Source organism: Aphis gossypii, chromosome 2 (genome assembly GCF_020184175.1).
Source record: "Aphis gossypii isolate Hap1 chromosome 2, ASM2018417v2, whole genome shotgun sequence".
Lineage (NCBI taxonomy): Eukaryota > Metazoa > Arthropoda > Insecta > Hemiptera > Aphididae > Aphis > Aphis gossypii.
The window spans coordinates 65,537,038-65,597,348 of NC_065531.1; the positions used below are offsets into that span (position 1 = coordinate 65,537,038).

General features: G+C 24.2%; 1 protein-coding gene and 5 long non-coding RNA genes across 7 annotated transcripts; all 6 read right to left on the reverse strand.

The window, feature by feature from the left end:
- Positions 1-792: 792 nt before the first annotated feature.
- LOC114120383 (uncharacterized) lies at positions 793-5,095 on the reverse strand. The gene is made up of 6 exons (XR_007604191.1): positions 5,025-5,095; positions 4,762-4,803; positions 4,444-4,461; positions 4,278-4,328; positions 1,429-1,512; positions 793-855 (listed from the first exon to the last, which is right to left on the reverse strand). It is a non-coding gene; the product is annotated as an uncharacterized LOC114120383 (long non-coding RNA).
- Positions 5,096-9,984: 4,889 nt separating this feature from the next.
- LOC126550144 (uncharacterized) lies at positions 9,985-14,385 on the reverse strand. Its single transcript, XR_007604190.1, has 3 exons — positions 14,283-14,385; positions 14,079-14,129; positions 9,985-10,035 (listed from the first exon to the last, which is right to left on the reverse strand). It is a non-coding gene; the product is annotated as an uncharacterized LOC126550144 (long non-coding RNA).
- Positions 14,386-15,374: 989 nt separating this feature from the next.
- Positions 15,375-25,277, reverse strand: LOC126550107 (uncharacterized). Its single transcript, XR_007604155.1, has 10 exons — positions 25,114-25,277; positions 24,789-24,833; positions 24,434-24,475; positions 22,725-22,751; positions 21,691-21,723; positions 20,377-20,427; positions 19,180-19,218; positions 18,423-18,449; positions 16,572-16,616; positions 15,375-15,413 (listed from the first exon to the last, which is right to left on the reverse strand). It is a non-coding gene; the product is annotated as an uncharacterized LOC126550107 (long non-coding RNA).
- Positions 25,278-32,620: 7,343 nt separating this feature from the next.
- LOC126550136 (uncharacterized) lies at positions 32,621-36,403 on the reverse strand. Of its 2 annotated transcripts, XR_007604184.1 has the most exons (5): positions 36,210-36,403; positions 35,697-35,729; positions 34,705-34,752; positions 33,691-33,726; positions 32,621-32,850 (listed from the first exon to the last, which is right to left on the reverse strand). It is a non-coding gene; the product is annotated as an uncharacterized LOC126550136 (long non-coding RNA). The 2 variants fall into 2 exon arrangements; XR_007604183.1 differs by lacking the exon at positions 36,210-36,403 and having other exon boundaries at positions 35,697-35,796.
- Positions 36,404-53,560: 17,157 nt separating this feature from the next.
- On the reverse strand, positions 53,561-55,501 carry LOC126549535 (uncharacterized). Its single transcript, XR_007603652.1, has 3 exons — positions 55,367-55,501; positions 54,693-54,719; positions 53,561-53,632 (listed from the first exon to the last, which is right to left on the reverse strand). It is a non-coding gene; the product is annotated as an uncharacterized LOC126549535 (long non-coding RNA).
- A 3,767-nt stretch (positions 55,502-59,268) lies between these two features.
- LOC126549841 (uncharacterized) lies at positions 59,269-60,094 on the reverse strand. The gene is made up of 3 exons (XM_050200229.1): positions 59,786-60,094; positions 59,439-59,585; positions 59,269-59,283 (listed from the first exon to the last, which is right to left on the reverse strand). The coding sequence occupies exons 1-3, from the start codon at positions 60,050-60,052 to the stop codon at positions 59,269-59,271; spliced, it is 429 nt and encodes a 142-aa protein (XP_050056186.1). The 5' UTR covers positions 60,053-60,094.
- Positions 60,095-60,311: the final 217 nt, after the last annotated feature.

The following is a 60,311-nucleotide window of genomic DNA, read 5'->3' on the forward strand; positions in this document are numbered from 1 at the left end:
AGCAGCTCAATATATTGTCATCGGATAATCAGTAAAAGAAATGGTTTGGTTTGGTCCAAAACTACAAAATGCAGTATAAAAAATGTTATCCCATCTACTAATTTTATATAATATTTACTAGTTTGGGTATTAGAATTTGTTATTTTAAATCGAAAATATTAAATTAACATAAAAAAATTATATTTAATATAACTTATAGGACTAATTATTCGAAAGAAACTATAAATAAAATAAAAATTTATATTAACTACTTTCTTGTTGTGTCTGCATATCTTCTAATTAGCAAAAGTCATTAATTTTATCAATTTTCACTTAATTATTTCTTTAATATATGTATAGTTTTATACAAATTTAAGAAAACCAATAAATATATAAACCACGAACATTGCAACATAATTTATTTTTATAAATCAATATCAAATATACAGTACATTTTTTGTTTAAACTGGCAGTTATAAATTAAAATTTAAGTGTAAAAATATATTATTTTGTCAATACGTTAATTGTTTAAAATTTTTTTTTAATTAATTATAACGTAACTTACCATGGCAAACTATGCAGCAACCATACACATTATAACAAAATAAAAAGTAGCTATACATTTAAATGTGTTTTTAAGTTATATAATAGTCTAACCTAACCGTTACAGTAAGTTGTATAGAAAACGAATATAAACAGATCTATGGACTATAGTGAGGACGAGGTTATAAACTTTTAAATTATTATGTGTGATTAACTGACACACTATAATATAATATAATACATTTTTTAATAATTTACTAAGATATTTACTTTTAACCGCACACCAATTAATTGGATATTCATATAAGTCATACAAATAAGATAATTTTGGTGCTTTGAAACAAAAAATTAAAAAATGTACAGTTATTTATTTAAATAATAAATTCATATAACTCTTTATAATAACTATCTAAAATTAAATATTTGTAGTATAATAATTAGTTTAAGTCTTAGGTAACGTACCTACTTATAATAATATATTAAGATATGTGTTGTCTCGTCTAACAAACGTTTAAAGTTGCTAATCGGCGTTTAGCAGAATCTTTTTTACTTTGCTGTTTTTAATAATTTTACAATGAATTGAATTTAATAATTTACAATATTTGTACAATAAACAACGAGTATAACATACAAATTTGATGAAGTTAAGAAATTAGAATATGGTGTTAATGGGGAAGTCACCCAGTGGCAACAACACAGAATATAGGTTCTAATAAGCATTATAATAATAATTCCTTTTATTACATTTGTCTTTGTCGACCTGATGAATTCCATTGATTCAAAGTTTACAATTTTAAATAGCATTCATAATTATGAAAAGGTAAAAAAGGTAACTTATTGGACAAAATTACTGGGAAATCAAAATTATTCCAAATTTCAACATTTCAGTTTATAAAAATAACTTACGACTGAAGTTATTGTTAACTGGTACTGATGTATCCTTTTTTTTTTTAGTAAATAACGAAGATATGGCGTTTGGTTTTTTAGTAACTGAAATTAAAAACAATTTAAATTGTATGCGCCCAACACTGTGGGGCTTTCAAAGAATCACTCGGGATGATCCGAAAACAACAATGTCAATCTGGTTTAGACGGAGCGATGGATAGGCAACTTAATTGACTCAGCCTTAGAGCAACCCTGGATAGGCAACTAAAAGGGCACTATGATAACGACGACAAAGAAGGGAAACGGATTACACGGGAATGAGGAGGTAACAGGTTAATTATGGGGAGGGACGCTCTGTGGTCGAATCGATTTGGTGCAATGACCAAAGAGCTCACAACATAGGGGCCTTAAACTAACTTATAAACTACCGATGACTCGAGACGATGAAAAACTGGAACTGGTCACTAGAATGGCGCTGACTAGAAGACCTGGGCGGCCTCTCACACACCACGGCGGGTGCTGACGGTCTTACGCAACGGGCCGTGTCGGTCGATTTGGTGATCTGGTCGGCCTCTCACAAACCACGGCGGGTGCTGGCGGTTTTATAAAGATTTATATGGCATACCTGACGACGATACTGTGCACCATACACACAGATCCCAAAAACTTGTATTTCCACCGCAATAGCGGACTAAGAAAGTTCAGAGAAGGGAACGAAAAATTAATAACAATGAATATGAAAGATGAAGATGCGCTCAATGCGACTTTAATATGAAGTATATAGAACAAAACAAAACGCTGCAATAGCGAGCACAACGAACAACGGTTTTTTTGAATCGAACGACGACAATAACAATAATAATAATAATAATAAGGGCGTTGGCCGCAAGACAATAATGATAAAAACAAAATAAAATAATAACAATATAGAGAGATATAAGAACAGATGATTAACCAATACGATAATCAACGACAATAGCAATACTATAATAATAATAATAATAATAATAATATAATAATAATAATAATAATGATATCGCAAATGATTAGGAAAAAAAGGGAGATAACAAGGAGATTGCCGGCGTCGTGGTCATTAGCATCTCGCGCTAACCAGCCGATTTGGCATATCGCTATTTAACAGTAATAACTTTAGTCGCACGAATCGTCTTGGCGCGAACATAAATAGTGAATGATATGAATAATTTATTGTTAAAAATTTAATTCATTAATACAATATTTAATTAATATAATCTATAATTTAAATTCAATATACTTTGATCTCGACTCTACACTCTAAATAAATAGTCAATAATAGTACTATATAGATTCTAAGTGTAGCAATTTATGTATTTTTGTTACGGGCAATATTAACATTTGGATAATGTCGACATTAGCCTTTAGCCATCTATTTTGGATAATGTGTTATTTTTCGTTAATGAACATGAAATATCAACATTATCCGGATAAGGTTAACCTTAACCAGTCAATATTGGATAATGTTAAAGGTTATATATTAAATAGTCTATAAAGTTGTTGGCATTTTACAGTAATAAAGCGTCGAACTGCCAGTGTATAATATTTAGGTCAATCCGTAAGTTCCTCCTAGCTAACATTGGAGACAGCATGAGAATTTCTTTATTTCTATATTGATAGAGGACGAGCAGACCCAAGAAACATTATATTTGCAGTTGTGTCATCTATTGAATATTATAAACTTAGCAATAAATATGATACTTTGTCACAGTTATACATTAGAAATCAATTTGGTGTTTATTTGTTATCTTTAATACAGCTTGATGAGATATTGAGGTGGTGCATGTAGAAAAATCATTGAGGGAAATTACGAGTCTAATATGCAGACGGTATTGGAAAAGGATACAAAAGGTATTCATGTTAGAGAAAATGCGACACCAGTTGATGTAAGCGCAAATCATCTAGCATTTTCTACAATTTAAAATGGCATAGGAGCATACCATGTAATAATAAAGAATAACGCACATAAACACTTTAATTCTATACTTAAAATAATATTTCAAGAAATAATTTAAAATATAAAATACAATTTAATGTTGTATATCATTAGTAGGTTAGGTTATTCAAAATGAAAAATAATATTATATGTATTATATGGTAATTATTAATTGTTTTTTTTTAAATATATTGAACAATGTCTATAGTCTAAAATGATTTTACCTCATGCATGATACATTTTTATAGCTGTTAAGACATTATCCTAAAGTGCTTGGCTAATATTATATTATCCGGTTAATGTTAACAATGGCCAACATTTAATAATATTCATGGAGGGTAATGATAGCAGAATGAAGGCTAATGTCCACATTATCCAAATGTTAACATTACCCGTAACATATATAATATAGATTTTATTTTTGAGTAATGTGTATAATAAATTAATAACTTTGGAAATTAAATAAGCTTTCAAATATGTTTCTTTTACATTTCATTTTTGATGCATGTTAAGTATCATCTATGTTTATTTCAGGCTTTTATGCTACTTATTAGCATACACAAAATTAAGATTTTCTACTGCATTCAATTAAATTGGATGTCTATGAATATAATAAAATAGGAACTTAAAAAAGCAAAATGCGAAGTTTTTTTTTTTTTTTTTTAATAACTATTTATTTTTAAATTAAACCTTAAGCCATAAGGGTTAATTTTTTCTGTTGTTAATTATTTCTTAAGTCTTAAGAAATAATGAACGACAGAAAAAAATCGAGTACATTTATTAAATAGGCATGTATATTTTATAATTTTCAAACTAATGGCACATAAAGATTAATACTACGATTTTTAAAAATAATTATTCAATCCTCGATTTAAATTTCATTGAGGATTACTATACTTACCAAGGGTTGGATCAGTTGGATGAAGAAATTTTGAAAAATCAGCTACATATGCTAATATTATAAATATAATAACTATAAATAATATAATGTAATATATTTCTTTAATTGTAAATTAATTCAACTAACTTAATAATATTTTACTCAAGTTATCATTAAAATAACTTACTATTCTTATCTGCCGAGGCTAAATTAAAAAAACAATACATATATACATTATACATAGTATTATATACATAATTTTGCTTAATATTAAAATATTCATCTTTTAAAAATCATCACAAAGCATCGCATCAATATTGCACTTGAATGGCAGTGATCTAATATTTTACCGGATTATACTATACTTAACTAAATATTTATAACTAGTTATAACTAATTTAATTACTAGATAATAAAAAATGATCATTTACAAAAATTTATACCTATAATAATTTTTTTCTATAAAAAAAGCTATAGTTTTTATTTAAACCCTGCCTATACTTACGTAGTACAATTACTGAAGATCTATTAAGTTTAGCTGGTACATCTAAAATATTATGTTAATTTCTTTGATATAATAATATTATCATCATTTGTAGTAATCATCTATGGTCAATTCTACAAATATATTTTATATTAAAAGCGAAGTATGTTATGTTAAACAAAAATATTATCATTCACGTAAGCAAAATAAAAATAAATATTTTAAAAGTATTACTTAAAACTTAAAAGTTATACTATAATATATAAAAATAAAAATAAAATTACTATCAAAACCCTTTTCTAAAATTGAATCTGTTAAAAATATTGAAAATAAAAACAATTAATTTAAAATAATCAAGATCATTGAAACAGAACCTTTCATATTTATTGATAAATTAAACGATAACGTTTTTTTTTTATTTCTTAGTAGTAATAATGATTTATTTTAAATATGAGGAATTCATATTTTCATCAGTTAATTAATTTAGCATTTACTGTATAAAATATAGCTTTAAAAAATGGTTTACCTTTTTTATGTTATTTTAAAATGTTTAAAAAATTTGAATTTTTTTTTAAATCATAACATATTTGATTATAAGAAAAAAAAATTAAAAAATTAGTACAAGGTTCATCATTACTTTTCTTCCAGTTAAATAATAAATCGAAAGTAGAGGTTAAGTTATATATTTTTTTTTTTTTTACAAGCTTTTTATGTTAAAATAGTATGTAAAAAGTAATTGGATATTTAAACAAAGTATAACAATTTTAGTTATTGTGTTATAACATAAATATGTATATTATAAGTAGAGATTTAGCATTTTCAAAAATGTTAGATCATTTTTAACTATTTATAGAACATATCTATTCACACTATCTTAAAAATAAAAATAACTTTTTTATGCTTACGCTACACTAATTTATTTAGTTGTTTAAAAGGTTCTGTTCCAATTCTAAATATAATTAAGGTTCTTTGATTTAATTCTAAATCATAGATATAGTATCCTTAACTTTTACTAAGAAATATATTAATCAATAGTAAAATTAACTATAATAGTTCTTATAGTAATATTATCAAATGTATCAAAATTTAATTGTAACATGTGGTCTTACTGTAACAAGCTAAAAGACGAAAATAATTTTAACTATTAATTAATATTAAATAAATGCATACCTGTTAGTAAATGTTAATTTGCAGTTTAATTAAGTATAACGAATGATGGTTTTAAAATTAATACATTTCATTCAAACAATTGTAGCTTAAATAAATATTTAAAAACAAAATGACAATGCGTTGATTGTGAAATGAGTAAATACATACATTTAAATTTTTAGTAACAGTAATACGCTGGATTAAAATATTTGGAGCATGTAGGCACATATACTCGTATTATCTGTACCCACCCATAATACATATCACAAATAGTTCTACTAATTATTGTGGATTCTCCTTATTATAAAATATTTTGTTATAAATAAAAAAGCAGTAGCAACCATACAATTAATAACCGTATAATAATATGTACCTACTACATTTTATTAAATATAAAATAAATGAATGTACAAAAGTCACTTTAGAAGAAAACTTATATACTTAAATTAATAAACATAAAATAAAACACTTTTCAAGTGAGATATATTTGTTGAGTACCCGCTAAAAGTGAAATCTGTAAATCTTAGTGTAGTTCTTAATGGTTAATGTATTAATGCAGCATTCAGTTTTAAAATTTACCAAACCTTAATAGAACTATGTGATAATATTATATTACATGAATATTCTATTATTGATTATTAACTCTTGAAAAATATTTTCTAATACCTAATATTAAATACATAAAATATTTATAAAATATTGAACTAACAGAGTAATATGTTAACACTCACAAATATATTAAACTACAATTTATTAAAACTACATAATATAAAATATAAAAATTAAACTTCTTGATTAATTATTATTTACCTTGAATTGTACACCAAGTCAATGGAGATCGTCTATAAACTACAAAAAGAGAAATTGAACATAATATATTAACTATGTAAACATTCGTATTATATTGTAATGTTCTAACGCAGTTAATAATATAAAATATTTATCGTAATACATAAATAACGTTACCAAATTATTAAAATTTAGAATTTTCTTTATATTTAGAATATTTTATGAACATTTTGAAATTGCACCTAATCTACATCTATCATCCTTTTAGTATATACTACATACAATCTTTTATGAATTTATATCTGTTTAATAATGACTTCAATCGTCACTCACTCATCTATCGATATTTATCGAGTCGGCTAATTGTAATTTATCATTCTATTTTAAATTATTATTTATTATAAGTCTTTTATTTGTTTTTTTTTTTATAGTTCGGTATCAACTTAAATTTATCTTTATTCGAACATTTTCTCTAATTTATCAAGGTTCAAAGTTATTAGTGATTCGCTTGAATATATATTTTCTATTCTTTCTTTACAATCTCCTGATGCTTTTTCCAAATCTCCAATCCCCGTCCCTCTCCAAATATATATATATAATGAATATATATATAAAATAAAATAAAACAAACTAATTTTAAGTAGTGTTAATATTATTTTAAAAATTTTACTATATCTGATCATTAAAAAAAAATTAAAACTTTTTAATTCCGTCAAACAATTTATATTTAGTCGTAGAAATTATTATTTATCTAATCTTATACTACAATTTAAATATTAGATTTTAAATTTTACGTTAGAAATATATTTATCAAATTTTCATTAAAAAATGTCCCTAAATAAATACTCTTTTGATTATTCGATACTTTAATAAACAATTAGAATTATATACGTTATTTTATGCTGTATAGGTATTGTTTCATATTTTTCACAAATTATTATTATTATAATGACTTTAAAGTGATATTAAAGTTATTATTTCTTTTTTAAAAAAAACATACTTACACCGTCTTTTATGAGTTCTATAAGTTTTTATGAATAGGTCTTTAAATCCTAAAATATATTTTGTACCATGAAATATTTTTTACCATTTTGTTTGTATGATATATAATTATTTTAAATAAGTATGCTATAGCCTATAAGTATAACTATAACTAATAGTAGAATATGATATTGGCTGGTATTATGATAGAACGTCTAATAATGTATTAATATTTGTATTAGATTAATAATTACAGAGTATGAATGTCATAATAAATATTCTATTTTATGTAGTATTTCAAGCGATTGTATTTCATAGAAATAAGAAAAGTAACTACCTTAAATATATAATATAGATATCGTATAATTTTATGATATTATTATAACAACAATATATTCTCAGAGATAATCAAGAAAAAATGTTTTTAAGTTTATTGAACCATATAAGTAGGTAGTTACATTATCATACATTAATGTACATCAATATACACCGTTAGATTAAAATGATATAAAAATACAAATATATATACGAAGAATAAACTGAATGATTCTTAATTCAGTATTTATGTTGAAGGTAATAATGTACAGCGATCGTATTAGAACACACTCGATTATGTTGAATTAGGTCACCATACAGAAACTATATTATAGTGTAAATTTTGCAGATTTTTGGATAATTTACAAACACCTGACGAGATTAATTTTCTGCTATACAACATAGTATATTATATATTATAATATGAAGAATTAAAAATATTTACATATAATAACATGTAAATTAAAGAATACATTTTTCAAGTATATGAATCAAATTGACAAAGTTGAAAAAAGTCGGATATCTACTAAAATTACTTACCTGTATCGCCTAAAATTTGAAATCAATAAATAAAATTATTTCAATCTTTAAATTATTACGTAATTAAAGTATAACCTATGATTTTCTTTAACTCCACAACCTTTCATTAATTTTTAAATTGTTATATTATTAAATATAATGATCGATTTTTACTAAAATGTTCATACCGAATGATTTTTAATAGTAAATTCCCATTACCATCAAAAAAAAAAAAAAAAATAGTAAAAAAGTATATTTTAATATAAGTATCTATTTTTTTTTATCAACATAATTTTTACAACATATTACAACAGGTCCATCATTAATGTTTTAATCATAAGCAAAATATGTTTCTGAGCATTTTGAATGAATAATTAATAAATTATAACCAATAAAACTAAAAAATATATGATGTTATTTAAAAAACTAAAATTAAAAATTAAAAATATTAACGTTATATTTTAATAAGATCAAATTATGCAAAAAAAAGTATTTTCAATAATATTAATACATTTAAATTTTTTTCAAAGTTTACTGTTAAAATTAACATCCTAAGATATTTTGTATATAAATCTTCTAAATCATATGTGTAGCTGTTATTATCGTTAATCTTCTGAACAATTTTATCGTTTTCAATAAAATTTAATCAAGAGTTCCTTGATATTCAAATGGCGTCTATACTTTTTTGTTTCAACATTTATAAATTGGTATAAAGTCACTCAAGCATGAATTTAGTTTGGGCTCAAGAAAATTGAATATTATTTTGTTAATTTGTTTATTTAAATGGTTACCGTTGGTTAAAAATTTAAATCACTATAGTAACGAGTAGGAATACAACATATATAATTTTTTACAAATATGTAAATAAAATAAATCTTAAAATCAAATACTTATAAATACAATTACAATGATTTCTTTTATAATTTTTAATATTATGAAATACTTTCTTAATTCTTGACATATATAATATATATTATATATTTATATAAATATTTGTAAATTGTAAACACCTAATACCAATTTTTATGATACATACAAAACTTAAATATATAATCTTGCATATCTTTCAATGTTTTACTATTTTGAAATATACAAGCTTATTCACGATTAAAAATTATATATCTATAAATATTCGCATTTGTTATATTCATCTTACAAACGTACAATATGGACGTTCAAATGTTGTGTTCTTTATTTTAACACTAAGTGAATTGTTTCAATATTTAACTTAAAATAAAAATACGTTATAATTATCTATTTGTATTTTTCTTTTTTACGATAAATCCATGTATTAATTTCAAGCAAGTTATAACTATTACATATACTTTTTATCCAATTTAAAAATGACATGCTAAAATTGATTCATCAAAGCTGAAATTTGCTATATTGTACGTTTGTTAGATACAGACAATAAAATAAATACGGCCATACGGTTATCACGTCTTATAAAATTATATTTTTTATTTATTTATTTTAAAATATAACCCATACCCATGAACGATTTAATTTCTTCTTTTGTTTTCTGGTCGTTCTTTTTGTTTGCTAGTGACAATAAAAATATTTTTATATTAGATATACTTTCGCATAATTATCTATTTTCTATATTTTTATTAACAGTCAATAATTACGTTTTAATACATTTCACTAGTTAATTAAATAATTATTTTCACTGTATTAAATAAATCCTATATTATAATACCACAAATTGTATAAATTACATACATTTTCATAATATTATGATAATTAGTTGTTAACATAGAAGGTGTACCTATTTAACTTTAGAAACTCAATGGTTCTACTCATATGAAATATGCATCAAAAACAATACTTCAACAATGGTATGTAATTTTATCTTTGATATAAATGAACAATAAATTACAGCATAAATTGTGAATGAGTGATGATTTGCAATAAATGTTCAGTATGTTGTACTATTCACTATGCACCATGTATTATAAACATACCTTTTTTCATGTTTGAACCGACGACGCTATGAAATTATAAACATACCTAACCTTTTTTTTTTTATCTTCGAATCGCAGTTAGGGAAGGTACTGTGTATAAAATTACTTCTCCCCCGACCGCTTCATTTATTGTTTAAAAAAAATTTACAATACAATTACAAATATATAAGTATACATGAAAACACATCCACAATAAAATACGTATATATCAATGTGAGGGCCTCTAACCACCCTCAGTTGGGCTTCGGCCTACAATTCAAACATACCTATCCTAATTTAACCAAACCTAACCATCATAGGTTCTTAGTAACCTTCAAAAATCAGAATAATATACAATACGGATGAGGTCTCCTTCAAGATATATCCATTCAATTTCCAAAGCATACTTACGCTATGATTTATGAAGTGCATTTGAAGAATTTATACCATAGATTAAAAATAATTACACTATGAGATTTAATTAGGTACTCGGTACACAATATTTTAATTTGCGTATTGTATTATATTATTATTATTGAAACTAATAACAATAATAAAAAAACAATGTAACAATATGACAAATACAATGAAGAACTAGAAAGTGTATATGACACTTTACAGCAGCACTGAAGAAAGATGGTAGTATGTGATATGAACGTGAAGGTTGGAAGGGAACACATTTATAGGCTGGTTATAGTACCTAACAGTTAACATGAATTGAGTAACAGAAATGGGACCATACTGTTAAATTTAGCACACCCGAAAAATTATATAATAAACAATACATACTTTCCTAGAAAAAATATATACAAATTCACTTTTAAATCTTCTGATGGAGGGGACGTACTCGTATATAAGAACTAATTGGGTTCTTGTTTATTTTAAACCACAAACAATGATCATAGAAGACAATACAGTAACTATAATCACAGAAGAAAAACAAGTCATAAACCATTTCAAGGAGAATTTCGAAGACCTGAATCGACCCACTGTAGGTCAGTATTTAAATCCAATTTGGACTGCCAGACAGCAGAAATAGACATAGAGATATCCAAATATGAAGAAACTGAGAATTTAATTAAGAAACAAAATTCAACAAAGCCTCAAGAGAGAACAGCATAGTGGTGGAATTACTAAAAAAAGGTGGGACAAATTGTTGAGCAAAACTAAGGAAGTTATAAGGCAATATGAAAAATTAAGACTATCTCGGAAGAATGGAAAACTGCAATTGTATGCCCAATATTTTAAAAGGAAAATTTCATTAAAACAGAGAACTATAGAGGAATATCATTACTGGACACATGTTATAAAAATTTAACAACACTAATATTAGAAAGAATAAACCCGTTTGTCGAAGAAATAGTTGGGAATTATCAATGCGGATTTAAAAGAGGAAAATCTACAGTAGACCATGTGTTCGCACTAAGACAGATAATGTCAAAATATTACGAATTCGGAAAGGACCTGAATCTAGTCTTTGTGGATTACAAGCAGGCGTATGATAATGTAGACAGAGAAGATCTTTGGAAAATATTGTCAATTTTAGGAATACCCAAAAAATATATGAACTTAATAAAAGCATGCTATGGAAAAACATTATGCAGAGTGCGTTATTTTCAAGGCATCTCAGATTCTTTTGAAGTTAAATCTGGCCTAAAACAAGGAGATGCCTTGTCACCTACATTATTAAACTTAGCCCTCAAAAAAATAATAAGAGACACAAACGATGACAGAAGGATGGAGATAAGCAATGAATAAGTTATGTTAGCTTATGCAGATAACATTGTGGTAATGGGTGAAACCAAAGATATCAACTCAACATCTAAGCTCATAAGTTCAAGTAAAGGAATGTGAATACAATTTACATGTAAACGAAGGGAAAACTAAGTACACGGCTGTTTCGAGAAGACCGCCAAGTATAGATTCTATATAAAATGATAATTATAAATTTGAAAAAGTAGATAATTTTAAGTACTTGGGCGTGAACATCAATAACAAAATTGGTATGCATATAGAAATAAACGAACAAATCCCTAATGGAAATAGTTGTTATTTCAGTATTAACAAATTTCTTAGATCTTAGTTGTTATCCAGAGAATCGAAAATTATACTACTATACAGTCGTTTCCAGATAAATTGAGGCGGCGGCGACGGTGCGAGGGCGCTTTTCAGAATCCCAAACTGGCCACGATGTGTAAAATCTATGTATAAATTATAATATTCTATCTACGTATAATAAATATATATATATATATATATATTAATATATTTTCGGTAGTAACATTGAAGTACGGGAAACCCTTGGTTTTTCGTTATTGCCACGCCTCTGCCGTTTCAATTTATCTGGCAACGTCTGTACCATAGTTACCTTCGACCTACAATAACCTACGCCTATGAAACCTGGTCATTGACTAAAGGCGATAGCAGAAGACATATCCCGTTCGAAAAGAAAGTGTTACGAACCATACATGGACCAAAATTTAACTCAGAAACACGGACATAAGGAACAAAAATGTAAAGATTCTTTATAAAAACCCAAACATACTCTTTTTTTAGTAGGAGAAAACGATTAGAATGGTTTGGACATGCACGGAGATTAGATGGACAGTTAATAAAAAATGTGCCAATCAATAAAATAAATAAAACGAGACCCCTTGGACGAAAAAAAACTCGATGGATTGACATAGTTTCCAAAGATATAATAATGATAGTAATAATGGACTCGAACGCAACTTTAAAAACAACAAATCAGAAAAATAGATAGAGAGTTATCTTGATGGCAGCGCTGGTCCTGAATGGATCATTAAGCTGAAGATGAAGAAGAATAACAATTTTAAAAATATTGAATTTACGTAAGCTTTCAAGAATTTATTGAATCTATCTTACTTTTTTTTTTTGTATATAGATTTAAAAATCATAAATTTATTCAAAGTAATTAATTATTTATATTATATATTTCCACTAATAGGTATAAAACGAAAAATGACAGAAATAGATTTATTTCAACTCAAGAAAAGTTGATTAATATAGCTAATATATTCATAAAATATTGAACATATATTATCAATAGAAATTTAACGTCGTGCGCTTATTTCTTTAAATAAATATATATACAATTTAAATTAAATAATCTTATATTGTTGCATATCATTCAAATTTTTATTATTTCGAAATATACTAGCTTATTCATTATTAAAAATTATATTGTTATAAATATCTACATTGTTTTAAAATTTCTCCACACTCGCATATATTGTATCCATCTTATAAACATACAACATAGACGATCGAATATTGTGTTATTTATTTTAATATTGAAGTAAATTGGTCAAGCATTCCATTTAATATAAAATAGGTACGTTATGGTTATCTGCTTGTAATTTTTTTTTTTTTTACGATAAATATATGCAAATATAATTTTAAGCAAGTTTTAAGTATATCTACTTTTTATCTGATTTAAAAATTACATGCTAAAATTGATTCATCAAATCAGAAATGTATTATATTGTTCGTTTGTTAAATAAAGACAATAATTGAGGCCATATGGTAGTAAAATCCTCTAACCTTATTAATTTTATAGATTAATTATCACATCTCAACAAATTATATTTTTTGTAATTTATTTTAAAATATAACTCATACCCTTGAACAATTTAATTTCTCTTTTTGTTTTCTGGTCATCTTGATTGTTTACTAGGTAGTCACAATAAATATATTTTTAATTAGATATACTTTCACAGAATTATCTATATTCTGTATTTTAAATTTTTATTATCAGTCAATAATTATGTTTATATTAAAATATAAGCACCCATATTTTAATATAATTATAGCTCAATAACTCACTTATAATATCTCTCGGTTTTACTAACGTATCTAAAATAAAAAGTTAAATAAATGTCGTGCAAATAATATATTCTGGATAATATGCAATTATTAATTTATAACTATACTATTAAAATATGTGGTACATTTCATTACTAAATAATCTGTACTCTTACCGTGGCAGGCTTGAATTATAATGAAACAAAAACAAAAACAAACTTATACATTTTAACTTGAGCATTTTAAAATATAATTAGGGTAATTTTTTCTTTCTTTAACGAGGCGTTTAAACAATAATAATTTAAACACTGGCTATCAAATCTCCAAAATATTTTCTAACTTTTATTGTATGATTAACATACATAATATAATAAAAAAAACAATATAATTTCAGTAAAATAATAAAAAGCAAAATCAAACAATTATGTACATAATAACCTAGGCAAATGACAATAGTAGGTAAATAGGGAATATTGGTTCATTGCGTTATCACGGTAGGTTATATAGTAGACTATATTATGTATATAGACGCTAAGACGCCGTCCTTATGACTGAACACAGCGCCAGTGTTCAATAAAACTATTGTTACCTTTTAGAGAATCGGGAAAATTGAAATTATATTAATAAAACCGCTATAATTCATTTTGAGTGAACTAAGATGTCGGCAATCTAGACTGTTGGCGAAAACGAAATATTTTAAAAATATTTTAAAACTGGTTAACTTGTTGGCAAACTGAGTTAGTTATGCAGTGAATATACAGTAGGAGGCTTTTAATCAGTGATACTCTATATTATAATTATAATATATGTATAGTTAATCATAGTAGGTAATTATAATTATATTGTTAGTATAATTGTAGGAATTATACTAACCACATAATTTTTAAGGTTGCATTAGGTAGATAATATTTGCATTAACTGCTGATAGCTTATTATAATACAAATCATATCAATTTATACTTATTATTAACTTCGTTAATACATAACACATACTTTTAATGTTATAAATCACATAAATTAAATATTTCATGTACATTATTTTCTACATTGATAATAATATACCCAACATACTACAAAATATAAAAATAATAACATAATTTTTTGATTAATTACTTTTAATATAACAAAAACGAATACCCGGAGAAACTTTATCTAAAAAATAAAAATAAAACAAATTATTTCATCAGATTCTTTTAATTATTAATTTAAGGCATTCTGTGGCCGTACACATGTGCATTGTACAAAAATGTATGTATAATGAGTCAGATAAAATAATAGAAACCATTAAAAGCCCAAGAACAAGCTAGACCAGCGGAAATTATAATCAGGTAAGCAAAAATGTAATTAGAACTGTGGTAAAGAGACCATTGATATTAATGAGCTGATAGTATTTGATATAATTTATCAATCTATTTATAAAACTCATGGGTACAGTCGGTATAGACTATAAAGTACAAAAGCAATTTATGGGCTACAAGATTTCTATTTATATGTTCTGAAAAGTTATTTAATACCTGATATATGATTTTTTTTTTTTATAATTGAAATAGTAATGACCAAACATCTATTATAGGAACATTGTTATTTGCATAATTATTCTTTACAACGGATTTTAGTAATGTAATAATATATAATACATATTATTATTAGAATAATAATCTATGTATAATATATAAATAGATTTATATCTGTCTGTCCTTTGTTTATTACCGTGGAAACAACCATTTCATAGCAACCATCTATAAACAAAAATTTACTTCGTAAATCTCAAAATGTATGTTTGAGCACCTCCTGATGTGGGCCTATCACTTCTTAACTTAACCTATGTTCTGCCCATAGGTCTAATATATGTCTGCACCAAATTTCGTCGCAATCGGTCCAGCCGTTTAGGAATGCACTATGGACAAAATAACAGACAGACGGAAATCCAACGAATTAAACACACAGTTTGAGATATTATATAAGAGGTAGGATTTTTAACGGGCTACGAAATGCACAGGTTCAGCTTATATTATATTAACAAAGTAATGATTTTTAGTGACTTAGACAAACCACAACTTCATCCACATATATTAGCATAATATTATACAGTGTATATGCTGTGTTATTATATACAAAACATTCATATTTGTAAAAATAATTCGTAAGCATCTACATTCTACATCTACATACGAGTATATCCCTTCAGTCTCAATCCGTTGTAAATTATAAGGATAAAAAAGCGCAGATTTATTACTGATAATTCGGAATTAAAATAAATATAATAGAATACTCGGTCCAAAAATTAAGTAAATTACACTTAGTTCTCACTTATTTTTATTGATGCATAATTGATATATTTGTCAAATGGAGTATCTGAAACATAAATACGAGTATTCACAGTTAATTATAAATTAGTATCAAATAAATAAAAATTGTGAGCATTTTGATACCGCTCTGATGTGCTTTAGGTGTCAAGTAGGTATAGCTTTAATTTATGTTTAAAATTTGAATTTAATGATATATTATTGCATACGAAAAATAATGCTGAGTGGAGAATGTCTGGCAGTCTGTACCACTAGGCGTAAGCCACTATATATTTTGATAAAGCGATAAAAGTATTTTATTTGACTATTGATAGTATGATAGGTTAATTTAATTTTTGCCGAAAAAATTGCGTTTATTATATCATTAATATTTTATTGACTTTTGTGTGTATATATACCAACTTACCGTAGAACAATGTGAATAGGTTTATGATATACATAGGAAATATCTTAAAACTAATCTAAATATTTTTTAAATATTGCGTAAAGAGAAATTCATAATATACATAAATTTTAAGCCCATAAATGATATTTTTAACTATAATAAAATAAAGAACATCGTTATACGTTGTTTAAACTTTAAATATGTAATTTTCTCTGAATTTAATCACAAATCTATACAAAATATTATGTTGATATGTATATTTTTTAAGTATTCTAGTTCCAGTATGAACTACTTGGTTAGAAAAACATTCCATTACATTTTAAAACCTTAGTTGTAAAAATTAATAAAAAAAACTAATAAATAGAAAAGTTTATGTAAAATTCTGTATTACATTTTTAAATTTTAGATATGAAAACAAATTTTGTTATAAATCTCTTACTAATAATAATTTATACGTATTCGAAATTTTACAATTATTTTAATCAAACGCTTATAAAGAAATATTGTCTCTATAAATTTTTGATATTTTTGAACTGGAAAAGAACAAATTATGAAAAATCTCCTATTAAATTTTCAAGCATTTTCATACATTGATAATTTTAATTGGTAATTTTAGACTAAAAAAAATGAAAATATCTGTTCCAGTAATCATTAATTATTTAAATAAAATCACAAACAATAATTGTTAATTATTATTTTAATAATACCAAAACTTGTTACACATTTTATTACAAGTGTATGTCTTTTGTACATTATTTATATTAACGCAATATTTTTTGAGGTTAGTTGATGCAATGTCAAGCAATATCTATAAATAACTCAAAAAAATTCAAAATATTTTGAAAATTATATTATTATGTATATAAAATACTAAAATAAATCAACTTTATCAAAAACTAGTTTTTCCGTAAAAGTTTCCATTATTAAAAAACTTTTCTTTAATATGTTATTTGTTTTCACCTATTATTTTTGAAAAATATTGGAAATTATTATCACTTTACTGATTTAATAGATCTAATTTGGTATCCAAAACCACCCTCAAATTTGAATATCAAATCATTCTTTTAGCTATTTATCTTGTTAAGTAACTATACACAAAAAAAAAATATTAAGAAATAAAAGCACTTAAATTTATTTTTTATAAAATTTAGTTAAATCAATTCGCTCCACTAAGAATTTACGATTATAATTCATTTTAATTGAAAACCAAAGAAATTCTAAATTAAAATTATATAGGTAGGTACAAAGATATATCAGAGAGTTAATATATTAGCTTGTAACATTTTTTTTTAAACTATAACTGTATTTATATTTTATTAAGGAATAATTACAAGTGTAATAAAAACTCATACACAAATTTTAATTTATCAATCAATATAAAATCGTGATGCCTTATTCAATTAAATCGATTTACTAATTTTTTTAAATATAATTTAAATTATAAGTATATAATATTCATCTAAGCAATACCTGATTCTAAATACTCTTCTAAACATTCTAGAATGGCAATAAAATATTAAATACAAAATTTAACTCATCTTAATTTATATAGTTTAAATATTTCATAATAATTATAATGTTATAAAGAGTTTTGTCCAGTTGTTCCCTTCACATTTTGTAAATAAACCAATTATTGGAATAGGCAATTGATAGATTATTTGCATTATAAAAATAAAAAATTTTAAAAATACTCATGATATTAACCTCATAAAATCTTAAATTATAAATTTCACTACAATTATAAATATATCACGAGAATTTTTGTTCACCAAAAAAAGTAATAATTAACTACCTACTTCTTTCATTGATATTAATTTATTTCAATTCAAGATAGGTATTATCATCAACTTAAATTCTTTAGAAAAAAAATTGTAAAGTAAATCATTATATTTCTACTTTTACATTACATTTGTTTTTTAAATTTTTAAAAGGCTTTGACAAAAATTTTTTTTTTTTTTTACCTAATTTAAAATTTCGTTTTTATTTAAATCATAGAATAGGGGTAGTTAGACAAAGACTTTTTAAACCTACACTAAGAAACTTTATAAAATAGTTATATAATTAATAAATTACTTTTTTACACAACATTTTAAATATCCATTACCAAATTAAATTTATTGCTTTTCTGTTTGTTGAAAAAATTAAACAACCTTATTTATGTATTGTTAAAAAACAATTTATTTAATTTTTATGAAACACAAAATACTATAATACTATAATGGTTTACCGGAAATCTTACACCATGTTTCAGGTGGTTGCATTTGTTCTGAAAATATAAATTACAATTTTATAAATATTTAATTGTAATATATTTTAATATTATTATAATAAAATTGTTAAATTATAAATGACATTTTTAATTAACAATCTATAGAATAACTTTATGCTAACAATATTAATTCACAAATTGTATACCATAAAGTACCTATGTATTGAATAAATAAATAATTTATAAATGTATAACTAAGTATAATAAGTACATAACCATTCTGTTAATGTAAAACTAAAAAATATAAATGAAAAATGAAAAATATAGAAAAAAAATTAAAAAGTATAAGCTTACATTTAAATTACAATAATGTATTAATATAATAATATTATAAAATATTTATATATAGCATGGACGTTTTTATTAAATTGTTCTTCAATTTATCAATTAGAGGATAAATGGGTATAAAACAATATTTTTTAAATATAAACACTCATATTATTGGAATTTTTTATGTTGTAAGAAAATATTTTTTAGATAATTTGAAGTCATTACAAAACAATATAATAAATACCATTTTATTTTTAAAATTTTTATAATTTTTACTTTTTAGAATAACGCATAATATATATATATCTTTATTAGTGAGCAAAATAATTTCTTAAAAGTATACAAAATTTAAATTTTAAGTTAATAGGTTTAAAATATTTAAAATTAATCAACAAAATATTGAGATACTTCTTTTTGAAGAAACAAAGAGAATAAGAACACAAAATTTTCAAAATTTTCTTCTTATCGAATTTAATAACATTTTTAAAGTTTTTTAGTGCATTTTTTTAGGCATTATATCATATTTTTTTAGAACATTTTTCTGATTTTTTAAAACATTATTTCCATTCCCTACTTATAACTAAGTAATAAAAATAACCACTTGTTCAAAATACAAATTAATATGAAATTCTCGGAATATTCTACTTTGAAATATGACATAAAATATGGGTGGCCATTCAAAAACGTAGAAATTTAAAAATTACAATGATAAAAAGTTGATTTTTAAAAAATATTTCTAAAATCTATTCATTTTCAATCGAGTGTTAAATTATACTCTATATAGATTTTAAAAATAGATCGGTAACGATAAAAATTATTTTTTAATTTTTTTTTAATAATCAAACATATAGGTACAGGAAATAATAATATGTTATAGATACATACCGGGTCTTTTAACTAAATCTAAAAGATGGTACATATAAGTCAGCCCATAAGCTAAAATGTAAATATATAAATTATACACAACATGTTATTAATTACATTTTATCATAACTTCATCACAATAGAATAAAAACATTTCAAACTGAACAATTGAGTTTTTTAATATTAAATTTTATTTGTTAAACTAAAATATTTTAATTTTAATTTGTTGTGCTTTTGAGTTAAGATTATAGTTAATATCTCTTAATAGACAAGCATTTTCGTGAGTTATGTTGAGTAGAAAATAGGTATATTTAGAATTATAGTGTAGGTATTGCATTCAATAATTTATTGTTTGCAGCCGTAATATTTAACTCTTAGTTAGTCATGTATTTTATAATGAAAACATTTTACCATCATATGTACGTCAAAACATAGCAAGTATTGTATTCACTTAAAAATTAAAAAAAGGCATATAAATCGAACTTTTCAGGTTTAATAAAGTATTTCAAATTACTTCTGTATTCTGTAGCAGAAAGTTAGGTTAGCCTAACTAGTATAAGGACTAAGGAGTAATATACAAATTGAATAAACCTTTCGGTCAACATCGTGTATCGTGGTTAACGTAATATATAATTAAATGTTCAATATTCCTTACTATATCCAGTGTACTTTGATTGCACACCCAAGTGAAACTCAACATAATAATACAACGTAAGAGGTATATTCAATAAGCAAGTTCCATTTTCTACTACAACTTCTTGTGGATTTTGCATGGGAACAGTTTGATTATTCCTTCTATACAGCCAAGACATTGCACCTAGTGATTTTCATCTTTTTTTTACACGTGAAATCACTTATATGTGTCCAAAACGTCAATGATGATGATTAGGTGAAAGAAGCTGTTAACACATGGTTATAATCGCAGGCGGCATATTTCTATGAAGAAGGATACAAAAACTAGTACCCCAATATGATAAGTGCCTAAATAATAATAGTAGGTAACTATGTTGAAAAATAGCCTATTATATTCTCTATATATTCAAATAAAATTGATTTTTAATTTTAGACTTTTACATGTTTTTATTTCCCAATAAAACTTACTTTCTATAATATGTACCTCGTATAATTATGTAATAAACTTGAGGATTTTTCAATTTTATTAAACCATTATAATATAAATTATTAAAAAAAATATTTAGAAAATAACCATTATATTTTTATAAAATAATATGTAAATAATACTTGGGTAAACTAAAATTACAATTATTAAAGTCATGTATTAAACTATATTAAAGTATAAGAAATTTAAAAAATTTTGTTGAAATAATAACTTACCACTTAATTGTTCTGGTAACATATCGTAGTTTTCTAAAATTACCAACATTTTATAATCATTTACAATATTATATCTAAGAAATCATAATAAATTTACATTATTCATATTATAACTTAAACTATGAAATTATAAGCTTAGTAATTTTAATAAATATTTCTGGTAAAATGTCAAAGAAACTAAAATCTATACTCGTGGGGTATTCGAAAATGTCTTCTTAAGAATTCTAATACCTATCCGAGTTCAACTTTTGAGAATTTAACATTGCTATAATGTAATACATAGTGCTTCTACTTAATTCTAACAACGCAAATTATTCAAGTTTGAAAAACACAAAAATAATTGATTTTAAAACTTTTTTTTTGTAATTCTGATATGGACAAACTTGAAACGATGTTGCACAGTGCAAAATCTCCTCTTTCTAGAGTAAAAATTTAGTTAAAACTAACTTGGACTAAAGCCCGAATGGTCTTAGCCAACGTGAAACGATTTTTAGTTTGTAAGACGATGACAATGCGTGCGGGTGAAGCATCCTCTAAATAATACGCATTAGAGTTTAGAGTTATCATTTGGTGATTAAATAAAATGCATATTATATAATATTTATAGTATTTAATTTGTATCTAATCTGAGTCTGATTATTTGTATGTATTTATTATTACTATTGCATGTACATTCGTACAGACTTATGAATTAAAAATTATGTATTTTTATATCATTTTATTGTATCGCTATATTTTATATTTTACAAAGTATCTTGAGTTTTTAGTAGTTTTAGTATTACAGTAAACTATATCCTAATTAATAAAAAAATAATTTGTCTTAGTAGTAAATGGCCTCTTTTAAACAAATTAATGTCTTTAACTTAAATACGTCTATATGAAATGTATGTAATTCATTTAAAACTTTGAATTTTTCCTTGAAAAATATTGCCAAACTCACATACTAAAAAAATATATATTTATATTGGATTAAATATATACCATACTTAATCAGGTGCCCAGCTAACACACAAATACTTATTTTGATTACTTACCAATAGCTTTTTCCACTTGTAGTTTGTCTAAAATAAATATAATTACATATGGTTTGTGACATACAAACAAAAATACCTTTAATTATGTAATTATTGTATAATTCATGTATATGCATATAATATATTATTTTGTTATTATTATATACATACATTATACATATATACTAGTTGATCTCTCACGGCGTTGCCCGTGACAAATTTAATAATGTCATTTGATTAACTCTGTTTTAAAATTATATAAAATTATAGCTGACCCCGTGCACATCGTTGCCAGCTAAAAATGCCAATCCATTGATATGAACTGAACATTGCTTAATTATATTAGTAGGTAATTTAATATTCAGTTTAGCGATGATTAAAACTTAAACATTTTCATTGGCCATTTTAAATCCCAAAAAACTTGTGCAAACGCCACTTTAAAATGTAAATTTTGTAAAATGCTTTCTTATAGCACACTACATTTTTGGTACAAATGTACTGTGGTAATTGCAGGCCTCAATCTATCATTGTTCAGGCTACGTTTATCTGTCAGTGAGTTAGTCAGGTTCTTTTATAGCCATTTTGCTTGGCGTTACCCGCGAGACTTTTAAGATTATGCGAGCAATATATTATCGAACCCCACCAAATGAGTACGTAAGATTATGATTTCTAACCGTTAAGTTTCAAAGTGATAACAATTTTTTCTTGTTCTTGGGTGGATTAGATACAATATTGTGACACCTCGTAGTTTTTTATATACCTAGTTAGTATAACAACCCGACTTATGTGTTGACACATTCACCACTTAATTATTACAACTAATTATTCTTAAAAACCAATAGCAACCATTTATAAACAAAAATGTTCATCGTAAATCTCAAAAACCCTGTTTTAGAACCTACCGTGAGTGGAGATAAGAGATAGCTATTGCGATAAGAATCGTATCCACGATATAATAATCTTCCATTAAAAAAAAAAAAATCTGATAAGTAGTTCCAGAGTTTACCCTGTACAAAGATTTTCATTTCACATTTATACAGTTAGAAGATAGATATAATATGTTAAAACTATCTAACTTCAATAAGTATTATTTTAATATCGTTAAAATTTCTAAGAACTAAAATCAATATAAAAAATTAAAATATAATCCTAGCTTAAGAATAGGATTAAAGATTATTTTAAGACTAATTATTATAAATTATAGTTTCAATAAAAATAAATTTGATCTGAGCTCAAAACTTTTCTAACTAACCTAGAATCTAAAAAACTATTAAGTAGTAAAAAAAAATGTTTGTCCTTGTTTACTAAATTAAAATGTATAGATAAGTTGATTAAATTACGGTGCTATAATCAAACAATTACATATCTTTATAGTTGGTATCATATTAAATTACATCTCATGATACTTGTTCGTAATTGCTGAGAAAATCAAGAAAAACTATAAAATAACTGCAACGAAAGGTAAAAAAATCATCTGCTTATAACTTAATCCCTTTGGTAAATCAAGCTTTACTTAAAACAATTTTTGGTGTTAACAATTTATTAATATTTATAATTAACAACACCTACTTCTTAACAAATTCATAAATATAAGAGTTGATAAATAGGTAAGGTTTGACTTGAAAAATCGCACCATAATATAAATCTTAAAGATCAGGAACTATTTCATATTATCATCATAATAGTATAATAGTATAGTATTGTAACTATTTGAATAAATAATAACTTACATTCAATGGGCACATTAAGATCGGTATATTCGTCTTCTACTTCTAAACAATTGAAATTATAGATTAGTAATTTGCTTATTTGTTTAAAAATTAAAAATATAGGTATTATTTTGTAACAAATCATATTTTAACTTATCTTAACCTATAATGTTCTCTTATTTAACAATTTTTACTTAGGTTGAGTTAGGTACATTAAAAAAATTGCAAATACAATGTGCATTAATGGAAAAAAAGAGACGAATTCACACATGTATTCCAAAAAATTATCAAAATATAATTTTTAACTTATTACTCTGTTATAAAAACAAATTGTACAAATGTATCAATTGTTAAATATATAATACAAATGACGTACCAAGATTAGCAACTTTCGATGCAAGATTTTGAAATCCTGTCCGTTCTGAAAAATTTTAAATTGTAACACTTTTAACAATATGAATAAAAAACAGGAACTTCCAAGTAAAAACAATAAATTATAAGCTTCAATGCTTCATATAAATTATTAGAAAATGCTACATAAATAATATAGTTAGGTGCAGGTAGTACAATCATATCAATCGTTCGATTAAAAAAAATATTGGATAATTACGAAAACTACCCATCTAATAATACAGCGAATTCATGAGTCATTAACTATAAGTTAAACATAAATAACAATCAACGAATACAATAAAACTTACTATCAAATCCATCTTTTTTCAATAATTCTAATAAAATTTTTTGATAGCAACAACAATTTTAATAATTTAGTATAAAGTTTAGTTATTTGTATAAATAAAAATCAAATAATTTTATGTATAATTAAGCATAAAAATCATGTATAGCTTGGAATCTGCAATCTTACCCATACAATCACCTAGAACATTAAACAATAGGCATTCTATTAAAAATAGAATCTTTATCATTGCATTATAATTCAATAACAAAAGTATAAATTGATGAACACATCAAACAGTCTTAATTCTTTAAAATTGAATAACTTATAATAGATTGTTCTCGGACCTCAAAAAACATCACTGAACTGCACTTATAATGTACAATTATAATACAATGCATGATAAGTGATAACTAGTTTAATGATATCTGTGAATGTTGTTTACTGATTTTCTTTCTCCGTACAACAGTAAAATTTACTAACGATAAGAAGGTATTTGATAATTAATAAAAATTGTATCTATAATAAATAACAATTATAAAAAGAAAATAATAATTCAATTATTAAATAAAATAAAAACTTTGGTTAAATCATTAATTTATTATTTGAACATTATTTATTGTAACATAATTATATAATGAATAATTACCATTGACTTTCCAATAAAATATAACAAATGTTATCACAACCCTAACCAACAAATTATGTTTTAAAAAAACCATTTTAAATATTTTAACTTAGATATTAAAAATTATAAGTAGGTACAACTATTATTTCTAACGAACGACTAACATAAGTTTTATATTTTTTCAACATTTTAATTTTTTTAATAACATATTTTCTATCTAATCAACTGTGTACACAAATATGAAAAACACGTATTAATATTTTTATAAGTGAATAGCAAGCTATGTTGTGCCATATGTTCTAAATTCTCAAGTATTACGTATATAACATTTTAATTCAAAAGTCTACTGTAGTTTTAAATCTGTTTATAAATAAACTTAAAAATTATTATAATAAGTTTGTGTCAGCCAGTGGAAAGCCAAGAGAATGTTCTTTGTTATCCCTCTAAATTATTTTAGATTCTGAACGGAGTGATTAATGTATTGATTTTACAATGATGTATGTTTTTTAGGTTCTAAACGGAGTGATGAATTTATTGATTTTACAATGATGTATGTTTTTTTTTTTTTGTGTCTGTGTACAGCATAACTAGTCGAAATAATGATTCAATTTTAAACTTTGGGGGTGGTTTCCGATGGAAAAGTGAATATCCTTGGTGCATTATACAGGTAAAAAGTAAACATTTTCCAACAGTTTTCAAAAAAATCGAGAAAAACAAAAAAAATTACGGAAAAACGGGAATTTTTACGCAAAACCAGTTTTCGACCGAATCGATTTTTTTATGTTTGTAAATCAAAAACTAATCACTGTAAATACTTGAAATTTTCACCAAATATTTATGTTAGTGTTATCTATATACAGTTAAATTTTCAAAAAATTTTGACTTTTTTGAGTTATTTATAGAGTACTGAAATTTCGATTTTTATGAAAATTTTTTTTTAAAGGTCGGTAAAAAAAATGTTGGATGACCAAAAAAACTTGAAAATTTAATACAAGGTTCTTTATGGGTAGATCTTATTGTGGCTAAAAAAAAATAAAAATCGTAAGTCACAATTTTTTTTTTTATAAGCGTTTATAGTTCAAATTTTTACGAAATGTGTCGAAAACGCGAAAATTTGCAAGTCATTTTGAAGTTGAAAAATCATAAAATGTTTTGTGTTTATAACTAAGTTTTCCATAGGTTTTTCTTCAAGTAGCTATAAAGAAAACTCGAAACATCATTATAGGAAAAAATTTAAGTGCGTTTGAATTTTAAATTTTTACAAAATCGCGTAACGATAACGACTTATTCTCCAACGATTTTAAATATTTGTTATTATTCAAAAAGTATTATTTAAAAAGTCGTAGATACTTGAAAATTTTACCAGTTATTTAGAATGGCATTTTCTTTACTTGATTTAATTTTCAAAATATTTTGATTTTTTTTGAGCTATTTATAGACAACAAAAATTCGTCTAAGTCATGAATATTTGCAAATTATTTTGTAGTTCAAAATTCATAAAATTGTTTGTATTTATATCTAACGTTAAATATTCTAGACTGACAAATCATCTCCGTTTAGAATCGTTTCTCGTTTACAATGATACCTTTTATTGCATTAAAATTTAACCTACCCTAGTCCGAGGTCCACCCCACCCCCTAATGTACAGCAGAGCGGGGGCGCTCGGGAATTGAGCCACAATTCACCTTTTTTTCCAAAGGTATACGGTAATTGGGCCACTAAAATTTTATATTTATTACAGGTAGACCCGGTGATTGGGCCACTATTACATTTTAAATTGTAATAAAATTATTTAATATAATACATCTTTTTATATAAATTGATACAATTCCTAATACTGCAGCGCATACGAACAGTGGCGTATTTAGGCACAGGCCCTATAGGCCCGGGCCTAGAGCGGCGACATTGGAGGGCGGCAAATTTTAACGATTTTTTTTTACAAAATTACAAAAAGTATTTTTCATTTGATGAAATCAAATTTAACTAATTTTTCGTTCACTCAAAATTAAGTAGCTATCTACATGCACCTACTATATTATACACATACGAAACACAGTACAAACCAGTAGGTTAGCTGGTTAGGTTGAAAAAAAAATTTTTAAAAGTTTTAAATATAATTAGTTTGAAATTGTAAAAAAAGATATTACGTGTTACTAATTTAATGTTCATTAGAAATGTTTCTTTTATTAGGTTAGGTTATAAAATTATAATATAACAAATTGTATATTTAAATATGTTTTATAAGTAATTTTTAGAAAGGATGGGGAGGAGGCAGCGAATTGGGGAGTGTCTATAGGCGGAAAAACCTTAAATACGCCACTGCATACGAAACTTTACTTGAAGTGACTGCGTATGCCTTATCAAAAGGTAATAAATTATCCAATATCTTATGATATAGAATTATCAATTGTCATCAAATGAAATGGATAAAAATAGTCATACGTGTAGTGTGCAAAGATTATGAAACCTAACTCGAACTATATAATTCCATCGAGTCTTTTCATTCACATTTCAAAATAATTTTTATATGTCACATCCAAATATACATAATTTTTTAAATGTTTTATTGCAATTAAATTTTTAAAATATTTTGGCTTTTTTGAGTTATTTATAGACAACTTCAATTTTCGATATTTCTAAATATTTTTTTTTGAATTGTTGATAAAAAAATATTGACTGCCCAAAATACTTGAAAATTTAATGCAACGTTTCTTATAAATTGTTCTTATTGTAGTTAAAAAAAAAAAAAAAAAAAAAAAATCGTAAATCATAATTTTTTTATAAACGTTCATGTTCAAACCTTTACGAAATATGTCAAAATCACGAAAATTTGCTAGTAATTTTGTAGTTGGAAAATCATAAAATTTGTTGTGTTTATATCTAAGGTTAAAAAATTCATACTAAGTTTTCCATAAGTTTTTCTTCAAGAAGCTGTTAAGAAAACTCAAAGCAGCATCATTATAGGAAAAATTTTAAGTGCATTTGAATTTTAAATTTTTACGAAGTCGAGTAACGATAACGATTTATCCTCAATTAATTTTAAATATTTGTTATTATTCAAAAAGTATAAATCATAGATACTTTAAAATGTCATCAGTTATTAAGACTATCTTTACATGATTTAATTTTCAAAATATTTCGCTTATTTTAATACTATTTATAGGCATTTGAAATATTCATTTTTGTTTATTTTTTTTTTTTTATATAAATATCGATAAAATCGATATTTTTTGGCCAGGTCAAAATGCTTGAAAATTTAATTCAAAGTTCCTCATAAGTAAGTCTTATAGTGATTCAAAAATTATAAAAATACATATGCACAACTTTTTTTATTAACATTTGTTCACATTTGTAACACAAGTTCAAATATTTACAAAAATTCGTCAAAATCATGAATATTTGCAAATTATTTTGTAGATATAATTCATAAAAATGTTTGTATAAGTAGCTAATAGTTAAAAATACAAGATTTTCTATGAGTTTGGCTTACAATAATTATAAAAGAACTCAAATTTTGATGTATTCAGGCTATTAAAACACAAATCACCATTTTCACCAACTGCTGGAAACTATATTCTAGGCTGACAAATCTTCTCCGTTCAGAATCGTTTTTCGTATACAATAATACCTCTCATTGGATTCAAATTTAATATATCAATTAAAGTGACCTACTACATAGCATAGAGTTACTCATTTGACCACTCATTTTTAAGATTAGGTATATACCTATATATTAAATTTGATTTTATAATTTAATGAAAAATTTATATATGAAATAAAAAATATTGGAATAATATATGAACATGGTTTGTTGATAGAAAATACCTACCTTTAACCGTGTCAATGTTACAATGAGTATTACTAAATACTTTTGTTATAGAGAAATTCTAAGTTTTAAAAAATTCAGTGATAAATTACATTTTTCATTAATTTTTAATAATCTGCAAAAACCAATAAAAATGGTTACCATTTTACTTATTTTATTTATAATAACTCAATACATTATATGTAACATGTAAACTGAATAATTATATAATGGTAATTTATTATATTATGTATAGTTATTAGTTGTTGACTATTGTATTACTAGCTCTATTTTATACTACTAACAAAAAAAATAAATAAAAAAAAATATGTAAAATATTAAATTAAGTTTAAATATTACAAAAAATATTACATAACGATATTAATTAATATATAAAATATTTACTTTTGTTACAAATGGTATTTTTGAGCTACAAAGTAGTTAGGTACATTGTTTTTCCGACAAGCACATATATTTGTATTGCACGATGTTTTGCAACAACATTTTTATTAACCCTGCCCTCCAAATTGCTAATGTCTCTTCGCTGTTTCTCTTAATATTATTTTTGTACTTGGTAACTTGTTAAAAAACATCGTAATATAATTATTCCGTTTACATGTTACATATAATGTACTATATTATTATAAATAACCCTATTAAAATAAAATAATTAAAATGGTTATAACCATAAAATCATTGTAATTCTTAAAAGGCCTAACTTACTGTTGTTAGTTTGTATGCAATGAGCCTGATAAACAGCAGGCTATTTGAAAAATAATAATTAGTTCGCAAACAAGCTAACCCATTGCAAAGAACCTGGTCTTTTCCTCAAAAAACTAATTTTCCATATGACCTACGACATAAATAATATTTATTTATTTATTGCGTGCATTAATTATTATTTTAGTAATGCAATTGATACCTAATTCTCAATCAATAGTAGAAATATATGTTTTATATGCTTTCGACCACATATTTTTAAATCTTCAAATGTAAATGATCGGCGAACTTACATAGTATATTGTAACATAAGATTTTCTATTTATAAAAATAAAATTTATGTTTAATCAAAAAACCAAGTTATATACTTTGATCAGTTTAACTACTATCGACTTAAATGCAATAAATTCGACCATACTGAATATGCAAAAAAATGCAAAATAAAAATAGTACCATTTTCATCACAATAATATAAATTGCATTTGAAAGTAGCAAAAAAATACATGCTGTTGCATACAAATTCTGATCCTGGTTATTACAAAATAGTAGATATAGTATTATAATATAATATAATTATAATTATACATAATTGTATTTATGATTTGTATGTTTACCTTTCCTATTTTACGAGCTATATATTGTAATCATGTATGTATTAACATGTGAGGGCAACTAGTAAATTTTTAAAATCTCGACAATAGCCGTCGAGACAACTAGTCAACACCCTATATAAATAAACTATTTAACTACCTACCTATATGGATATATGAAAGACAAAGATAAAAAAAACCTAAATACCTAGGTATATAAATAATATTTTATCAATTATTATGATTGTATAATATATCAAATAACAGGTAGTACATTTTGTGAAAGGACTACACAGTTACTATTGAATCATCTATAAAATAATTTAAATAATCTCAATTAAAAAGTTAATTTATTTTGTATGAAGTTAATTTAACATAAAAAAAAATAATTAAACATTATAATAAATTAAAATACATAAATTATAATAAAATACAATTTTTATAATGCATACCTACTAATATTATACACGTAACATTTAATTCAGTCAGTGGGTTATGTATTCCAGATTATATCACTGAATCAATTTTGATGAAATTTGGTATGGATCCCCAAAACTGCTAGGCTAATTTTTATTTTAGTCGACTAATAAGGGGTTGAATTCTTGAAACTGAGTAAAGACACGTTAAGCGGAGACGTTCAGCATTATTTACTGTCGCCGGAGTGATGATCGTTCCTCACGATTTATCTCTTTTGATTCTGCTGATGGTACTTCCTTGATTGCTTATGATTTTTAACCACTTATATTGCATTAGTAACCTAATTTTGTGCCGTTTTATCTCATCCTGAAACTTGATATTGTTAGGTGAATAACAAAATTACGATTTAACAATCATTATGTGTCTTATACAACAACCAGTGTTCAAGACCGGTCAGACCCGCGATCCACATAATGCATATTATATAGCTTCAACCGAACAGCTGCTTGGAAGGTTTGTAGACCAATTTTATACCTCTCAATGTCAAACGTGTCAGTTCAGCGTTTATTCGCGATGACCAGGAAGCCTGGATGCTGACCGATTGCGTGTGAATATTGTATAAAGTCTCAACATACCATATAATAGATAATTATGCTAATATATTATATTATTAAAGAAAATAAGAACTGCCATGATGTTAAAATACGTGAAATTCGTCATTATTCATTATACTCAATAAAACAACAATCGTAATTAGAATGGAAAGAAAAGGAAATTTGGAAAATATTGTTATTATATTGAACGAATCATTTAAGAAAAGATTTTTATAAATTCACCAATGGAATGAGATGGCAAAGTTTTTATGAGAAATAATATTTCCATGGTCAAATTTACTAGACGCTTGTTATCAAAATGCATTTTTAGTATGGAATAATAGAATTATAAAAAGATAAATTAAAAAATAATGTTACAAGTAAATGAAAATTTTATAGAATATCTGTCTATAGATAATATTATAGACACTTAGGTTAGGTTAACTATTCACTACATACTAATCGTAACAAATCAACTGATAAGCGAACAAAACCACAAAAAATATCTAATTTTCGTATATGCCATAAATTTATCATATAATTAATACCATATCACATAAAATGTCGAATAATTGAATATAATATAACATACCAAACATGTTTTAAGTGCAATAATTTCAGTACTGGTTAAATAATAAGTTATTAATTATGCAATTTGGCATAAGATATTTAAAAGTCCACATTACTAAATCATTGATGATATTAAATAATAATAATAAATTAAAATTATTAAAATAAAATAAAATCTATAAAATTATATCATTTAATGATAACGCACTTTCAATATTAATACAATCATTTGTATAACTATTCTAAATATTATTATGTATATATATATATAATTAAAAAAAAAATCTTGTGTCTTTTAAATTTATATGGAAAAAATATTAAAATGTAATACATCAATAGGTGTGTAATTGAAAATTAAAAATATTCTATTTTTGTAATTGCAAAGTTTCATGTACAACAGTAAACATACACCATTCGAATGGAGTTCTTTTTTCTCTATCTATAATAACAAAAAATAATAAATATTATTCTTTATTACTTTTTTCTAATTGAATTGTTATAATATCTTTGTATACTAATACTGATACTCTGATTACAGAAGTGCTTAAAAGTTAAAATATGCTTACTTCCAAACGTAATATTTGATGGGTAAAATATGTTGTATGGGCATAATTTATTTAAAAGATTATATTACTATATAAGTGCAACTATCAAGCTGTGAGAGATGAATTGTTATCTCTTGTCTATTTACGAAATACTTTTCTTTTTTAAGGCCAAATGTGTCGTTTTTCGTTTATCACAAATATATTGAAAAATTATAACAATTCATCAAATTTTGAGAACATATTTTAATTATCTATGAACCGTGATTTATTTTACACAGAAAAATAGTTGGTTAACCTTGGTTCACTTTTCGCTGGTCACTTGATCATGTACTCATTAATCCATGTACATCAACAACTATTGTTTTATTATGGCATTTATATATTATATATATCAAATAAAATAATAATAATATGATCTCCATGTTCAGCACGATTTACGGTGTATAAGTAGCCTATTACTATGATTTGATAAATAAATAAGTAGGCCAATTTAAGTGTGTCGTGTGGGATGTACCGGGATCACATTTATTTTAGTTAGATATTATTTACTTATTTTTAGAATTGTTTTAAACAATGAGCAAAATGGTGATTATTAATTAGCAAAGTTATCCTATCGGAAGCGCATATAAATGACTGAACCCCTTAAAGACTTTTTATGTCATTCCGGACAATTTTACAAAGAAACTTTTGAAGTATATTAATATTCAATATAGCATAATTAATAACTAACTAACCTGCAGGTATATACATTTCACTCTCTTCTTCATCTTCTAATCAAACAGAAAAAAAATTATTGTATAAATACCATTGGCAAAATATGTTCAAAATAATATGATAATAATATTAGAAACCTAATAATTAAAATAATTTATTAAAACAATTAATAAATACAAAAAAAAAAATGTGTTCTTTAATTTTAATTTTTTGACATTTCATGTCTTTGCTTTGGCACACAGAATCGAAAAGCGTTACGGAAATGCGTTACAAGGCGGTTACCCTGGTTACCTTGAAACATTGATAGGTGTATGTTACCTACCCTGGTAACCAGGGGTTACCAGATAACCAGGATAACCATAACTAGGTTTTAGTACAAATAAGCGATTTATCAAAGACATAAAATGTGGTAATTTATTGCAGACTCGTAAGCAATATGATTACTTTTATAGACTTGCGGTATACCTTCCGACCACTGAAGAAAAACGAAAAATCACGAAAGCATATCTTTTTTAATAATTACTACTTATGAAGAAAAATGTAAGAAAAAAAATTCATTGTAAATTGATAAAACTTATAAAATACTCGTAATTTGACAAGAAGCCCTTACACTTCTTTTTTAGTAGGATATATTAAAATCTGTTTTCAAATATTCGAAATGTTATCACAAATAATGATTAATAATAATGTAAGACATAATAATTATGTAATAATAATTAATTATTGATTAGTAATACATTAAACAATTTCTATAACTGTTTTGTAATATCTGATAACAATCAATTTCTTTCCAAAAAATTTGATCTAATAATTACCTAATAAATCATAATTTTTATCTCGAATTTATATACCCAGGCTCTTTTTTCCAAGACTTTTTGGTAGTTAATCAATTAATTTCTATCCTAGAAAATCTAGGATGCAATTCGGAAGAAATGTTTACCGCAAGACACAACTAATAGCCATTCACAACTCACGAGAATATTCTTTTTTATAGAAAGATAAATTAAATACTACCCAACAAATATAATACATACCCTTTAGTACTAGTATTTCCAAGTGTGAAGAGTATTTATATACAAATTCTAAAATGTATAAAATCAATAGAAGTCATTATAGTTAATTACATTAATAAAACACAAATATTTTAATTTTATTTAGCGAGTGTCAATCGTATAATAATAAAATGAATTATATTATAACATAACAAAACTATTGTCATCAACTTCCGAGTTCATAAGACTCCAAAAACAGTCACGTATTCTGCATTTTTAAAAATCAGCCACAAATATTTTTATTATGATTATTATTATTGTGATTGTAATTATTATTTCATATTAATTGATTGAAATCGGTGCCCCAAATTGGTATTAAAAATAAATTAAAAGAACTATTTTGTATATTATAACACCAACAATTTTCAAGAACAACAAAAAAATAATAATAATAACGAAGAGTTTAAAAATAATATTATTACCACCCGTTTATTGTATACAATATTTTAAATCACGAATTATATCGTTTTGTTTTTATTTGACTTACAATCCAATTAATTAAAATAAGACTAAATATTCTAAAGTGTAACCGAAAAACAATACAAAGTATAGTAAAGTTAAACGTTCTAAATTAGTTCAAGAAATTATAAAAAGTCTTTACATGAGTACACAGTATCCCTGTACATATTTTATTTTATTTAAGTGTAATTTAATCTTCAATGTAAAACCAGTATACCTACATACTATTATTGAAGACTGAATAATAGAATAAATATCAGATCAACAATGTGAAAATAATTTTATTTACGTTTCCATAAATATGTAAACCCTATATCCAAATAGAATAATTAAAAATGAATAATGAGCGATTTTGGACAAAAATGTGTGTAATAATTATTAATGAAATGCAAGTTTAACGTTGTGTTAAGATCGAGTTATGACACACGGTTTGACTATTTTCTTTTAAATTTAATGTGACCTAGTTTGTCTCCAAACTATATCTCCATGCATAAATGTTATAAAAAGAAACTTACCTGACTGATATATTTTATATCTGTCATCTAACACTAAAATATAAATATATAATGATGTATTAATAAATATAAGAATTTCACTTCGATTTGCATCTCAGTCACGTTCATCACCTATGTATAATTTTTTTTTTACTTAGATGTTAAATTTGAATTTTTAATTTTATTCTAAGTATTTATTAATATATATAGTTCGAATTACAATATTTCTTTTTTTTTTTTTTTTTGAGTAATTCCAACTTAAAATTAAATTTCATGAAATAAAAGCATTATAAGTTATAACAAAGATATTTAGCTTCTTTCCTCAATATGATGTCTATAATAAAAAGACGCATAATGTTTCTTTTAAAATTAAAATCACAACTTATCATGGCTATAGTAATATACTAATATGATTATAAAGTCAAGTGACTACGTATCATTTCTACAGTCAATATTTTTTATTTTATAATTTATATTTTTTAGGTTTATATAACTAAACATAAGTACCTATCCGTAACTAATATAAACACTTACGCAAAAGTTTTTCTACAAATTAAAAATTTAGTAGTTTAGTAATAATTAATAATATTTACAAATACAGTGTAGACACCACTTATAAGACTTACTTTGGGACCAGCACTAAGTGACACTTATATCCGATTGAATATCATAGATAAAGTGGAAAAAAAAACTTAAAAATTACAATAGCTGTACCAGATAATCGGAAGTGTGTAATAATATCTCACATGTGATGACAATTAAATGTAAAATGAGATTAAATTTGTTGTATAAACATATACATATTATAAAGTGTGAATCAAAACCAATAATAACAAACAAAAATATGAAACTTTTCAAAACCAATTGATTTATAAATTTTAATCAATTATTTTTGACCGAAATTTAAGTATTATAACCGAATTTTTTATAATATATTTTGATACGCAAAGACGATTTTGAGACTAATAAATAACTAAACCTTGTATGAGTGAGTCTTATAAGCGGTATCATACTGTAATTACAAGTCAAAGTTATAATTATATAGGTAAATTTATATTTTATTAAGTATACGAGTATAATGCATATTTATATTTAACCCCGTACTATTTTACAATAAATTTTAATAATACACATTGATAATTGCTGAACATTGAAACACTTACCGAGATCTTTTTGTAAAGAAATGAAAAATAACATAATATATGAGTATTAATAATTGCGTGCACTCAAGCAGTTTTTACACAATCAATATTATAACTTCACATAAGCTATAGGGTTTTATATATTACACACTTACCGAATAGCATTCCTAAAAAGAAATTTTAATAATTTAATATTATTACAATTTATTTCTTTAATTTTTTAGGTTAAGTTAATTTGCGCAAAATCATATCATATGATTTATAACTTTATAAGTCATTACAAATTTACATTAAAATATTATATACATTATTGAAATAATGAAAAAGTTCAGTAATTAATATTTTTAATTATAACATATATTATATATATGTGTGTGACGTGTGTGTGTGTGTGTATATAATACAACCATTTTTTTTTCATTTTAGGGCTACTTTTGATGAAATTTAAGCTCAATTCATATTAAAAAATATATATATATTGACTAGGTATAGAGTTTTAATAATTTCAACTTGTAGTTGAATGTAAAAATATCTAAAATAGACCAAGAAGAACTTAAGTTATAATCTAAATATTTGGTAAAATTTAAAGTCTTTAAAACTTATAGTTTTTTGATTTACAACGAAAAAATAAAATTTTTTTTGGCCCAAAATTAATGTCGAGTAAAAGTAAATATTTCCAATAATAAGTTTTTCCTAAATACTCAAAAAGTTATAGAAAATTTCTATATTTGACAAGGTACCAACAAATATATTACTAGATAAGTAGGTACCATACTCAATTTTTCATTTTTACCCATTGTTTTTAAATAAATCTAACTAAAAATGTATAGGTTCGTTCAAATAAATTAACTCAAAATTTGATTTCAGATAATATTAAACTTAAATTGTTAAATATAAATACAGACTATAAAATAAATTTTTATTTTATTACATTAACCGCTTCTTATTATACAAATTTTCATATAATACACTCACGAATATATAAATCTATAAAATTAAAATTAAATTAACATAAACAATCAAAATATAAAAAAAACCCTATAATAATAAATACTTACTACGGTCTTCATTTTCTAAAAAAATTATAAAAACATGTATTAGGGGTATAATATTATATTATAAATAATGATTAATTTTTATTGTAAATAAGTTACCTAGTACATAAACATATTATCATAATTTAATAAAATCACGAACACTACAACCATTCAGAGATTTTTGTATTTATAAATAATTACATATTTATTATACATTTAACATTTTTAAGAACATGATATTTTATAAATGTATACTTTAAAAAAACAGTTTGCGCTTCTCATATTTTTATGTAAATTTCAACCAACAATTTATTATGGTGAATTCAAAACTATCACTATGAATAAGCTTTTATGACAATTGATGAATATAGTATAGAAATATTAACTCATTTTGTAAAATCATTGCTGTCTTTGTTGAATAGTAATTATTATTATTACCAACGATGGATGTTAAAATGTAATTGTCACTGTCACCGACTGACACAATATGCACACGCCAAACACATATTGATACATTTTTATTATTATACTCTAATCATCGTATTATATATTTTGGTCGTGAAATATTTTGATATAAATCAAACATAATTTATATTATTGGACTTCTAATTTTACTATGAATATGTATTTTTTTTTATCTCAAAAAAAAAAAAAAAAAAAACATCGGCACTAAAATCATTAATTACAATTTAATTTCGTGTCTGTAATAATAAAATATTAAATTAATTGTGATTGTGATTGTGAGAAAAGTTTAAAATATTATATTTTACTAAATAAGTATTTAAAGTTAATAAAACGTATGATCGCGATCGGTCTAAGTGAGGAGTAGAGAATTTTGGATATGTTTAGGTTTACCTTGTTAGTTTGGTATTACCAATATTCAATTATTAGGTAACTAAATGTTTAATCAAAGGGCTAACTCAGCACAGTATCACATTGATGGGGTTCTTGTTTGAACATAAAGAATATGTGAACTAATATGTGGATAAATGCATAATTCGGAAGTAAATTATTAATAAATAATAATAACGTATAGTAATTTATTAAAATTTCTTCCTTTCGTCTAAATATTGCATATGCGGTATTCCAATCTAAAAAATGTGTTAATTATATGGATTAATTTGCTATTACGTTGTTTCCGTGTTTCATGCTATTTCTGTCTCGTGTTAATTTTTGTGACGTTTTTTTATATCATCATAGTTTATTTGTTACACCTTAAATCTGCTTAGCTGCTGTTTTTTAGTCTTTTATAGTTATACCTATACAAGAATAGCCAGGTATCGAAACATGAAAATTATTTATTTATTTTTGTGGTGGCGTCCTCTACTTTGTTTTGGATGCGCCTTGCTATACCGAATGAATTTAAATTATTTTTACCACTGAAGATTAAACATAACGAATCGTTTAGTGACATATTTTTAGTGTCATTATGTTTTTCTTTGATAATTAAAAGTAAAGTTTTTAATACAGCAATAATATTATACATTTTAGTTTCCTTATGTTCGTTTAATAGAACAAACCGATTTAAATATTTCTGAACATTTATTAATTATTATTGTTCTTATCTGTTTCTACATATTATTTATTGCTTTAGGTAAGACCTGAATGTACAAAACTTTCTGGAATATATCTTAAATTTTCTTTTTAGAAATTTATTTTAGAAGCAATTATTATATATTACAAATATAATTACATATTAAACAAATAGGTATAATGATTGGGTGAAGATTTGAAAGTAATTTAATTGTTGTTTTATACTCATTAATTGTACATGCCATTTAAAATTATTTTAAAAAATGTAATTTCGTAATATTAAAATTTAAAAATGTATAATTAACAGAAATGTTATCATAAAATATTTAACACAAATAAAATTAACATTACGAATACTTTCTTACATAACCTACAACAAACTACAATAAATTTGGAACCAATCAATTTCAATTAAACTACTATAGCAACTACAAATACATTAAAAATCGATTATCCGAATACATTTTTAAAAACAAATTTAGATTTAATCTTGTTTTACTTAATTTTAACACGCAATACTAAAAATATATTTAAATATTTTTTCTATTACACTATCACACTTGACATTCTACCACTTTATTATTTGATTTACTAGACCATGTGAAACATAACTCTATATTCATGTTAATGAAAAAAAAGTAGGTACTTACCACATTTTTTAACTAAAAAATTTTAGCATAATTAAGTAATAATCTAAGTGTTATTGGTTATTTTAGTATTTAACACCATCATATTTTAAATAAATTATAGCATTATTATCATAATTTATTGCGAAGATTATGTGCAACTTCAAGTCTATAGAATTTGAAATTTATTAGTTTATGAATTTTATTTATGTTAATTATTCTTATAATAACTAAAGTATAGATAATATTCTACATTTCCATCAAGGTTAAAATACACTAATATTTTTAAATATCTGCATTGACAATGTCATTATTTTATTATACACATGATTCTGATTGACTTTTAAAATTTACCAATACTACATTGAAATTTTAATACATAAAAAAATATATACTTCACCAAATACCCACATTACAGTGTTATCATATCAAACTTCAATCATTCTGTTCTTGGCTAACCTCAATCGTCTATTAATCTATTAAAATCTATACTTACTAAAATATTCCTCTACACAAATGAATAAATAAACATGTTGTTATTAATAATTGATTCCGTATTATGTACATTGTACAAATTGAATATCAATAATTTTAACATAATATGTTATAACTATACTCGTATACATTTTTAACAATGTAATTCTTGTTCATTATGTATATTTATATATATAGGTAAGTCAAAGTGGAAATCTTTGTTACGGGTTAGCTTCGAAACGCCTGGACCGATTTCGCTCATTCTTTTTTTGTTTGGGTCGAAATTGCCAGGAAAAGGTTTTTATGAAAGAAAAAGTTAAGAAAACTGCACGGAAAATTAAAAAAAAATACAATGAAAAATACAAAATACCGATGACTACTATTACTATTATTATTATTATTATTACTATTTTATTTTCGGTAACCATGGTAACAATTTTTTTGTAATTATTATTAATTATTTTCCCCGTTTTTGTAACATTTTTCACTGATGATTCGCTCCTATTGGTCGCAGGAGAAGGTGCTTATGTAATACAATTTTAGGAAAATCCACCAGAAAAATTCGGAATCTGGATGTAAAAAAACAACAACAACTGTCACTGCAGTCCAACAAGAAAATAAACTATATTAAGGTCGCTATTGGTTATGATTGAATATAATAGTTATAGACCTGTTGTTATATTTTGTTAAAACTATAACAACAAAAATAAGAATTAGCGAAATAAGTCAATGTCCACAGTAAATTTCAAATTCACAGCAATAGACTAACATAACAAATTATACCAAGTTTTATTGTTTTACCAACAGGCAACAATATAAAAACCACGAGATGGCACATAATTGTATTTTACCCACCGTAGTAAAAAAAAAAAAAATGATATAACTTTGAAACTTAAGTGTTAGAAATTATAAACTTACGTACACATCTCGCGGGGTCCGCAATCCACCACGTGTGGATTGCCAACATGATAATATACTGCTCGCATAATCATAATTCATAAGAAAGTCTCACGGCAACGGCAAGCAGAATGACTAATATTATGACTTGAGTAACTCACTGACTAATAAACGTAGAGCCTGAACAATGATAGATCGATGCTTGCGTTTTACACGGTACATTTGTAAGATCGTACCACAAATTTAGTGTGCAATAAGAAAGCATTTTACAAAATTCGCATATTAAAGTGGTGCTTTCGCAAGATTTTTGAGAATCAAAACGGTCAATGAAAATATCTAAGTTTTGAACTCCGTTAAACCGAATATTAAATAACAAATTAATCAAAATTCTAATCATATTATATATAATTGGCATTTTTAACGAGCAACGAAGTGAAAAACGAAGTAAGCAATACGAAGTCTGCCGGGTCGGCTATTATTATTATTATTAATATAATATAAAAAAAATCTCGGTTTTCACCTGAGGTGACTTTTGCCCGGGCAACGCCGGTTGGTACAACTAGTATTCTTATATTTTTAACGTGGAAAATTTGAATTTTTGCATGAGATCTATGTGATTAACACACACGAGCACTATATGGTTTAACGATTCCTCGGGGATGACGATGATGTTTTGTGTTTGGTAGTCCTGGTAATAAACTATTAATTATTTTTAAAAGGGAATGTTTCAACCCCGGTAAGTGCTAAAACAGGGATTTTAAGATACATGAAAATTTTTGTTTTTAAATGGTTGCAATTGGTTTTTATTAATAATAATAAAACTATTTAGTTGTAATAATTAAATGGTAAAATAGGTAAAGTTTTAAGATCACATGAATAACGTGTTTCAATTAAAACATTATTACATGTTTGTTTTTCTCTATTATAAATTTTTCTTTTAGTACCAACAAGATCAAATTTTCTACCCCAAATTTCGAACATTTTATTGCTCTAGAGTGTAAACACATTATCAATCAATACATTGATTACTCCTCTCAAAAACAAAAATATTTTTTTTAAAGTAACCAATATTCCTATACTCTGTCATGCATAATGCAATTACATGAGTATTATACATTACCTATAACTTATGATAATATAGAAATACTTACTGACTTTCATTCCTTTAAAAAAAAGTGATGGTTATGTCTTATATGTACATAATATTTTATTTTTATATTAATAAAGTTATGTTTTTATATATCTTGTGTTTTATTTCATGATATTTCAATCACTCATCCTTCAACCACATGTTTATAAATTTAATTTATATGGTTCACGTTTAATTGTATAAATTGTATTTAAATATAGATACAGCCAAAATTAAAAAAAAAGTTCTTTGTTATAATTATATCTATAATACGAAAATCCTTAGCTACAAATGGAACAATATTATTCCACAAAATTTCAGGTTAATCATAAAACCATACTCCAATAACATATTTTAATTTATAAATTTCTATCTATCTCTGTTACTAATAGTGGCGTCATTTGGGATGGGCAACTTGGGAATTTGCCCTAGCCAATATTTACATCAACTTTAAGTCGGCACATTTAAAAATTATAAAAATTCTTATTTTTAATGACTAAGACCATTATTATGAATATTATTATAATATTGATAAATTAATTAATTTAATAATATAAATAAAACTTAATAATAATAAAATAAATTTATTTGATAATCAAACAAATTTTGAATTTTTTTCATCAATTTATATTACTGATAACCACGAATTAAAATCCATATAGTATCATAGTAGCACGATTTAATATATAGATATAGATTTAAGTATATCTTAAATCATGTATTATATTATATTTTTATAATTATATAATACCTTTTGGCTATTAATGTTGAAAGCAATGAAGCCTCTAAAATAAATTTAGAAAAAGCTATTGATAAATGTTCACATTTAAAAGAACGCCGTTATCCTATAATAGTTTAATTTAAAGATTATATTTTACAGTGTTAAAAATGTTAATTAATCATAATTATTATATATTAAATTGCTTGTAAATTATTATTAAATGCTACTTATTACTTATTTATTATTTATTAACCTATTACTCATTGTTATATTTGATTTTCTAATAAATATTTGAAAAAATTATTTATATTCAATAATTCAAAATCCGACATGTGACCTTCAAATACCTAAAAAATTAACTCCCCCCCCCCCCTCTTCTTTTATTATAATACTATGCTATGTGAATCTTTGTGAAAAAAATTTGGGTCAGCAAATCGGAGGGTAGTTGCCCTAGTCTAACAAAAACTGAAATGACGCCACTGAATTTACTATACTCATTTAACATAATAGAAAAGAATGATAAGACTTTTTTACATAATCAAAAAACAATAAAAATTTAATAGTTACAAAACACTTACCAAAAAATTCACCTACTCGATAAATGTAGTATAAAACAAAAATAGCTTATTAATACGAGTATAAATTTATATTTGTATTTAGGTTTAAATAATTGTGTATCTATCTTGTACTTAGTACATTGGTTATAACTTATAAACCATAAACTATTATATTTTATCATTAAATAATTTTTGTTGTTTTAATTTATTAATTTATTTTCAATATAATTTTTATTAATATAATAAGTTGAATAAGAATCGTGTATTATTTTAAGTAACACATCACTATCAAACTCTCAAATAACGTGGTGAAAAATCATTACTCCATATCAATAAAAGAATAAAAAAAAACTTACCAATATAATCATCTATACACGATTAAAATAAAACTTTAATAATATATTTCCCAAAATGTTTATAAATGTATAAAATATCTATTAATTATTGTATAATTGTCATTTTTTTACTATCAATTTTATACACCCGAATATTTATTTGTCTAGGTATACTTACTCATTAATTTCACTAAAACATTTAAAATATAATATATATTAATATTTTTTTATGCACTACCAGCATTTAGGTTTTACAACAATAAATTTTACATTACATTTAAAAATAAAATTTATCGTGGAATTTTATTTTATTTTATTTCCTAATCTATTGTTTAATTTTGTTAAAATAAATCTATAAAATGAAATCCAAACATATACATAGGTAAATTTTCATACAATTATTAATGTAGTATCTATATAAAACATTGAATTTAAACTTTATTCATATAAAGCCTTCCAAATACCAAGAAACTATTGTATATACTATTTAGTTTTTATTACGCTTCAGTGCTTCACCTCTTATTCCTATATCATAATTTATTTGTTGTAAAATTAAATAGATGATTATTTTTATAGAAACAACTAAAAATCCGTGTTCTGATTTTATTTGGTGAACCATTATCAGAATTACAAAATTGTGTAATACTCGTATCTTCTCTGGGACTAACACATTTTATAGTATTATCTTTGAATGTTATGTAAACAATATCATAAATAATAAATTCCATACCGATAGAAATAAAACAAATATGGGAGTATGGGACCTTTCGGGAAAACAGAAAAACATGAACAATTCTCAAAGGAGGAATGTATTAACAAATTTTTTTTATAGAAAACAGAAATTACATTATATGCCAAGACTCTTTTTAGGAAATTATATTACTAGATTAACATTCATAGACTCAACATGTAAATTAATAATATAGTGTATCGTTTTTTATGGGAAGAGAAAAGTAATGGGTAACCGGAAAAATAATGAAATACGTGCGCAATTTCGGGATTTTTGGATGTTTGAAGTACTATAATATTTCAATTTTATACTACAAATACAACATATAAATATATAAATACTTACCAAACAAATTCTCTATAACGTAAATAATGTATACATATTATAAACAACTTTTACAATATATATTTTATTTTATTAATAAGAGACTATTAGTATTGTATTTAAAAACACATGATACTATGTAATACAAATCAATGTAAATAATCATTTCAACTAAAAAATACTTACTAGTCATATCGCCTACAATATGTAAATAACATAACATCAATTATTATTAATTATATGTAAGCTGTATAGATAATTTCTAACCTCATCATTATACGTTGTTTTATAATTAGTATTATTGATATCATAATTTAAATAAGGATTTGCTGACAGTTGAAAAATTGTTTTTTTTTTTTATATATATTTTATAAAACACACTAACTTGAAGTATAACTTATTCGATCAATTTAGTATACTGAGAAATTAATACATATTCACTTTTCAATAATTACAAATTAATTAGAATAGCTTAACATTTTCATTCAAAATAACTAAAAGTTAATTAAGTAATTTAATAAAAATGAGTACTTCAAAATAATTTATTGATTGTGTTTCTATTAGATAAGTTTTCAATGTTTTCATTAATGAAAATATTTCGTAAAAAGTCGCCATAGACACTAGTTACACCGATATATTATTTTGAATAACCAGTAAATATTTGGAAATATTGAATTTTAACATAAACTACATAAATTTATAAAATCTTTATGCAGCCTTTTCACTTTGTACCAAATTTGTAATGAACTCTTATAATATTATTACAAAATATTAAAATATTAAAATATTTAGTACGGTGATTTTTTGTAGATAAATATGTTTTAATCCAATTAGGTATAAGGGGTGATCGTCTTAATTCTATCTTAATTAATTTACTTTACAATTAATAGTTCGTATTAATAAAAATTAAATATTATTTTTAAATCAGATATCTAATAATATAATAAAATAACAAATTTCATTTAGGTATTATATCTGTATGTAAGTAGAATAGGTATCAAATTTATTATAATAGCTAACATGAAAATTAACATATAACAAATCAATATTTCATAGATAGACAGTACAACCTATAGTGTTTGATCAAAACAAGAAACAAGTATATAACTGGCCACATAAAAATATGTTGACAAAAAAAACTTACCGACAAAATTTCCTATATTTTAAATAAAATTTTAATAATATTGTCAATTAATCTTAATTTTAAGATTTTAAGCTAATTATAGAATAACATACCGATGATTTGACCTACAAAATTAAAACAAAACAATTAAATATTATATAAATAATTATATTTATTAAATTATAATGATCTTTCACATGAATAATTATAATCCATAATTTGGGTTGGTACATATTATTATGTAGGTACTCAAAGTAGGTAGATAATATAATATTTAAATAATACATTTAATTTTAGTAATTTATCATGAATTTTCTAATACTACAAATTTTAATATTTCCGATGATAATATTTTATTTTATTATTCTACCAATATAGATTTCAATTAGAAAACTACAATAGTCAGTGGCGTATAAACGAGAAGGAGATTGAAAAAAATCCCATCAAGGATAAAAAAAATCAATTTTAAAACGATTAGAACAAAATGAACGTCATGAAAATGTGTACGCATGTTTAAAATATAGAATTTGTAAGTTGTGATGGAATCACACTAACATACATTTTTTTCCTGAGCAAGTATAGGTATACCTAAAAATGCACAGTTATATGATATTTCTTTTACAAAGTTATATCTGAAAATTTAAGACAAAAATATACATACTAATGTTAAATTAAAATTTTAGTCATACTATCTGTCAATATATTCATTTCTATACTGAGTTATAAATTGTTCATTTCAATTTTGTCCGTCTTGAACCCTACGATCTTATACCACATTTGATAGATGGGTGTTTCTAGGTTTAAAGTAAACTTTAATTTGTAATTTATTAATAAAAATGTTTCCCAAGTTATTGATATACGATGATTTTTTTAAAAAAACTTTTATAAAAATCCAAATGGAATAACTCACAATTGTTGATCGTTCATCTTAAACTTTTACTTGCTGATTTCCAAAGTATTGGAGGATGATCGCAATTTTTGATAAAATAATATTTTATTTAAAATCCGAAGATGACCAATTTGGTCACCTGTGGTACGATTAACAATTATGTTTCCGATGAAACATTTGAAAACTTCACAGTTCACATGATCTAAGAAAAGTAAGTCAAAAGTATGGCGCAACCATTTCCTCACTTCTGAAGGTTGGTCCTGATAAGCAATAAATAGCCCTATTTTTTTTTTAATTTAACGATACCATGTTTGGGTGAGGTGATACCTACAAGTAATAATTTGTGTTTATGGTCAAATTTCATGTACGGTATTTATTAAAGATTTTTCAAAATATATTGTTATATAACTACTGCAGTGTTGCGTCCCGACTAAGTTGATTTATGCATCGACGTACGAAATGAATACGTCGTGGTTGTTCAAGTATAAGTTAACGTTTATTAAAATAATTCTTGCACGAATACAATTATTATTATAAGTTTATTGTAAATTATACCCGGTATAGTCAACCGTCTGCCGAGCTCTTGTCTCGGTCTCCCTTATATATGATTTCTTAAAAAAGAGTGAGTGGCGACTCCGTTATATATGAGGAGTTCCGAAAAGACTGCTAATGTATTCTAACTCATGATTCTTATGGAATCGCAGTGACATCGAGTTTTGACATTTTGCAAGGAGACGTTTGGACGTGTGGTTTTACTTTAATCGTTAAATTAATATATAAATATAATATTCCACACTCTCGTGTCCTGTACTCGTATATCTGTAGTATTAATTATAAAATATGAAAAATGTAACATTGCACAATCTTATGTGTGTGTAATAATTAGTGCGAACAGTATAGGTCCGTAACAGCAGTGATAATCGCATATCTAGTTTAGACATTTGTCAACAAGTAACTGAAATGGATATGTATACATTTCTATAGTGTTAGTAGGTAGTAAACAATAACAATGGAATATAGTGTCAATAATATGATTGTTCATTGAATCGCGAACGGTTAGATAAAAGACCGTGCTAAATACTTGAATGTCCCATCAATGTATAATGTGTTAACTTCTTTTAGGACTCAATTATTCGTAAAACATGAAAATATAATAATATATTTTTGTTGATCATTAATTAACAAAAATCTTCACCTTGCTTTGTTTTAAAATGTATTGCTTCTAAATATTCGTGGACTTCTTGTTAATTGTTTGAATTGGCAAGTACAACTTTACGTCAAGCTTCATATTTCTCAGATTTTTCATGTCTGTTGTAATGAATTATAAAGCTTCTATAGTTTAATTTAATTTAGATAAGTTCAACCATATTGTTACAATGTATATTTTATAGATTGATCACTAATCAAAAACGAAGGTTAAAACAAGAAAAGAAAATTAATGAAATACACACTAATATAGTAAAATGATATTTTACAAATACTACATAAAATATTTTAGTATTAACAACATGATTCAGTTCAAAAGTTGTACACTTATTAGTAGGTATACTCTATCAACAACCATAAGAAAACGAATATACTACATCGTAATATTTACGGTATTGGTACCTATAGTATGTGCCTATTGTACAAACGATACAACAAAATGATTAGTAACATTAGTGATGGCGTTGGGAAAATAATCCAGATAGGTAATCAACGATAAATAACGATAGATCGTAAATTACGGTATTTAATAAATGTTTTACAATGGAAAAATGATTTCAATTTTGATTTCAAAGTGGATCGGTGGAAAAGAGAAAGGTACTTACACTTTAACTTAACCTAAGTAGCAAGAAACCAGCAATGCAGGATGAAGTTCTTGCTGAATTCTTGAAAAAAAAGGGACGTTTATAGGATTTTCATTGTAATAGAATAATATAAAATATTCAATATATTCAATATGTTTATTTGTTTAATTTTTTTGAGTAGATCAGTTGTTTTCAGATTTTTAAGAAAATTAAAAAAGTTTTCTTAAAAATATGATGTGTGAATTCTGAACATTTTAACTTTAAACTTTAATCTACCTAGAACTTATTGAATTGGGTGAAATACTCCGATAAACACGCGTGTAAATGCTTGCAAAAACATCATGAGTCAATTATTTAAAACTTTTTGATAATTGATAAAAACTGTATGATATAAATAATTTTGAAAAAAAATGAATTTAAAAATAAACACTTATTAAAATATAATATTATATTCTAATTAGTAATTATACAACTAAAGTGTTTTTACACTCAACGCATAAAAATAAATGACTAGTAAACATTTTTACCAATATCTCAATTTCATAAAATATATTAACTCATGACGTTTCTGTAATCATCGATTCACATATATAATAATTAAATCTCCTCTACCTCATAATAAAATTGAATTTACACCACTGACATTGATACTCGATTTATCTATTTTAGTTTTAGGTTCCTAGTTTATTTTAGCTTTAAAAACTTACCGATATATGTATCTAAAAAATTAAAATTATTTGATTTAAAATACATATTAATATTATTAATAATATTGTATATTCAAGTTTGTACATGTACATAGTAGCAAAGTTTAAATATTATTCAAAGAACATACTTTAAATACTTTTAATTATAAATACATAATATTAATTGTTGTTTGCGTATATAATTATTTAGTTAATCGATTATAAGTTTAAAAACATATGTAGGATTTCCAACCAATAGAATATTAGAATACCATTGTCTATCACTAACATTGAGTCGACAGTTACCTTTATTATTAATCATTTTATAACTTCTTATCACCTACAATAGTACAATATAACTAGGGCGCGGATTTTAGTAGGTATAATAAAAAAGTCAAAATATGTAAATATTTATGATCTTATTTTTGGCAAAATATGACATTGTATTAAATAACGTGAAATATTTTTTTTTTTTAAATTACAAATTAACAAAAATATCAGTATTTTACATTAATTTAATTTATGTGATTTGATTTAATTCATATAATCATTTTCATAGACCATAGCTTTTTTTTTCGAAATATTTGGATACAACATACATTTGGAGATTATGGCTACATTACAGATTGTAATCTCCCACTAATAGCTTTATCAGTTATCTGTTATTTATAACCACTCAGTATATCAATAGAAGCTGATAGATCAACATTTCCAAATTCCAATATTATAACTGTAATAGGTACAAATAAAAACTGTATACCTAGGTATGAAAATGCGAAATATTTACAAAATGAGTAAATATTGATGGAATCTTTAAAAATGTGTATTTACTTACCTACATAAAATTATGTGAAAATATGTAAAATAAAAAAGTCTCATTTTATGCAGAGCATAATGAAACGTGCTTATTTTAAATAAAAATTAAGAAATTTGTATTCAATAAAATTATGTATTTACATAAAAATCTACGCCCTAAATATAACTAATAATTTTACATTATCTACTTAAGAAATATGGCTATTTATAATTCAGCTATATAAATTATAATATATATTGCTTTATTATTCTCTAAAACAGTTAAAATTATAACTATTTTACTGATAAAAATTAAAAATACTTACTAACATATTCAGCTATAACATTATAGGCAGTAAAACAAAGTGATAAATCAAAAATAAAATATGTGTATTTCAGATCAAACAATTTTTCCGTACACACTTATATTTAGACCTTACAAATAGATCTTTAAATATTACAGACTGAAACACTTACTAGAAAAAAATTCTAAAATAAAAAAAAAATTTAGTATTTCATGCTAATTTATTATTATATTATTGACGAATATTTATGTTTTAAAAATAATTTCCATAAGACATTATACATATTACGGTTTTACCAAATACATGATAGTTGTACAATTATTTATATGGTCTTTGACGGATAACATGATCAATAAATAATAATAGCCAAAAAGTTGTATGGTATTCTTTGTATTTTTAAAACATTAAATGTATCGACCTGTCGACTATAATCATAGAACAATATTGAAGCGACACTCAATTAATTGATCGGTCTACGGTAACCCTACGGTATGAAATATTGGTCTCTAAAAGTTTAACCATACCTATCCGTAACCTCCTCCCCTCAGAGACCATGTTCAAGGCCAAAGTCACCCAATTTTGCCAATAACACACAGTGTCTATACTAACTACACCCTGCTATAATAATTGATACATTAGAACTTGAGGTACTTCTCTGAAAATAACCTGACATGGCTGTTGATAATAATTGGTAGTAAGTGCATATTATTTAAATAAAGGTTCCAATAACATAATATTATGATTTTTGCCTTATATGCCTATAAAATATAAATATACTTAAATAATTAATGACTTACCAATTCTATTACCTACAACATTATAATAACATCAAATTATACTTTGATGGTAATTCAATTTTATTTTTACAATAAGTTTGCCTGCCATTCCTATATGAACTTTCACGGTCACATTTTAAAATTAGATAATTGTCATCATTTCATATTTTATTTTTGATAGTTTTGTTATTATTATATTTCATTGTAAACATTATGACGTGTTCTATAACTTTTCTTAAACAATAACTATGACAATATTTCGTCTAAGGGTACAATTACCTATTTTATTAGCTTAGGAATAGTATCCACAAAGTCATAAAAAAAAAAACACTTACCAAAAAGCAAATCTACAATAGGTATATAGATAATTAGATAATTATATATTTATTTATAATATATGTTTATACTCCAATTATCAGATTTTTTAATAGTCCTTCGTTAAACCTTCGACCAAAATACTTTTAGTCAAATACATTTAACTTCTTACAAATATACATTACACACTTACAAATAATTTCATCTATAATATTAAAATAAAATAATATATTAATAATTAGAGATGTGCCTACAGTTAAGTGTTAGGTAACATATTTTTTATTTATTATTGGGTATCATCATTTTTAACTTAGGTACTATATATTATAGTTAGATTACAATTTTAACGTATTATGTGTATCGATTAAGATACATTTTGATGAAAGGTACTTAATTTTTTGTTGTTCAAATTTAAAAAAAAAAGTTCTATGTATAGATATAGCTCACAAATAGTTATGATGAAATAGATAATAAAACTAATAATTATAATTATCATTATTATTAATTAACAATAAATTATATCATTTTCAAAATTAAAAAATTAAAAAAATAACAAAAAGTAAAAAATGTTTATTAATTTAAATTTTAAATTAAGACGCTAATAATAAGTTATTCTTAGGTATAAATTAATATACACTTAAAATTTTTTACACAGTACAATTAAAATAAAAACACTTACCAATAACTTCAACTGCAAAATGTAATTTAGTATAATATTATTAATAATTATATTCATACAATTTCTATAGATATCCCCGTATTACAGACAACTTACCAATTCTTTTTCCTATTTGATTAAAAATAATATTAGTATCTCAAAATGAAGATACAATAATTTCAACCAGAGATCTACATTAGATTTCCAGTTATAAATTTATAAAAAAGTTTGAGATTATTATAATTTTAACACACAAATGTTCATTATTTAGGTATAAGTTCTACAAAAAAAACTATAAAAAAATATGACAATTTTGGCTTTAAAAAAAATAATACTTACCAATATTATTTTCTATAAAAAATCATTAAAATAATTAAATCATTAAATTTAACAGATAATAAAATCTTACTCATTTTAATTATATCAATACATTTATATGAAATGTAGAGGATTGTTATAATATCAATTATTTTTGAATAAAAATCAAAAAATAAATTTCACGCGCACACTAGATGAATAAAAACGTCAACGATATTTATGAAAACTATACTAGTCTATAGTGTAATTAATTTTTATATTAATAATTCTGAGTGGACACAGTAAATTTGAATTATAATATTATAGTAGGTATGTATGAACTAGTTGTGCATCATTGAGATACAATAAATTATTTCATGTAATATTAAAATATTTGCTTCATGTAAGTGAAAATATAAATGGTTATGTTTATTTATACACATGCATACGTGAAATAGTATTTCTTATCCATAAATCCTAGTTTAACATCCTCCATAGCGTTTGCATATACTAGAGAATAATAAATATACATACCAAGTGTTTGTTCTGTAGAATTTTGAACAATGGATATTTTTAATATAATTTAGGTATTAACAACTCTACGCGTTTTAAATATATGAAAACTAAGAACACAATTGTTTATTTCATATTATTCTTATTATACACATATTGAATGAAACAGATAGGTACACGAAACGACATAAAAAATCACTGAATATTTTTACTCTAGTTACCCTTACCAATGAATAGAATATTAACTTTCTTTTATAACTTACTGATTTTTGACAAAACGTCATAATTTTCTTGAAATGTTTTAACTAAAAAAAAAAAACAGAACATATTTGTGTTAAAATAATAGCCACTTTACATACATAATTAGATTTTAAATTTTTATATTACATTTACATAGATATTTTTTAGTATATTGAGAAAGAGATTACCCTGAAGAGACCAAAATAATGTTTTACTTATTAACCTAACCTTAAATTCAAAGATGTTAAAGTAAAAAAGTAAAAATTAAAAAATTGTCATATTTCAACTTTTAAAAAGGTTATTATAAAAAGAAAAAGATGTGGAATAGTCAATCTCAAATAGACTTAATAACAAATTCAAATATGTTTTCAGATTCATTAGATCAATTCAATCAGTAAGTTTGGAAAAAACAAGTAAAAATGTCTATATGTTCAATGTGTGTTAAATAGAAACAGAAAGAAGCAGTATCGAATTCTCTTAAATGATAAATGATTGCATACAGAAAAAATTTTAAGCAGAACAGTTCGATAGACTATTTTTATTATATTATATTTATATTGCTAGTAACAATAATACGTTAAGTTAGGTTATTTTATTTTCACCGAGGTATTTTAGACAAAAATATGTCGTTTATTCTATTAGTGTTATTAACTTCTAACTTCTAAGTAAATATTTATGTACCTACCAAATAATGGTAGAAATAGCTTAAAATTAATCTAAACATTTAAAAATTGTTCTTTTTAGCTGATCAAAAATTTAAGTTACTATAGTCAACAGTGATGCTGTAAATTACAACTAAATAATCAAAATTAATTTTTTTTTAATTAATTAATCTTGCATAAAAATTATCATTTCCCAATTTTTTATTTTTGTTTTTAATAAATATTAAGATATTTTACTTTTAAGCCTCACTCCTCCTTCATACAATAGTACTAAATAAATCTTATAAATTGGAAGTTGATGATTGAAATATTTTTCTACTTTTTTAATGTTCAAAGACATACAAAAAAAAAAATCATTTTTAATCATTGTTTAACTAGGAAATTACAAATTATATTCAAATAGTTATAATATCATTAGGTATTCAATATAAGCAATATACTACAATACATTTTAGGTGCTTACATGTGAAACCAGCGTTGATCAAATCGTCTACATTTCCAAACAAAAATAAAAAAGTATTAAATATAACAAAATAAACTTATCACAACATTTAACATTTTAATTTTAATTTTAAATGAGAGCAGTTCAATATATTGTGATAGTGTAATCAGTAAAAGAAATGGTTTGTTTTGGTCCAAAACTACAAAATGCAATATAAAAAATGTTATCCCATCTAGGTACTAATTTTATATAATATTTACTCGTTTGGGTATTAGAATTTGTTATTTTAAATCGAAAATATTAAATTAGCATAAAAAAAATATATTTAATATAACTTATAGGACTAATTACTCGAAAGAAACAATAAATAAAATAAAAATATAGATTAACTAATTTGTTGTTGTGTCTGCATATCTTCTAATTAACAAAAGTCGGTAATTTTATCAATTTTCACTTAATTATTTCTTTATAATTATTTACTAAATATTTTATAAACATTTAAGAAAACTAATAAATATATAAACCACGAACATTGCAACATAATTTATTTTCTTAAATCAATATCAAATATATAGTACAACTTGTGGTTAAACTGTTAATTATGAATTAAAATTTAATTGTAAAAATATTATTTAATAAATATGTTAATTGTAATTAATTTTTTTTTTTTTATTATTAATTATAACGTAACTTACCATGACAAACTATGCAGCAACCATACACATTGTAACAAAATAAAAAGTAGTTATCCATTTAAATGTGTTTTTAAGTTTTATAATAGTCTAACCTAACCGTTGCAGTAAATTATATGGAAAACGAAAATAAACAGATCAATGGACTATGTGGAAGACGGAGTTATAAACTTTTATATTATTATGTGTGATTTAACTGAAACACTTGACAAAGACTAAATCAATCCTAACATAACTAATTTTTTTTTAATTCTATAACAATAAATCTGCAAATACAATACATCAAGAAATTATTATTTACATTTTTGCTTATTAATACAGTTATAATGTAGAATAGATAAGAACTCTTTGTCGTCCAGTTCAAAGATAGTTTATAAAAATAAATGTTGTGTCTTGAAAAAAAGATATTTGCAAGACATAAGTGAAATTAATTACAATTTTACTTGTATTAACAAAATAATAATTTGAATAATTAAGGAAAGGTACTTATGTATTAAGTATGAGATCTTATTAAATTACATCATAAGTACAACCCAAGTTAAGTCTTACGTTGAATAAAATCTGACTATAACTATTACTATAGTAAACGGTTAAATTAAGATAGGTTTAATTAATTAATAATTATTTTAATAAGTAAAAACAATTGAATAATTTCTCTAGAAATTAGACACTCTAGACAAATATATATTTAATGTAGCAAAATAGTATCAGTAGGTATTTTTGCCACCCACAAGGACAAATAATATTCAGTGTTATTAATTGCAACAATGAAGTTTTAACATGTTTTAGCACCTGTTGAATATCAATTATTTTGTAATCTACGAATAGTATAATATAATATTAATATCATTTATTTTCTCCATACATATGTATTATGTATGAACTATGAATGGCTGGATTAAACAAATGTTTTTATTGGATTTTTTTTTTTTAATTTATATAAATTTATGCATACCTATTATTATTATTATAATTATTTTTATTATTATGGGTTAACAAATTCTAGATACGCAACAAAATTACGGTTTTCATTATTTTGAATAAAATAGTGAATCATTATAATCTTTTTAAATATAATATAAAAAATCATAAAATTATGTGTGATGTGTCGAACAATAGTCATAGCATAACCCTAAATTTAAAAATTGCCTAAATTGTATTTTTACAAAATTAACAAATATTACAAAGTACAAACAGTTTAATAAAATACAATAGTACTTAATAATAAAGAACACAACACTATTATAATATCCAATTTAAATAATTGTTAAGATTCTGTGCTTGTCTTGAAAAAACTATTAAGTTTTAACATAGAACAACTTAAATACTTCAAATTATATAGGTAATATAATAAATACTTTAATAATTTACTAAGATATTTACTTTTAACCGCACACCAATTAATTGGATATTCATATAATTCATACAAATAAGATGATTTTAGAGCTTTAAAACAAAAAATTAAAAATAAAGAGTTATTTATTTAAATAATAAATTCATATTTCATATAATTGTTCATAATAACTATCTAAAATTAAGTATTTATAGTATATTAATATGTACCCATTAAGAAATATATTGTCTTGTCTAACAATATACCTAATTTATGTTTAACAGAATCCTTTTTATGTTGCAATTTTTTTTTTTAATTTTACAATTTAAAGTTCAATATATTATCTGTGATCCCTAGCCTAAACTACCCCTCGTTGGGTTTTTTATATTTTAATTTTATAGCGAGTTTTAAGTAAGTAGAAAAATGATAAAAAATTATTCAAATTCAAATATTACGAATAAAACCAATGAGAGAATATTACTGTTGTAATAAATTTTATGATAAGAAAATCAAAAATGTATTATAATATCTAAACTAACAACACAAATGGACTCTGTTGAACATTGATGTACACTAGCGTTTTGTTATCCTTAGTTAGAGTCAGCTCGTGTTTGATAAAATTAAACTCAAAGACGCATTTTATATGGTTAAAGGATACGTTTATTTACTACTCGAATACAAAATACTAAACAACTATCAGGTACTGCTATTAACTTATAACATAGATTTTCTATATAATAAAAAGAGGTCCTGCTTTAAAGCGTCTATCATCGAGACTGCCTTACCGGCCGTGACAAAGCGGCCTCTCTGTCAAACACATAGGGTGAATATTGCTGAATCAGCGGATTCTAGCCCAAGAGTCCGTCCCACAATCACGTACTACATATTAATTTATCATACAAATATGCCCTTATTTAACTATGTAAGACGCTTACACATAAAATACCCCCAAGGCCAAACTGGAGCCGTCACTGCGACTTATTACACTAAAAATATATTATGTACATAAGCATTCAGTTTCTACTAATTCCGACTTACAGGTTATATAAGTAAGCCAATTAGGTTTATTGTTTTTTTGATTTAACAGTTAAAAATATGATTACTATTACTATTATTAAAATTCAAAAATATTCTACAATAATATGATATTCTAATAAAGCTATCAACATGTTTTCTGTTGTTTAATTATTAAGTTTTCATCCCATTATATTGATTCACGTATTGCTTGGTGGAGATTTATGAAGGAGTTTCCGTTGTACCAAATCTAATGTATGATTAATAATTAATAAATGTGCTTAAAATAGGAGACAATTTTGCCATAGCTGTATAGCCTGTATGTATTGTAGAAGTAGGAGCTAAGCTTAATCGGCCAATGCTTTTGTATAAAACTGAAATGATTTCTGGGGGATTTAACAATTTAAGGCTACAAATTATTCGGAGCGCGTACAATAGAATCTATTTTAGACAATCGATTCCAAATTCTTACATAAAGACGTTCAAGTTTTATATATTTACTTTTACATGAAATCGGAGGAGATTATGGATTTTTAGAAATATTGTATATACCATTGGTGCTACTCATGAATTTGAAAATACAGTCAACATAATGAAAATAAACTGTATTAAAATAGAGTGCAACCTAATAGTTGGCTCATTTTGTGATAGTTCGCCGAGCCAGATTATACATGGATTGTATCCAACTGTTGCTGATGGTTATAAAATCGTGGAGGTGACTAGACATTTATTATTTTGTAGTCTTAATACTACTTCTATTACTAAGATTAATATCGTACTGAAAATCATAACAATAAATTGATAAATCTACGCGGAGAACTCATTACTATTCGTTTACAAATAATGCAAGGATATGACGCTCGAGTTTAACGTTGATGTAAATAGAGCTGCAATCAGAAAACCTGTCATGAAAGTGCCTAAAGTTAAGAAGTCGACATATATATATAAACCGAAAAAAATGAAACCAAGCTCGCAAAAAAATAATTTAGATTTTCTTCGTATTCTAGAATAATGGATGACGCTTATATAGATGTAATATGGACGAGCATAAATTAACTCAAATAAAATATCGTTCGTTCAGACCGTGGTCGAACACGTCTTTTTCAAATAATGATATAATCAGAATAAGTATTCTAAGTATGGATTCGTGTACTTAATCAAGTGAGAGTTTATCTTTAAATTATTAGTTTTACAAAAAATGGTTTGGCATTTTTATTCTCCGAAATGCGATATGAAATAAAAGGAATATAAATACAGAAAATAAAATAGCAGTAAAATACTTGTAAAATAAATACTGTATAAAGCTTATACAGATTTTCAAAAATCGTATTACGAAAGAGATTACAGCGAACCATTATTATCAAAACCAATCGCTGTTTTTGACCAATAGGCTATAATCTTATATCATCATCCATGGACTTAAAAATAAAATTTTAGAAAAATATAGCTATTCCAGAAAAGACTGCGGCCTACTGTTTAATATTACACGATCAGATTATAACTTATAATTTGTTTAGCGGTGATGTAAAAAAATTGTATTTTTTTTTTTTTTTTTTTATCATGTTAATGTTTTCTACAATTATATTGTATACCTTGTATATAATTTATATAAATATAATTTTTCACTTGTATTGTAACCTTATTATTAAAAAATAAAACACCTGTTTTTAAATATTATACTTGTTTTCATTTTACTCAAAATATCATACAAATACATAAGTATATTACATTAAATAGTGTATCATCTTGTAGGTCGAGAGTCTGAGGAGGAGATTTGATTTGGTTGGTATAGTGTGGTCCGTGTGGTCCATCGTTTTCATCTATACAAATTATCTTTGGCGGAGGAAACAAATACAAAATAACAAATTGACTTTCCTAAAACATTAAATAATAAAATATGTTTTTCATAGGTTAGGTTTTTAAAATATAATTATTACTTCTTGAAATATACAGTTAAACGATGGGGGAGAGAAAGACTTGTAACTCTCATCGGAATATCTCAATAAAATTTAGTATATTATTATTAGTTTTAGATGAAAAAAAAAATTAATTAATTAATAAAATATTTTTCTTACTTCATCTTTTTCTAATTCTTCCAACCATCTTTGTGCGTTATGTTCAGCTGCATATAATTGTAGCTGACTTGTGAAGTTGTAGTCGTTAATACATATTGCAATGAAAACGTTGTTAAAAATTTTCTTCTTGTTAACAGCAGACATGTTTTCAATCAAACCAGCCATGTTCCAAAATTTTATTTTATACACTTCAAGAATAATTATATAGAAAGGATGAACAACGCACTTAACTGAACGAAGAGTGCAGACAGCTAAATCGGCTGTCATTTCGCACTCTGAAACACTCACAAAGTATATTTTATAGTAGGGATTCTTCGACAAGACTCAACTGATTCTTAGGGTGTTTACATGTAAGAACATGTTTGTTAACGATAGTTGAAACTTGTCCATTATCTTATACTCTATTTAGCAAGAGAACGCGTCGTGGGCAGACCAAAATAGGTTTTTTTGCGCATCCCCAAACGTCACCCTGCCATAGGGAAACCGGTTTCGATAGCAGGTAGATGCAAGAGGATGCACAGAATTT

Excerpts from the sequence above, each read along its gene's own strand:
- LOC126549841 (XM_050200229.1), bottom strand. The coding sequence starts at position 60,052 with ATGACAGCCGATTTAGCTGTCTGCACTCTTCGTTCAGTTAAGTGCGTT. Across the intron at positions 59,586-59,785 it reads AAGAATTAGAAAAAGATGAA|GAAAGTCAATTTGTTATTTT; the intron begins GTAAGAAAAATA and ends TTAATGTTTTAG.